We start from the raw sequence: 71,633 nt of genomic DNA, 5'->3' as shown, positions 1-71,633 counted from the left end.
CACATGGACACCCCGATTGCAGCCCGGAAGAATAGTAAGTCTGCATTACACCTCCAGACAAAAAAGTTGTTAGCTGAATAGTCAATCCTTGCATATTAATTCCAGCCACGCAATTCTCTGGGGCACCATAATCTCATTCTAAACATCCATCTCTTCACAGGGGAGTGATGCATCTTTCCCGAGAAGCTCATTGATATAATTTTCTTGATTCTTCCCCCCCACACACACACCCGCCTCATCTCTTCCTGATGTTATAAGACTCACCACAAAGCTGACCCCCACATGGAATAGATGTTATGATTGTGTAAAGAAGGGGGTGGGGGTGCAGAGACCAAAGTTCAGGACAGTAGGGTCCTGCTCTAGGATTGGGGCTCCTAGGTGTGATTGTAATATAAATAAATAACAATAATCTTCCATTTAGGCAACTGATGCCCTGGACTGCAAGCTGTGGTCAGCATCAGTCTCAGTTTACTGTTGTGCTAAAGCTCTGTAATGTTCAAATAAATCTAAAGTAACTGTTAATCACATGCTCCCCATGCCTAAAGAAGGAGACCAACACGACCTCTTACTGGCCAAAGAGCACTGATCCATCTCCCAAGCTCCAAGGGGCTTGATTCCCACTATGGCTGCTCAGCTGTTGTGCTGCAGTTAACTCTTGAAACTACAGTGACGGCATACCGTGCTTGGAGATGCCATGGCAATAAGCGCTGTATAAATGTATTGTTGTTGTTATTTACTATTGACATTGCGCTAATGCCCAGAGGCCACTGGTTAGTGATCACCTGGCTCCTTTGTGCTGGGCGCTGTACACCTGGATGATGAAAGGAGAGTCGAAGATGGTATGAAAACCGTAGCTACATGCATGAAAGGCAGCACAGCCAGGGCGGGAGAGCGGAGCAGGGAGCAGGAATGGAATCTTGCACAAGCAGCTTCAGGAAACAAACGCTGAGACATCTGTCTCCTTCATCGACACAAGCCTGAAACCTCAGGCTGGCTCTCTCTGTGTGACAAACACTCATGCGCGTGCACACATTCACAGTCACAGCGGCTCTCTCTGTTTTGCAAACATGGGACAAAATGATATTCATTTCTGTAGGAGATTCTCATTCCATTTGAAAACCAGGGATTATACCTGTAAAGATAATACCTGCCTTTAATACCTCCATTTGGGCCCAGGAATTCTGCCTTCTAATATAACTACCAAATAGAAACCTCTGGCCTATAAATGAGTTTCAATCCCAGCTTTGCGGAGCTGGCTCCTAAGAGCAGCTTTTCTTCTCTCTCTCGGTGGCTTCCGAGCTATTTGTGTTTGGGAGACACCTCAAGACCAACTGCAGCAGCAGCAGCAGCGAGCCCATTGGAGCGCCTGCTGCTCCGGGCTTAAGGCATCATTTAGTTGTTGTTATTTTTGGGCTCAGCTTGTGTGTGGTGGTTAGAATCTCATCGAACCATGCAGGGGCAATGTACAGAGGTGTTTAAAGATATGACTCGCAGGTAAAATCTTACAGCCTTTACACTTCCCTTAAATGGGCTCATGTATTTTTCGTGAGGGATCTGTTGATATGTTGTATACTCTGCGCTCTCTCGAACCCTGACCTCAGGAGCTCTGCGGTGGTGTGCTTTAAGAGCTGCAGTTATAATATGGTTAATGTTGATTGGGGATTGCAGAACAAACTGACTGGGGAAACTCTTCATCTCTGTCAACAAACTGCGCCCTGACCTTTTTCAGGGACAGATAAAGATACCCCATCTCCCATTAATTCTAATCCCTCCTTGGTATTAACACCATTCAACCACTAGTAGGTTGTTATAATGTATCTCATCATCACCTTTGTTGTTTCTTACCCATATTTTGGCTTTTTAATCTTTCTTTGCAAATAGGTCCCTCCTTTATTGTTGTTGTTTATTATTTGTATTGCATTAGCTATTGAGAACCCTAATCATGGATCAAGACTCTATTGTGCTAGGTGCTGTACAAATACATAACTAAAAGATGGTCCATGTCCCCAAAGAGCCGACAGTCTAAGTATCAGACGAGAGAGGGACAAAAGAGACAGACAAGGGTAACAGCTCAGGATAACAATGAAGTGATATAGAACAATAGGAATAAACAGTAGTCACCTTGTCTAACCATTGTCCTCCAGCCCTGACATATTTGTGCAGGCTGATTAAAGATCAGAAGGTTGGACGAATATCCCAGCCAATGGGGCACTGGGGCCTGTTACACGAACAAACTGATATACAGATGAGCAATCAGATCTGACGTATCCCCCCGGCTAGCAAGGGCAAGGCAGCTATGTACACAGCACACAGAGGGGAACTCTGTGCCCGAGCTGATCGGGAGTATTATGTTCCATATGTGAGCGTGGTATGTCTAATACACGGCAACCTTGTTTAATTGGCCATCAGAGCTTATTGTTTCCATAACAAACAACGTTAGCCACAGGCTGTCCCCACTGGGAGCATGTATGTGCCCATCTTGCACAGTCTGGATTAAACTGAGCAATCAAAGCCCTCGTGATCTTATTCTTCCCGTTGCTGAGCCGTGAGTCTGCTCCCTCCCGTCACTCGTGCAGGCAGACTTTGCTTGTGTGATAGCACAGAGAACCAGAATGCTTCCCCCCCCTTTGTTATCAGAATGTTATTCCGACTGAAGTGAACAATACGAATAGGTACTATAGAGCACTGGCTGATGATGAGAAGTTTCTGAGACCCACCGAGGTTCACTTCAAAGTGGCCTGTGAAAAGGTTCCACTATAATTATGAGGAGGAAATTGCTATGTAACTTAATTAATTATATATAAAAATCCTTTAAAACTACAAAAAACGAAATTGCTGCAGAGAGATCGAGAGTGAGAGGGAGCATCTTATTGATCCTGCAGCTCAGCCCGTTAATGATGTATGATTATCTACTGAAAAGTTGCATATGGTTAGAGTTTTGAACATGATTTTTAAAGGGGCAGTGTTCCTCATTTTACAAGGGGAAGGCTGGGGTTCTGGTTAAGGCACTGCATTAGACTCAGGATAACTGAGTTCAGTTCTTAGCACGGTCATCAATATATCCTGTATGAACTTGGCCAAGTCACTTAATCTCTCTGTGCCTCAGTTGCCTATCTGTAAAATGGGGATAATAATGTGTCCTTGCTTGTGACTTGTCTATTTAAGTAACAAGCGCCTTGCGGCAGTGGCTGACTTACTAAATGTCTGTTCAGCACCTGGCACAATGGGGACCTGATCTTGGTTGGGGTATCTACTTGCTGCCAAAAAACAGAGAAATAATAATTATCTAGACCCTAACATTAAGTTTGTGGGTTGTTGTTTTTTTACAAAACATTCTGAATTGGGTATAATTGACATTTGACTGAAAATGTTCTCCTCCTGCTAGTTTATAACTGACTTGTCGAGCTGCTGCAGTGTTATTTCTGCAGCCTTGAAGGACAGAGCTGTAACAAATAATATCTTGTCTGCCTGAAGCAGGGAGGGTACCGCCCCTGAAGAGGCACAGAAAATCTTTTAAACATCCTCTCCGTACTCCACCTTGCAACAAGATACAGCACGTTATGAGCAACTGGAAAAGGATCACAGCCTCCTCTCTGCATCAGTGGCAGAAACAGGCTCAGCACATGGGCAAGGCAACATAAGCTGCTGAAAATCAATACTAGGGGAGATATCCTGGCCCTCTTGGAGTCAATGGCAAATCTACCAACAGGTCCAGGATTTCACCCCAGATTTCTTATAACAAATGGTCAAGTCCTTTATCTCATTAATCTATTCCTATGTAGTAATAAATAGCTGAGAGATAAAATCCTGGATCACACAGTGTAAGTAAGGACTAGGAGATCTGTTTTCTACACCCAGCTCTGCCACTGACCTGCTGGGCATCCTTGGGCAAGTCACGTCCCCCTCTCTGTGCCTCAGTTTCCCCATTTGTATTATGCTACTTACCTCCTTTGTAAAGCACTTTGAGATCTATGGATGAAAATGCTGTATAAGAGTTAGATATTAGTATGTACCTAACTGGGATGCTTGGAACCTTGGGCACCCATCGATAGCTAGTTGAAGTCAATGGGAGTAAGCCCTATATTAGAGGAAAACATAGCTGAAAAATATCTTTCCATGAAAACAGGCACCACTACTGACCAGTTGTTAGAACTTTTTATCTGTTACTTTTAGGGCCCTTGCCAGGGTATAGAGAACTCCAGTTTGGGCTGCTGTTGTGTGCTATTTTAGCTTAAGTGTCCTGCATTTCCCTGTTTGCATGGTACGATAGGGCCTAGTGTGAGATTGAACAGCTGCTTTTCCCCTGGAAATCTAAATCAATACAATATTATACCAGATTTGTATTGAAAATCCCTTTTGTTGTTCCCTGTCCCTTAACTTTGTTTTTCAGTCTGTCTGTCTTTCCTTAGACTTTGAGCTCTACATGATATTGATATACCTTCTTATATGTTTGGAAAGCCCCTAACAAATGGCGGACATCGCTGCACAAAATAAATGTACTATTAGTATTAGTATTGTAGCTGATGAACATTTGTTTTCACCCCATAATGTACCAGGTGACTCAGCCACCAAGAGAGACCACGGTGCATCATGGGAAATGTAGTCTAGCTGGGGAGTGGGGCCCATAGCCAAGAATGAAGGCCTGAGGAACCTGGAATTACAACTCCCATGAGGCACCATGACTACTTAGACAGATGGAGAGATTAATAATGACCTGACTCAAAACAAAACATTTTATTTAGATTTTCTCAACAACAAAAAAATTCCACCAAAATTATTCTTTTCCCACAGAAATTTTGTCTGAGACAAAACCTCATTTTCCAATGGGAAAATACTTCATTCAGACTTTTCTGACCCTATTACATTTTCAGCAAGCTGCCTAGGCACTAACTCACTAATCTAACAACATAGTAACTTTCCTGGGAAAAAATGCAAATTAGGATGGCATGATACAAACTGAACAAATCAATTTCTTTCCTTGATCCCTTCTGAGTGCCGGAAGATTAAAAGCAAACTTGCTCCATTGTACTGATATTCTATTTTAGTGAGAATACCAGCTTAAAATTAAGAAGCTTTGTTCATAATTTTTTGGGGGGGAACTGACTTGCTATTCACCCAGACTTCTATCAAAGTATTTTAAAAGATTTAAATGCTGCTGTATCTGAGGTAAAGCCAGGTAAGTTCAGTATCTATAACTGCTCATTCCATCACGACCAGAGATTTTTGTCTCTAGCAGTCATATCATCATCTGCCGAGGTGTAGTACTTACTGTAATTTCATACAGTTCTTTAGACAGATATTGAAAAGGCATCTGGAAAAATTGATAGCATATCAAGCCAAAGATTTCATAAAAGTCATTTTCAGAATGCCCAGCTATAGGCACTGGTATCTGCTTCAGAAAAACAGGGCCATGGGTATTTCTTCTGATCTTAGAGCTCCCCCGCTAGGAATGCTTTGGGTACTACATCCAGGCTTAGAAATTTTCTCCTACTGGACTAGCCTGAAGGTTCTGGTACAAAGGAAGGGGCAAGAATACTACGTGTGTGAGAGTGTGTGTATGTGTACACAGGGCCTTGATATCTTGGCTCCTCTAGCTGCTATTATAACACAAATAAAGAAGAAGACAGCTAAACAATTATAATTATTCCCATTTATTTTATCAGTTTGTATTGTGGGAGCATGTAGGAGCGTCAGTCATGGACCAGACCCCCATTGTACGAGGTGCTGTACAAATAGACAACAAAAAGACAGGTCTAATCCCAAACTGTTGCCCTTGCAGAGGACAAACTTGGCCGAGCTGAAATACCCAAGAGCCGTATAGCATGTGCTGGTTTAACATGGGATGATTTAGGAAAGAAGAGAAATTCTGTGGTGTATAAAATAGAACAAATGAAATGGCATCTTTTATCCTTCTTCATAGGCAAAACAAAAAAAACAATAAAACCCCCCGCACCCGAGTGATTTTTCCACCTGAATTTTTTGAATTGGTTTTTAAGTTATTTTGGGTACCATTCTCCCCTGTGCATGGGGCCCGTGCAATAGCTGTGTGATACTTAATAGTGTCTAGTCTCTACTGAAACATCCTTCAGTTCTATTACTTCATCCTTTCCTTCACCCTGCCCACTCACTTCTCACACCCACCTGATCTGTCTTCCTGTTTAGACTGTAAGCTGTCTGGGGCAGGGGATGACCCTTTACCCTGTACAATGGGATCCCCAACTTAGTTAAGGCATCTAAATGCTTAGCTTTGGTCCTCCTGTACCACTGACATATCCAACAGTCCAGTTCCTCCACTGGTTACGGTCACGTGATAATTGTGGTACTTATTCCCAGGTGATGCCAGTACATTCAATACCCTCTCTCACTGTCTTTTTCCAGTTCTTCCTTGGCCTTTCTCTTTCCTCCATTGGGTACCCAATTCCGTGCTTGCTTAGCATCTTCCCTGTGGTGTACTTGTCCCAGTCACCTGAGCCTTCTTCCCTTGATGATATTTTCTAACATGTCCTGCTCCATCAGCTCCCTGACTCTCACATTTGTTATTTTTTCTATCCCTGAAATAGGTAATATCTTCCTCAGCCATCTGCGGTAGGCAGCCTCCAATCTCTTTTGGTTAACCGCTGTCATCGGCCAAGTCAGTTGCTCAGTACAGTAGCACGTTCAGTACATTAGCATGGCATAATCTGACCTTTAGTTTGGTGTCGAGCCCTCTTTTTGACCAGGTCTTTGTCCCAAAGTGGTGTGTGCTTTTCCTACTGTCATGAAAATGTCCTTATTGCAGCCACCTTCAAATGCCATCACGCTTCCCAGATTGCAAGGTGCTCCTGCAGTAGATATGCAATAGAAATAACTAAAGTCCTTGGGTCTTCAGTAGTGCTTTGGACTGGTGCTAGCCCCCTCTGCATGGGGGTGAACTTCCTCCTTATTTCTTAAATGCTGCAACATGCTCTGGTGTGCTAAACAGCCAGGAGAATACGAGATACATAATCAAGGAAAGAAAGAGAGAAAGAAAGAAGGGTATTGGGCTGGGTGGCAAAATTTCTTTCATTTTATTAAGCTCTTACATACCCTTTTCCTAACTTTAAATAAATAAATAAATAAAAGCGTTTAAAAGTGCATTTTGGCCAGTTCAGGATTTTGTGACTAGGACGCTAGCTAGGTTGCCCTCGAGCTGACCCACTGCTTGCCAAGGCCAGGGTGATCTGCTGTTGCCTGTCTCAGTTATGTAGTTTCTGGAGCACTGGCTCCTCCATGCCCCTGGCTCATCACTGGGTTAGTGAGTGTGCATCCACATGGCTGGTATAGCTGACTGCTGAGCTAGTGCCACTCTCTATTGTGACTCTGCGTGACATGCCTAAGAATGTTGTCCCTACCTCCAGCAAAGGAGTGTGCATTTACTCACCGCCTCCACCCTTTCCCTCAAGCTGCTGCATGGCCTAATCTGCAGCTGTCCTCCCGGTCACAGCTTCTTTCCACGTGTCGCTGACCCTCCCCACCTCCTCCTTCGTGGTGTCACTTGACATTTGTTTGTCATTCGGTACCATGCAGGAAGCACGGAACACCCGCGCGGCTCCTTCAGCGCGGCAGATAAAGCACTGCTTCAGCACCCAGCAATTTATACCCATCTCGTTCACATCCATCACTCAACAGCCAGCCTCCAGATGCAGAGTTGCCAAGGGTGAGTGATCCTTTAGGTTAGAAGGAAGCACCATCTCCCTCACACTTTATGAAAAGCCCTTCCCCCCACATTTAAGTTGATCCCTGATTCTTTCCACCATAGCTGTATGCTTGGGGCATTTGCTTCTCCTCTATAGCTCAATTTGTGGAAGAGGAGATCTCCCCTCACTCTCCTTTGCAGGATTCTGGCATGAGGGAGTGTGTGCGTGTCCGTGTGTCCATCTGTCCATCCAAGAGTAGGTGCACAACCCCTGGCCAAAACAGCAGCAGAACCTACGCTTCATGCAGGCATTGTTCTAACAGCTTTGCAGCTATGGTGACTCCGTCATTGACCTTGTGAAAACCGAGGGGCAGATGCAAGCATCATAATGCGCAACTACAGAGATGATGCTGATATCATGACTATCACCCCCAGGATACACTGCACAGCTGAGCAATACACAAGCTCAGGTCTCTCTCTCTAGACACCCAGGGTGTTTCCCAGTCCTTGAGGTTTTCTCAGCTGTTTCCATGGTGTTGAATTGTGACAACATGGACGACTGTGGCGTCCTTGGATGTCTCGAGTCAAAGGAGCAGACAGAGCATGCAGGAGGCCAAGGAAGCGATTGCGCACGCAGAGCGTCGCTGTGCAGTAATGATGGGACGTGCAGAGAAAGTGACTAAGGGCAGGTCTTCACTACAGGGGGGGGTCGATTTAAGATACGCAAATTCAGCTACGCGAATAGCATAGCTGAATTCGACGTATCGCAGCCGACTTACCCCGCTGTAAGGACGGTGGCAAAATCGACCTCCGCGGCTTCCCGTCGATGGCGCTTACTCCCACCTCCGCTGGTGGAGTAAGAGCGTCGATTCGGGGATCGATTGTCGCGTCCCGACGAGACGCGATAATTCGATCCCCAAGAGGTCGATTTCTACCCGCCGATTCAGGCGGGTAGTGTAGACCTAGCCTGAGGGTTTAGTGGTGCTTGTGTCATGTGAAATATGTTTTATTCTGATTAATTATCGAAAGAGTATGTGATGCATTAGAAAACACCTGGAAAGACAAACTCCCAGCCCAGAGCGGCTGAGACTCTAACTCAGACAAATGTAATATGCAGGCCCCAGGTCAGATAGGATGAGCAGCATGGTCCGAGAGAAGGTTAGTTTGCAAGAGAAGCCGGGGGTAAGGAGAAGAAAGGGGGTGCTCCGTAGTAGGCTTTTTCCAGTAGATGTTTTGAAGTCCTTCAGAGTACAGCTTTGGCTCTCCAGTGCAATGGACTAAATTCAGAGGACATGCCTGTTGCTACTCCCATGTACTTGACAAGTTGATATGGGGGCAGAGGCCTTCTACTGGTGGGTATTTGGGCTCAGGAAGACAAACAGTGGACAGAGAGGACAGGAAGATCTGATGTTCCAGGAGACACAGCAGTGAATGTATCAGTTCAAGGATCACTTCCTGCCACTGGTTCATCCACGAGGCTGACTCACCTATGACCTCTGCTCCTGTGATCAACTCACCTATGCTACCCAGTCTTGCGGCCCGCTGGCCCACAACCCTATCAATTATTTATATTGCACTGTATATATCCACAGCAAGGTGCTAATTAGTTGTTAAGAGGAGGCCCCTGTCTCTAAAGGCTGACAGGCACGAGCCATGACAAACAGTACAAGGCATGACAGGAACCTACACAGACCACAAAATGGACAACAGAGCTTGAGTGCTTCCCGGAATGCTGGTGAGTTAATGGACTCCCGGAGGAGATCGAGGGAGTTTCACATATAGCAGTGAGCTATTCCAGGTATATGGAGCAACATGGAAAAAAGGCATGAAGAAGACAAAGAAATAGGAAGCCTCCTATTTGAGTAGATGCTTCAAAGAGCAAGGCTAAGTACATGCTGCTGCAATCCAAGTGGTGGAAGGAAAAGCCACAAATAGGGAGAGCTCGATACTCCCCATATTGCAGCCATATGAAAAAAAGTCACAAACATCCCTCTGAGGAGCAAATGTGTACATACTGATAACCATTTCATTGGAACGGAGTGTGGTTACACCCTGGATTTCGTATGCTAGAGCTATATTCTTGCCTTGGAAGGACGTCTGTCTGTTGGCCATTAAGCAGAATTTGAGGGCTGAGACTTGGACTAAAATGCTGCAGAATGGGATAAACAGCCCGTGACTTATCCTCTAAGCCGGGAAACCTTTCCTATTTTACTTATTTATGTATCTCTCCCAGGTATTTGTAGGAGTTTAATCCAGTGCTTAATTTGTGCAAGGGCTTGCCAGGGCTGAGCCCTACTACCTCTGGGCTTGACAGTTCGTAGCCCCGGCACCTCTGGGCCTGGCAGTTCGTAGCCCCGGCACCTCTGGGCTTGGCAGTTCGTAGCCCCGGCACCTCTGGGCCTGGCAGTTCGTAGCCCCGGCACCTCTGGGCTTGCTGCACCAGTTATGAATGTAAAAAAATTGGTTGAGCCCCGACACCTCTTTCATTACAAATTAAGCACTGGTTTAATGATTGCAAAACCTGAGCATCAAGAACAAAGTGTACAAAGCAAGTAGTTATTTGCAATGGATTGTACTCTTGTCATCCTAGGGTTTGGCTACTTCCTTATCTCATACATTTTCCACTTCTTTCTTTTCTTCCTCTAGTCTCTACCCCTTTCACCTTCCTTCCTTGCTTTCTTCTTCAGCATCTGTTCTGCCTTCCCCCCTTTCACAGCTAACCATGGCAAGGACAAAGCATTGATGGCACTTTTAAATCTCTTCTATTTTAACTGGTGAGAAAAAGGGATACCACTCATCAGCGCTCCACGTCTTTGGAATTTAATTAGATCTAATGACCAGATAAATGGAGAATTTTGAATTGGGACCTGTGGGGAATCAGCAATGTGAAGAGGATTATGTGGTGTTATTTCCTTATTCTTGCCTCTCAATTCCATCTCTGGCGCTGCAGTTGAAGGGAAAAGCACCTGATGAGGGATGAACCATCCTCCCAGGGGTGAGAGCCAGAGAGGGAGCCCAGGTTGAAGTCACCTCAGAACTCTCCTTCCTGAGATTGAGGGAGAAGACGTCCTGGGAGGGGACAGGCGGTGCCAGTCTCTGAAGAACCTTTTGCAGGTGATCCCTTGGCAGTGCTGACAATAGCTTTTGAGGAAATGATAGCCCCATGGAGAGGGTGGGTAGCTGGCCCGTCATTAGTGGGAGCGGCGATTCTAAAACAGCACATACAGTTTTGACAAGTGTGCTTTATCAAGTGTGTGCAGGATAATTTTGCACGTCCTTGTATTGTCATTTAGGGCACTTAAGGTGTCACTGAGATTTCACTATCCTAAAAGCTTATCTGTCAGTGTCAGAGAGTTATTCCAGTAAAAGGATATCATCAACAGCAACAACAGGAAAAAAAAGATTCTGAAAGATTCATATTCCAGATTCTCTGTGGCCCATTTTAAGTCCCTAAGGCTGCGCCCCTCCACCCACCATATAGGTAGACCCCCTCCAGAGAATGGGGGGCAGGCTAGGGGCTAGTGATGGGTTGTCAGGAAAATACCAGCAACTCTCTTACAGTTTTGAAATTCTGCCGAAATTAATTGATCTAGGGATTTTCACCCAGAGGCTCTGCCATTTCTCCACCTGCTTTAACATGGAGGGTGTCATTCAAATGCCGGCAGGCTGTAGATGTGCAGTGAGGTCTTTTAAAATCATTATTGAGCTGGAGAGTCTGGACAAATAAAGGTTGCAAAGATTTTCCAGAGGGGAAATGAAAACATTGAAACTAACCAGTCTAAAGCTAAGCAAGAGTGGGAAATCTGAGGATCTACTTCTCCCATCCCCTGCTCCCCTTTTACCAAGGATGACATAGCTGGGGTTATGATTTCTCATTTACACTGGTGTGAGTGGGGTGACTAGGGCACATTGTACCCATTAGATACATGCACTTGAGGAGCCCCTCTCTCTAGCCACATCCCAAATCCGGGACACCCCTCTGTGCAGTCCGGAACCTGGAGGAAGGGGTAGAGAAAGGGTAGGGTTGGCTGCACATCACCCCCCGCTGGCCCCAAAGACAGAAAAGGATAATACAACTCCAGGCTGGATCATCTTTACCACATAGCCTCACCTCAGGCTGGGGAACCTACCAGGCCCCAGAGCAGGTATAGAGGCATAGGTTCTCCACACACCCAGTTTTGGGGGTGGGCTCTGCTGCCTTTGTCTTGTGTGGGAAGAAGGCGCAAACCCTGCCCCTCCAAGACACTTCAGTGTTGGAAACTCAGCCAGGAGAAGCTCTTCCTTATGGCCTCCTCCTTTTGGTTTTTCCTCAAGAGGGCCAGAACTACAACCAGTAAATGTTCCCTGAAACCCCTCTTGGCTAGAGGGAAGTGAACAAAATTAAGTACCTATAACACCTGGATACCACGGTGACTGGAAGATAGATAGATATGTATGTGGAATGTATGGGCTGGGAGGGAGGAATGGATAACCATACCTATCCATCTGCCCATCCTGGGAAGGCAGCCCTCTTGTACCCAATAAGAAAGATGCTTTCAAACAAAAAGTCACCCAGTCTGAGGTTACATTTAGCCGCAGGGCCTCTTTTCTAAACAGCGAGCTGGAAAACAAACCTGCTTTGTGTGGTAAACAGATTTTAATGTGCTGTTAACTATATTTATATGACTTTCTGTCCAAGGAGATGGATTTACATATGTATTAAATGGGTTTCACCCTGGTACATGACTGCCCTGCCATATTTCATTTACATTGGGGATCCGGTGGCAGCCCAGGTCATTAAAAAAACATTGTATAAACATGCATAAAATATTTGTTGCAAGCACAGAAGTGAATAAACAGGAAACGAGATGCATTGGAAGCCCAGGGGCATAATGATCCAGGGAATTCAGAGGCAGATCACTCAAGTGCCATTTGCAACTTGCAATCAATATAAATATATTTTATTTTCCTCCCCGATCACACCACGTGCTGTTTCTCACTTGGACCAAGGACTTGGACCACCTGTTTATCAATTTATGTCATCCTTGTGACCAAAATAGCTTTTGGAAGCAAAATGAGGTTCTAGTTTCCTTTTGTGGCATGAACAATAAATCTTTTGGAATAGATTCTAAGATGGTGAAAACTGACGTCGTTCCAATGAAGTCAGTGGAGCGATTTCAACTTACTCCAGCCGAAGAGCCAGCTCATCATTTTTATTGCAAACCTGGGAAAACCTTGAGGTATTTTCCCCACTGAATCAGGCCTGCACTGAGCTTTCCTCTTCTCAGCACAGGAATTTCCCTGTCTTTCACCAGATGGGAAACCTGAATAGCACAGCGATCTGGAGAGTAATCAACAAGTAAAGAAAGAACTTGTCTGAATATAGGAATGGGACATTAGCTTAGCAGTGACCCTGTACGGGACCCCTGCCTGCTGCACGGTGGCCTGACACTTACAATGATTGATGTACTGTCTGACTGTGTTCTAAGTATTTGGGAGCCATGAAGTGACCTCTTACTGTTCACACACTGTCTCTAGTTATCTGCCAGGGGCGAGTGCTAGATTTGTGCCAGTTTGAATCTTTACATCATCTAGCAAAAGCTCTATGTGAGCTGACAGTGGGTTTTCCTGGTTAAGAGCATTGGAAGTTTCTTTAGGTTTGCAGCACAGCGATGGTGTGATGTTGTTTCAAACCAAGGTGATAACAGCAGGAGTGGCACTGAAGGATACAGGGCACAAATGTCGTCTTACTTTCATTCTGTAAAATGTCATCCCCATCTATTGGTCAGAAAGTGCTTTTAGTATGAGAGCTGGCAAAAAAATAGTTTGAAGCTTTTTATTTCATGAAAAATTACTTTTTTTCCAATTTTATTTAAAAAATATCTTTTGGGGGGAAATAGTCTGATTTTTTTATTTAAAAAAACCCCCCACAAATCAAACCCTCGCCCAAATTTTGAATTTTCAAATATGCAAGTTATTTTTTTTTTCAAATTTTTTGTCTAGATCTCGTTTTCCATTTTTTCCTCTTTTTTTTTCCCAGGGGCAAAATGGAAAATGTTTAAAAAATAGAGAGAGAGAAGGGGCAATAAAGGGAGACATGGGAAGGGAAAAAACACCCCCCAAACATTCAAATTTTTTGAAAATTTTGGAAATAATGTTGAAAAAGGTTTTTTCCCCCAAAAATTTCTCATGAAACACACCATGTTTTTCAACTAGCTCCAATTATGACATTATGGGTCCTCCAGAGCATGTTGGGAGTTCATGTCATAAGTATGTAGATGTACATGTGAAAAGGGACACTTGGGGACGTTGAGAATGGCCTGGGTGTGTTTCCTGAGCACTGATGAGATATATGGCCCATTCCACTTCTTATCATAAGACAAAGGTGTGTCTGTGATGAGAAAAAACTGATTGCAGCAGAGCGAGAGAGAAATTCCATTTGGATGCTAGGATCCATTACTGCAAGTTCCTTCCATGGCTTCTCGAGCTCTTGTGTGTTTTCATTTGGGGAAGCCAGCAGAGGTCACTCCAGTACAGAGATCCCTCATGGAAGTGTTCATAGAAAACATACAAACAGATCTGAATTGCTGATGCATTAAAAACACATTTTAAAAAATGTAATGGCAGATTAGCTTATGAGGGGAGCTTTTACAAGCACTTTGCAATGAGAGTACAGAGAAAACAATTATTCCCTAGTAAAATCCTCCTTTTAATCTCCATTTTATTTGTCCCCCATATTGCATCTTAAATCCCTCTCCTTCCTTCGCATTCTCTGTTTGTTGCATGTGTGCACACATACGCACTCCTAATTCCTCCATTCACTTAAACAAACAGCCCTTCCCACACACTTAACCAAGGTATTTGGTTGGTGGTGTGTAGAACAATTGAAGAGTGAAATTACACCAATTTACACCAGCTAAGCATCTGGTCCAATTAATTCACATTCCCCTGTGGAGGCTAATGGTAAAGATGGTTAAAAATAGAGCTGGTTGAAAACCCCCAAAACTTTTCATGGCCCTTTTTTTTTTAATCAATATTTTTATGATGATATTCATGGAAAATTTCTCCCACCTCTATAGCTGGTCAAATACTATGAATTTTTTCAGTGACACTTGTAACTGTAGCCATGCCCTTAGTCTTTCCCAGTCTTCCTAGATGGCTCGGACTCCCCAGGCATTTTGGCTCAGAACCACACAGAGTCTGTCTGCAGCTTGCATAGCCCTCCTACCCCCTTGAGTCTCTCCTGTAATTTGGGCCACACTTATATTCCCCAGCAGGGTCTGAGTCACATGCTCCCATTATGTGATCCCTAGACTCATTCACCCAGACAGGCTAGACCTGGCACAGGTGAGGCTGAGCCCCCAACCCTCTTAAAGGGCCATGCCCATAGAGCCCTTTGAATTAAACTAGCCTTCGTAGAGCGCAGTAGGGAAAACGCTGCAATCTGTCCACACTGACAGTTGCAAGCGCACTGGCGTGGCCACATTAGCAGCTCTTGCAACGGCCACAGAGAGCAGTGCATTGTGGTAGCTATCCCAGCATGCAAGTGGCTGCAATGTGCTTTTCAAATGGGGGCGGTGGGGTGGAGTGTGACAGGGACTGTGTTGTGTGTATGTGGGGGGAGAGAGAGTGGGTTTTTGGGGGGCTGAGAGCATGTCAGCATGCTGTCTTGTAAGTTCAGACAGCAGCAAGCCCCCCTCCCCTCCGCCTCTCTTTCTCACACAGCATTCCACAGTAATGGTTGCTTTGTCTCGGAGCAGATAAGCAGCTGGCTATCAGAAACGGAGCTTTCAAAGGGCATATCCTCATTCCTGCAGCGATTCCAAAACAATGCCAAGAGTGACCACTTGACTTAAGTGAATTATGGGACGTTTCCGGAGGCTGATCAGAACGCAGTAATGCAACACCTCGTTCACACTGACACCCGGGCGTTTCAGCCAATGCGCACCAAGCGTTATGCTTCTCACTGAGGTGGAGTACCAGGAGCGTTCTACGTGCCTTGCCAGTGTGGACGGGTAGTGAGCTAGTGCACCCAGGGCTGCTTTAATGCGCTGTAACTCACAAGTGTAGCCAAGCCCTGCACCGATGGTTGTGAGCCAGCTAGCAATGGTGAGTGGGCGTTCTTGTAGTGTTTTAACCAAACACTCAAAATGGGGGAGTTATTGAGAAAACACCTAGAGTGTGAATTTGGATTAGCTGTGGAAGAAGGGAAAACTGCCGCACCAGTGGGGAGCAAGGCAGGCTGGGTCAGCCCTGCTATGGTTATATGCACACATAATTGTGGCAGCACATAATATACTGACAAGACAAAGCATGAGTTGCCATGTGGAATCTGGAAAGTAACAACAATGGGAAAACTTTCACTGCCTAGAAAAGAGGTAGACTAGCTACCCAGTCCCCTTCCTATAAACATATTCACAAAGATAATACAGATATAGCAAAAATGTACCTCACTGCACAATTGAACACATATGTATCCCTAAGTCTGTTGTTCCTTTGTATCCATGGCATAGAAATAGGGAACTGTTGGGAAAATAATGGTAACAGATATTCCCTGCCTAAAGAAAAAATCAAATGGAAACCAGTAAAAACATGCCATACAGTTATCGTTGGTTAAAATGGATGTGTAGTAAAAAGGGGAATGCTGGCGTAAGCAGAATGTGAATTTCACTGATGAATCAATAGCTGCTGGTGTGTTTAAGACTTTGTTTTCCTCCCTCTTTATTCATATAGCTGGCAAAGAGTTACCTGACATGAGAAGACATATGTAAGGCAAACAACATAGTTAAAGCTGGAGGATTCTTTTGTAACTTGATTAGCAGTAAGAGTTCCATAAAGCTTTGTTTGGTTAGTTGAAATATGTAATAAAACATTCTAAATAAAAAAAGACAGATTTGTTGGGGTTTGGATGAAGGATGGATTTGATTATTTTATGTTAAGGGGGAGTAGGGAGTTATGGTTAAAGGGTTACAGCAGCACTGGCTTGGGACTTCAGAGGTCTGTGTTCAAATCCAGGTTCTGTTATAAACTCTCTCTGTGACCTCAGGCAAGTCAATGACTCTCTCTGTGCTTCAGTTACCCATATGTAAAATGGGCATATACTTAGGGCTAGCAAAAAAACAACTGGAGCTTGTAAGGAAAACAAATTTCCCCATGGAAAAATTTGATGAAAATAAAAAATATATAATTTTCAGTAGTAAATTTTGACTTTTCATTGAAAAGCAGAAACATTTCTGCAGACTCTCTGATATGAAAATTTTCATGTAACTGAAAACCTCTTTTGTTGAGAAAAAGATGGTTTTGGTTCTGATACAGCCCAACATGGTGAAAATCACATGAGGACCATTCCATGTGAGAGTCGTGAACATTTTCTTGTGAGCCTTCTCGCCATTTGAGATTTCCATGACATGTATGACAAACCTAAACCTGAGCCCTCATCCTGATTAGATCTTGAACTCCCAACCAGGAATTTCAGCCTAACCCTAATCCAGATCCAAACAATGTCTCATTGGACCATCTCCAGTAATTATGCAACTTTGCAAATTAGAGTGACTTTAGGGTTTGTAGCAGAGTGTGCCAAGCCCCACTAACATGCAGGATAGTGACATCTGTGCGTAAAGAGTCCACCATGATCTGCTACAGGGACAAAAAGGAACTGGCCTGAACCTTCAACCAGACCTCAAACCAATGGCCATACCTTTCACTGAGTGAATTTCACCAATTCCTCCTTAAAACACCCTTGTCCTGCAGAGTGGAACACTACAAACAGTGTGCACAAATAAATGGATATCTCCATTGCTGGCAGCCTGGAAATCTGCACTGCTTGTGTCTAATTTAGACCATGAATGCTTTGGGGCAGGGATCGCATCTGCTTCTTTCTCTGTTCAGGTCCTCAAAGGGCCAGGCACAGGGTATCTAAAAGATTGACTAAAGCTGTGGGATGAAGACAATGGTTGGCAACATTGCTCCTCAGACACAATGGAACTTTCTACAATATGGGCAAAGCTCGTCTGTGCAGGAGACAAACCTTTCCTGGGAGTTGGTCTGAGATGGTAGAATGAACTCCCCAAGGATCTAAGGTCCATCCAAAACCTTGCCTCCTTCTGCTCCAAGTGAAATGTGCTTTTCTTTGAACTTGACTTCTCTAACGTGTGTAGATATTTCATGCAAAAAAAAAAAATCCAAAACAAAAGACTTCACTGCAAGTGCTTCTTCCCCCTGGAGAGAGGATGAGAAAACAAATGTGTGACAAATGTTAGTCACATTGCTTAATGCATCGCTGGAAGGTCTCAGATATGACAGTGATGGGCGCAGTATAGGAACATGGATAGAACAGAAGTCAGTGACTAGCACCCTGATGGCACTCAGTCAATAACGATAATTAATAAATCACCCTGGAAAATGAGGAAGTTCTCACTATCAGATAAAAAACCAGGGGAAGTTTCTGTCAGCTCTGTTACAATTGTTATCCCCTGACAGAAACAGGGTGTAGTGCATGGGATGTTCATGAGAAGTGACAGGGCTTTGGCTCTTAGCTCGACAAAGCAGAAGTAATGTACCTACGTTGGCCATTTGATGGAATTTTTTGGCAACTGCTTAGGTAATTTTGCTGCCCCAGCTGCGCCCCAAGGCAGGAGATTCACACAAGCAGCTCCCTGTAGAGGGGCGCTGGAACACTGACTGCCTTTCAACAGCTCAGAATTAATTCATCTGGAAACCAACCAGTTCAAGCCCATGGAACACTCCTGAGTGCGGGGACCGACAGCTCAGGTGCTGATAATGTGTGAGAGCCTTTCTGGGCTTGTCCTGACCAAACGCTTTTCCGATCTAGTGGCTGCTCAGGGGCCTGTGTGAAGAGACTAATTTTCTACTGGACAGGTGTCATCGGGAAAAACCACACTCGTGATTGGCACTAATTGTCCCCGGGTTTGGAGTCTCAACTGAGGGTTCGTGGATGGATTAGACCATGGAGATGGAAGACTAATTCTGATCTCTCTGGTGTAAATCCATTGACATCAGTGGAATTACTCCTGATCTACACCAGTGTAAATGAGATAAGCCCTGAATTCCCCTTCCCCACCAGAAAGGAGTCTCCCCCATAAACAGTCGAGCTTCCTAAGCAATACCATGTGATTAAACCAAAATAAAGCATCAAAGACCTGGAGGAAGAAGGGAGGAAAGAAGAGCTTTTCCTCACGTGAGCTTGTTCCACACCTGCTATTTGTACCAAGCTCATTTAATACTAAAACAGGTCCCTGGTGATGAAGCTACCCAAAGCAGTGCAAAAGAGAGACAAATTTTACCATCAGAGTATGTAAATATGTAGATGGCCATGATTTATATGGTGATTTGGTTGCATCTCATTTGTTAGTAACTTATGTGTGTCTATTTAAATCAAGATGTTAAAATCAGCATGTGTATAGAGAATTTTTCACAAAGTACCTTGAAGATTACAAATCATAAGAAGACTATGTAAGAGCTAACAGTTATTTTATTACCAGGAAACTATGTGACCCATTATTATTGCACAGGGAACTTTCAAACTCTTATACGTGTGAATAACTTTAATCCTGTGGATAATACCATTGAAATGAATGGGGTCGTTTGCATGAGTAAAATTACTCACATGCACGCGTCTGTGCAGGAATGGAGCCTTAGTCAGTTTCCTTTCCTTGCTGTGGAGCTTTCACACAGTCACAAGAGATGTATTTTTTTTTAAATAGGGAAATGTGTCTGTAAACCCCACAGAAATGATCCAAGGGGACTCCAGAGTAGGTATATTTGAACTGCTTTTTACCTCATTGTTTGAAGCTGACAAGTTTGATGTTTAACGTTTTCAAATTTACACAAATAAAAGTACTATCTGAGGAGACAATCCTACAGTGTATGCAGGCACAAAACTCTCACTGATGTTGGTAGGACTTACAGGCTACAAGACTGGGGCCTCAGTGAAAAGATAATGTACAGCTTTGGTGTTTTTATCTGCCTTTCGCCAAGATGCATGACAAATTTGTACTAAATCAGAACCTCAAAATATTCCAATACATAAAAACAGGAACTCTATTGCATAACACAGGAAAAACTAGACAAAATTCGCCATACAACAGAATTGCTTCAGAAGCAAGAACAAACATTATTTAAAAATGTATAAAAACAGATGGAATATTTTTAAATGTTCTAAGAAAAAAAGCCAATTAAGAATCAATAATACAGAAAAAGGAGAGAAACTAGGACAGTTCATAATTATTTTTTGCAGATTAGGGGGATAAAAGTAAAAATAAACTAAAAAAACAAAATGAAAACTCACCGAGACTGTATATTCCAACAGTAACTGCATGTGAGGTTTGTGCTGTTCTATGTTAGCATCTGCTGGTGCTGCAATGAATTGCAGTCCTCAAGTGTAGATAAACATTTCTTTCCATGCTCCTGATCCAAGTCCATTGAGATCAATGGTGCTCTCTCTGTGGTTCACTGGCATGGGTCAGCTTGCCAGATCCAGGCCCAAGACTGACCACTCTTTGTGGCCCCAGTCCTGCCATTGAGTCCATGTGGGTTCCGGGGGCTGTTCACTTACAGTCATTTGCAGGGTTGAAGCCTAAGGAGGGAGTTGTCTCTTTACTACAAAGGTCAGTTTTACTCCTCTTAAACACACCCACAAGTGGGTTTTTTTTGGCTTATAAAAACAATGAGGAGTCCGGTGGCACCTTAAAGGCTAACGGATTTATTTGGGCATAAGCTTTTGTGGGTAAAAACCCCACTTCTTTCGTCCGTAACAAAACCCACTTCTTCAGATAAACCCACTTCCTCTTTCGTGGGTAAAAAACCCGCTTCTTCAGATGCGTCTGAAGAAGTGGGTTTTTTACCCACGAAAGCTTATGCCCAAATAAATCCGTTAGTCTTTAAGGTGCCATCGGACTCCTCATTATTTTTGTGAATACAGACTAACACGGCTACCCCTCTGATACTTTGTTTGCTTATGTTACTCCATCAACTTTCAATTAACTTAATCTGGCTATGCAGAGGTCCCTTTTATGAAAGACAGGAATTCTGCTTGCTCGGGCTGGTTTTCCCAGAATCCCCCTTTCTGGTATCTGTATCTTAGCCATTGCTACAACCAGGTAATGCACAAACTGCAAGAGGTTTAGTTCACAAATGTTTCTGGGACTGGTGAGCAAGAAGAATTCAGAATACATTGAAATTCCATTGAGAAATAAACTTTAAAAAGTTGGGGCTGAATCTACAAAAGTGTTTTTAGTTTTGTTTTGTTTTGTTTTTTGCTAAGTTACTATTTGAAATCTTTACCTATGAAATTAACCTTTCTTTGAGAGACTCAGTGATAAGGAGATGAATTAAATCTTATACCTCAAAGGGACTGAAGAAACATGTAAATCTTCTACTGACCTTGATTTTGTTTAATCTGGAAATAACAGCATGCAGCCAAGGTTTTCAAAAGTGACTGGGGATTTCAGATGCCTCAATTTTCAGGAGCTCAACTTGAGACATTTTCAAAGAGCCTGATTTTCAGGGGACGGATGTTCAGCACCTTTTGAAAATCAGACCCTTTTAGGGTTCTCATAGATTCATGAGGCCAGAAGGGACCATTATGATCATCTAGTCTGACCTCCTGTATAATCCAGGCCAGAGAACCTCACCCAGTGATTTCTGCATCAAGCCCAGAACTGCTCTCAGATCTTTTAGAAAGCCGTCCAGTCTTGATTTAAAGACTTCAGGTCTTCTCTAATGAAGAATCCACCATATCCCCAGCTTAATTATTCCAATGGCCTGAATTTGTCCCACTTCAGATTTCAGCCAACGGGTCTCAAGTTGGGAACCCCAAACTGCTAATCACTTTTCAAGATTTTGGCAAGCATTTATCTAGCACCTTTATAATTATGTTTATGCCACACTGTGCAGCCTTAGCCACCGGCCAGCACATGCTGTTCTGCCCAACGGTGGCAGGAGGTGAAATGTTAAGCCAAAAATATCAGGGCAAGTCACTGCCCTTAAAAAAATTCACCCCAAGAACAAGGTGAACACGTTCTTTGCTCAGTTCATCTTTGGCCAATAGAGTTAGGGCGCTGGGGAAAAGGCAGGAGAGCAGCATTCTGGAACACTGTATGAACCTCAACACAAGAGAAGGGAAGAAAGGGGAAAGAAGTTGGTGACTCCCTAGGAATAATTATGGAAGGAAGGGCATGCACTCTGGAACCTAGTTCCCTATAGCTTGTTGAGTTCTAGGATGTCAAGGCAGAGGACCTCATCATATGACGAAAAATTTAGCAACAGAGTTCCCCAAGGAGTTTGGGCAAGAGAAAGCCATTACTGAGTCTCACTTTGCGCCTGCCCTGTAAAACCCTCTCCTGCAATTTGTTAGGTTGGGTCAGGAGATTCCTATTTGGAGGTGCTAACTTGGTTCAGCATGAGCTGTATAGCAGAGCTCACCCTTCCTCCTTGCAATTACCAACACCCCTAAATCACGTCCCTTCCCCTCTCGTTGTGACTCCAATCCAAACCCCCTCCCTGCTGCAGAATCCTTCTGCTCCCCCAGGTACTCCCTTCCAGCTCTGGAACATTACATGCCATCTTCCCCACTCCTACAGCAATAACCTCCTCACTCTACCCTAGGCACTCAGGTATCAAGGCACAGTTATGAAAACCTAGTTATGATAATCATACCCTATATATATATGTAGTTTTGTCATTCTGAGTGAGAGAAGGAGCCATATGTCATTAGAATGGTAAATATCCTAACAAGTTGCAATACAAACTATACATAATGATCAGTTTACCGTCTACTGAAATGCTGCCACATCTGGGATGAAAGACAACAGCTTGTTAAAAGCGAGTAGAAACAATATACAGCATGTTAGGGTAGGAGTGGAAGAATACCCTAGTCTACTGAAACACCAGGGAGTTACATTACAGAATATAATGACCAGTTTGCAAACTGGAATTTGAAACGGACACTGGGATTAACGTGTCTGGTTTTGATGAAAAATGAAAAAAGTGCTCCGAATTTACTTAGGCTTTTCTATCAGCACAATGGGTAAAATTTTCATAAGCACCTATCTTCACAACCTTAGTTTTACATGCCGTGTGAATTCCTCATAGGACAGTGCCCCTGTACCACCCTGTGTTATTGAGTCAGGACTAGCACAGAAGTAAGAACACCCTCAACACTGCCCACTGTAGCACCAGGGTGTTCCCTGGTGTTCCACCCATGCCTAAGGTGAGATATCCCACAGTCAAAGTACTATGTGTCAGAAGCTCACAAGAACCAGTCAGGGTTTAGCTTTGATTGCCCCTCATGTTACTCGGCAGGATATTTGCACACCATGAAAACGTTTTTAGCACTTCAAAATATTTACACTGGCTTAATCATTTTAATGATGTGCTGTGATCACAACAATCCCTATGCAGGTCATTTCTCCGAGAGATAAGTGAGCTTGAAGGCTTTATGTGCCTTCATCTTCAGTACATGATAAATAACTTGCATTGTGGTCAATTACCTCACAGTGGAACCTCAGTGGTGAGAACCTATGGCTTAATTAATTCCAGTGATTCCTTTTGGTGATGTTGATTTAAAACCATTACTATTTTTCAGGAAAGAATAAATAGGTGCATAGCTCATAAAAGCAATGAGGACTCCATCGCATTTATTCTTTTTTTTAGCAAGGTGAACTGATCACACAGTTTAGAAGCGCCTAAACAGGGAGAACATATCTGATATGAAGGGGGTCTTTAAGCTAGAAGACAATGGTGTAGCAAGATCCTGGAACTGGAAGATTAAATTAGAAAAAATCAAATTGGAAAAGATAAAAGTGAGAGTAATTAAACCCAGAAACAACTTATCCAGGGAAGTAGTAAAGTCACCATCATTTGGAGTCTTTAAATAGATACCGCACATCTTCCTAAGAGAGATGTTCTAGTTCAACCACAAGTTATTGGGCTCAGCAGTATTTACTGCTGGAGCAGAAGGAGAAATTCCCTCCACTGCAGGAATCACTGAATGAAGGACTCTCGCCTGGACTATCCAGGAGGTCAGACTAGATAATCAGCATGGCACCTTCTGGCCTTGAGACCTCCAAATATAATTTCTCATTCTAATTATTTTTCTTGTTGCACACCTGAGCTTACCAACTTTAGAGGTCAACATGCAACATAAGAAGAACATAAGAATGGCTCTACTGGGTCAGACCAAAGGTCCATCTAGCCCAGTATCCTGTCTTCCCACAGTGGCCAATGCCAGGTGCCCCAGAGGGAATGAACAGAACAGATAATCATCAAGTGATCCATCCCCTGTCGCCCATTCCCAGCTTCTGGCAAACAGAGGCTAGGGACACCATTCCTGCCCATCCTGGCTAATAGCCATTGATGGACCTATCCTCCATTAATTTATCTAGTTCTTTTTTGAACCCTGTTATGGTCTTGGCCTTCACAACATCCTCTGGCAAGGAGTTCCACAGGTTGACTGTGCATTGTGTGAAGAAATACTTCCTTTTATTTGTTTTAAACCTGCTGCCTATTAATTTCATTTGGTGACCCCCTAGTTCTTGTGTTATGAGAAGTAGTAATGTCACAGAGAAGCTTGGCAATAAATCTTGCTGCCATTGAAGTTAATAGAGGTTTTTGGCATCAAGTCCAATGGGAATCTGAGCTGGCCATGGAAGTATTGTGCATTGCAGTCCGCAATCTGACCGATGGAAACAAAACAGGAACTAAAGGATGTCCTCAAGAAAATGGATGGGCTAATATCTCATATCTCTTTCCCTGACATGCTAAACAGAGCATGGCTGTTGTATTAAACCACATCACCACCTACTGCGTTGGAAACCTCTTAACTATTGACTTAATCTGTATGATTGCTTAGGCAAAAGGAAGGAATATGGAGCAGATTTGTTGAGAGCAAGAATATATTTCTTTAAACTCCAGGCCGGAGTGTCTGAACACATTGACGATTATAACAATTGGTTAATTTCACTTGATTTTGGGAGGGCAGAGTTGCAGTTTCCCTCTTGCTCATCCACCCCCAGTAAAGGACAATTTCTGTCCTGCAGAGAGCATGGAAGAAAGGGTATGAAAAAAATACCTTTCGTGGTCCTGATTGCCGCTGGAACATTGGCTGTTCACACTGAATGTGGTCTTAATCTAACTACAAAGGCTGAATTATGTCAATGGCTAGACCAAAGAGATCCAGAGGCATTCTACTATATTAAACCTCACAATGTGCCTTGTAAGGCTTTTACCTACCTGAAGACAGCAAAAAGCCAGATTCATATCTCAGCGTCTTGAAAAAGGGCCTCTAACAGGTATTTATATTAGAAAATAATTCACTGCATTTTCAAAGGCTTGGAGAGGGTTTAGGAGTTGGTGAGATCAGTGCAGCTAATCCTTTGAAACCCTTTGCAAATGGAGGCCGTAGGTAATGTCTGAGTGGGGCTAGGAGATCCTGTTTTAGATTCTGTGGGAATGAGGCTTTTAACAGTGCAGGAGATACTGATGGGGGAAACCTCAAAGGGTTTTGAGAGCCAGTTCAGATATTGAAAACTTATTCAAAGTTTGAAAACATTTTGTTCTGGAAATCCTGCTGAAGAGCTCATGTGGTCAGGCTATTTGCATTCTCTTCTGGTTCCTGAGATCACACAATGTCCCTTCATCAAGGCTGAGAAACTATTTGTGAACCTTAAAGCCAGTAACTGGGCCACAGTGAGTACAATGTTCAAAAGAGCCCTCAGCTGATTTAGGAGCCTAAATCCCATTTTCAACAGTGCCTTGGGGCCAGATTTAAAGGTACTTAGGCATCTAAATCTAAATGTATCAAATTAGGATTAATACCTTTGGGGTATATTGTAGTCAAAATGTGTGTGGGGTTGGGGCATTGTATGTACCTTCTCCAGCAGGGACGGGGGATGCTAATAAACCATTATCAGCCTCTGAGGCCACTTCCTGGAGAGAGATGCATATACTAGTTCAACCTGGATTCTCCAGCAGATACTCTTGGATAAATAACCTGTGTTTAGACTGGCTCAGGGCCCTCTTCCTGATCCAGCAAATGGACAAGACTGCTGATCCGTGGAGGGCCCCAATCCTTAGGGCAGAATTGGAAGGCCTGGGCGCACTGAGGCCTCAGACTGGCTGCTTGTTCTGAGCTGAAACTGTGATGAACTTGTTACCACAAAGAAACCCCTAGGGTGGAGGGGGCTGTTGAAGGTTTTATCCTGCCAGAACCCATGTCTGAGCTGGGCTGCACTCTGGTAGGAGTATTAGCGTGCATGTAGTGTTTTCTCTATTCTGAAGGTGAAAAGCATTATAAAGTAGGCTTGCTTAGAAAGAGCTGTGTGGTAACTTATATCTGCAGCAATCCCTCGGTGCTCAGTCTCTGAAGAGAAAGCAAGCAGGCCTGTTTAGGCAGACTGTCTTTGTAGGGAAATACGTAGTGAAGGCAGGGACCTTTACAGCCTGGGAATCGTCTGCTCAGAAGGGAGAGAGACACAGGTCAGCCCCAGAAAGGCAACATCTGTGGGTGCCCTGAACTACAGAGGGGAATGTCAAGTGCAGGTGCCCCACGCAGCAACTGAATGGCTGGTTCAGAGCTCCTCTCTCTTTAATGGACACCAGACTGGCTCATCCAGACAATCCTTCGGCTGCAGTTTGATGGCTACAGAACCGTCACATCTACTGTCCCCTCAGATTCCGCCTGCTGCCCCTAGTCATAAGAACCCTTCCCCATTTTCATCCGGCCACCCCATAGTGTTAAGCAGGGTTCCTTTTGCACTCAGCTCTTCCTCACCTGAGCTGTGATAGTTTCTCTAGTACATGTATGTCTATGCCACTCCTCAGCCTACACTGCTCCCCTGCAGGTGCTGGGTTGTTTCCTCCGAGCACCCACATGGAGGAGCTGTCTTGCATCCCTACTCCCACTGCTACTCTACCTCACTGCACAGCAGCCTCTCAGATACCTGCTCTCTGCTAGCTTTTCAACCCCAATCACAGCCACTCTGAGGGGCACCTGTTCCTATGCCCAGCCCAGCAGTATCCTTGGTCCTAAGGAAGGAAGCAGTCTCACTGGATTGCTGGCTGTGCTCCCAAGAAGGTAGGTTTTCCCCCTTAGGAGCAGCTTCTTCAGGGTCTGCTCAGCTCACTGAGTTGTGGGGGAGTCATACCTTCCCCTGCACCCTCCTGAATTTTTAAGAGCTGGGGAAAGGGCTCCTGTAGCTCACCAGACTCACAATACCTGCAAAGGTATAGTATTTCAATCAGCCCTCAGACAACCTGGAATAAGTAACCCAAGCCTTCTTTCCCTGATCTAATCTGGACTGGCTAACATGGCCAGAACTATATAGCCTAGCCTAGCCCTGCCCTGCCCCCTTCTGATAGACCCACTGCTTTGGGAGGGGAATTAGTCTATAAATAGACTGCCTTCCACACACACAGTTTTTGTTGGGGGGGAGGTAAAATGAACACAGTTCTTGCAATAGAAAAATGGCACCAGTTAAAGAAAGGGAGCCAGGCATGAAAGAACAGCTGGAGTTAAGGGCTGTTAAATGTTAGGATAAAGAAGTCTGCAGCCTCTCTCTCGCTCTTTAACCAGCCTAACAAGTTAGGGTGTGTGGTAGGGGGAAAAAATGAAAGCATTCTAGCTTGCTCCTTCAGATAAGAGGCATTTCAGGTCCTGCTTCATCCTGCAAGGTGCCTCATGGGTGTAGACCAACTTTCAGGATTAGAACTTGTGCATCTTTTGCTCTTTATGTAGAATAATAGGTAGAAACTGCAGGGAAACACAGGGATTCCAAATCACCACATTTACTTAATACATGCAAGCTACTGAGGCCTACCCACATAAACACGCTGGTGCTTTGCCTGGTTTCTAAAACCTAGGACACGGGGAGTGGCACTAGAGGACTCACAAACTATTTAAAGGAATATTATCCAACTCTTCTATGGCCTAGGACTACTGTGAGGCTCTTGAGAGATTTAACACAAGATTCTCCCTCCCTCCCTCCAGCCATGATTGTTCCCCAAATATACATAGAAGAGACATGAATACAGAACTAGGAGGGGAGTTTCTCAGGAGTCCTGCTGCTTTCAATGGCCAAAAAAGGAAAATCGCCTGAGAAACACTTGAAGGAACATGGAGTAAAAAGCCAAATATTAGTTTGTTTCTAAAGGAACTATTGCAGTAGCTCTAGCTCTACCATATTCCCTGTAGTTAAACTGCCTAATGATGCCAGTGAGGTGTGGCTTGTTGGAGAGTCATTTAAAATCGCCTGCTCAATTCATACAGAAATCAAAGAAGGAAGAATAAAAAGTAAAGCCGGCTAATCTATGCACCCTTGTTTTTAACCAGCCCTCTTGCCATGGCACTCCCTGATCCATGGCTTGACCTCATTGAGACCATAAGCTCTTTGAGGCAGACATTGTCTTATATATTTGTACGGTACCCAGAAAAATGGGGGCCTGCTCCAAATTGGGGCCTCTGGATGCTACCATAAAAGGCTTGCCTGGCCCTTTACAGAGAAGTGCAAAAGATGAGCCCCTGCTCTGAGGAATTTACTATGCTAAGGGGCGAGTGAAATGCATTGACCCCAGATTTCCCTTCATGCAGGGTTAAAGGAAGCAAAAACTCATTCTGGCTGATTCTGATCTCAGTTACACTAGTGTAGCCCCGGGGGAACTCCACTGGAACCAATAAGATGACACTAGAGTAAATGTAGATTGGATGAGAGCAGCTTTTGGTCCATTAAGATGGATTCAGTTATATCCCCTCCAGGAGAGTGGGCAATGGAACCATTTACTCCGATTCTCTGGTAGGAGAAGCCGGGCTCTTTGTCAAAGCTCATTATGTGACTAGGAGGCTCATTAAAATGAAGGACTGAGTGATGGCACTGCCTAGGGCTATGTATCAAGTAAGCAGCTGATGTGAAAGCCACCTTACTTAGCCAGAGCACCTCAATCCTGACCTCAGCTTTCTAATTCCAGGCCTGGGTCCTTCCTAAGGTAGCTCTGAAAGTGTATCTCAGTCTCATCCCTTGTTCTTCCAGGCCTTAGTTCCCACAAAGTAGCTCCAATATAGGTTGCTCCTGAACCATATCCCTGTTATTCCAGTAAACCTGCGTATCAGTGGATCTTTTTACACAGAGACCAGACTTCAGTGATGCTTAGACCCCCACTAATCCTGCAAAGCTGACCAATTAGGAGAATTTGTGCTTGACTTTTTTCCACTCTTTGCAGCAGAACATCAGTCTCGTGGGAGATTTCCTTTCCAGATTTGCCTCTTCAGCGCAGGAAGCAGCTACAGAAGACTGCCTCGAACACTGCACACACCGCCTCCTCGTCATGTGTGGCAGATTTAGAGGAAGAACTGAAGGGCTAGAGACTTACCACTGTTTCCCAGCTCTTCAGATAGTTTTTGAAGCTGTATTGCCTGCAAAGGGTGGCTGATTTGGACCGTAAGGTTTGTCTGATGGATTGAAAAGACATGACTTGTGGCGGACAGATTTTGTTGGGTTAGGGAACTCAGAAGAGTCATTCCAGCTACCTTCAGAAACGAAATGCTTCATAACAGCCACTTAGCATGGTCTATATTGAACAAAACTACTTAGACCCCAAATTCTGGTCTGATGTAGATTTCCTAGTAGTAGCACCGGCTGTCCAGTCAGTGTCTGTATAAATGTTAATGGGAATTGTGCATGCAGGGGACTAATCCCAGATGTCTCATTAAAATGAAGACTATCACCCAGATAGAAATAATCTGACTTTTGCTTCCTGTACTTAGCAAATCACAGTTATATATATGCATGAGGACAGTGATATGTGAAAAGCCATTTTTAGATTAATTCATGTAAGTCAATACATGATCTCATAAAAGTCCAATATGTAAAACGTATGCTGCTTACGCAGCATTAGCATATAAGTGACAGGTTTTTGTTCTGCATGGGAAGTTAAGGTTGACCATCTTTCCCTGTTCTTGTAATTCCAGGAGTCTCAAGTCAGCACCTCGTGTTACAATAGTGCATGTTGCAACACTCTAAAGTGCTGATTTCCTCTGAAAAATGACAGGATGGGGCTCCACATATATTTTCTTTCAGTGATTTTCACATAATATTTACTCTGTTCACACGTCAAAAAAAAAATTTTTTTCTGACCAGCTCTGTGAGCTGAGCCTGGGATTTGCAAAGCTACCTTGCTCATCACCAGTGATAGATTCTTCAATTAGAACTTAGCTGACAGCTCTGATGATGTGAAAGGTAGTGCAGAGCTTGATAATGCTAGTAAAAGCTTGTTTTGGTCAGTAACATAAGAGACGCATGGCACAGTTGTGCTGAAAAAGGCACAACCATTTTTATAAGGTCACTTTTCTGACCCAATCCAACAGTGTTCTAGCACAAAGATCAGGAGTGGAGCTTAGGACTGCTCCTGCCAGAGCCCAGGTTAGAGTTGGGTGAGCTCTAGTAAACTTATAAGCAAGCATGTACTGTGTTCTTTCATTGTTTTTATGTTTTCTCTGTAGTGCTTTTACCTTAAGAATAAAATAGGCTTGCATGGGAAGTGCTGTGTGGTACCTTATAATATGGGTGATTACTCTGTTAGTCTCGGAAGGGAAGGGAAGTAGGCCTCCTTAAGCAGAGTCTGTTGCTGAGAATAATCCAGTGAAGGCAGGGAACTGTTCAGCCTGGATGCATCCTGATCAGAAGGGAGAAAAGTGGGTCTCCACGCAAGAGAAGCAACAGCAGGAAGCCTGAGAGTGGATGCTCTTGCTGTACCAAGTTGCCCTGAACTGTGACTCTAGGTTCTGTGCAAACACGCACACAGAGGCAGTTCCTCCCCCAAAAGAGCTTACAATCTAAGAAACAATGGGTGGATAGAGACTGAGTGGTGGGGAAGCCCAAGTAAACAGGTCATACATGGGAGGGCAGTGATCTCAGCACACCGGTAGCCTAGAGGTTGTTAAGTTTTTTGTAGGCATCACAGCAAAAGAGAGTTTTAAGGAGGGATTTGAAGGCATGATGAGTACATTCTTCCTAGATGTTAATTTCAAAACACATGGTAGAATTTTAGTAGCATTCCGGTCTCTTTGGCCTCTCCTTTCACCCACTGAAATTTGTGGGGGTCTTTCTAACTGGTATTGATGAGTTTTTTAAACTATTTGCCCTTACATGAAGTACTTGGAGGCTACATTATTCCATTCCGTTGCTTTGTAGCTTGCCTTAAATTAAGGATGATCAATTGGTAGTAAATTCTAGATACAGTTCATGACATTTAATGACTAGGAGAATCAATGTTCAAAGTGGAAAGGGAAGCCAGAAGGGGGATCTCTTGCAGTGCTGCAGCACAATAGAATGCTAGATGGAAAAATAGGGAAGTACTGCAGTGCAGGTCTGAAACAGTGTCAGCTGGAGATTCCAGCTGGTAGGAGCAGCTTCACAACCAGCCAAAGCTGAGACTGCTGTATTGGAGGGTGGGGGAAGAAGTGGTAAAATGGGGCACAGGTGGGGCCACACTTCTCTAGACCCATGTGCATGATAGATCACAGACACACAAACACCCTACAGGGACTGTCTGTGATTCTGTGTCTGTACAGCACAATGGGATCTTGTTCTTTGCTGGCTCTTAGGCACTGCCGTAAAACATGATTATTATTATTAATAATAATAATAATAATTAATAATAGAATTCTACTCTTTACCCATCCAAGGTTTAAGGAAATTCTGTTTGAGGTCTGCACAGAGAGGCCAACCCCTCCCGGTAGGTGAAATTCTGGCCCCTTGGAATCAATGGGAGTTTTGTATTTAAGTATCAGGGGGTAGCCGTGTTAGTCTGTATCCACAAAAACAAGAAGTTGTCTGGTGGCACCTTAAAGACTAACAGATTTATTTGGGCATAATCTTTCGTAGGTAAAAAACCTCACTTCTTCATATGCATCTGAAGAAGTGAGGTTTTTTACCTACGAAAGATTATGCCCAAATAAAGTTGTGTTTAAGTGGTGCATACAAGCCTTAAGCTGGCCCTCTGCACAAGGGGTGAATTTCACCCACTGTGAATAGTTGAATCCATTCTTTAAAATGAGGGAAATGGTGACAAAATCAGTGGTTTAAAGTTCCACCCATTTCTCCTTTGTTAGCTCTCTGAAGGTCTTTGAGCACCACAGGAATGGATGGTTCAAAACCCATGTGGCAATAGATAAGGAGAGGAACATTCAAATTCAGTGAGAGATTCATGGGCACCCCTTTGTGTGTCTTTCTCATAAAAAGATGACTACATCACACATGAAATCAACAGGCTAGTGGGACAGAAAGACAGGGCCATAACACTGGGCCTGCACTTTAGCCCCTGCCGTATTGATGCTTTCATCAGGAGGGTGATCGATGTTCACAAAGCCATCCCACGCCTTTTACTTAGATGCCTAGACACAAAAGTAATCATCAAAGCAGAAAATACCAGGGAGATGCACATAGACATGGAGCAATTCAGTGACATTCATGAATATGTCCAATATATGGCAATGACGGACATTTTTCAGGGTCTTAAAGTGGGTATCATTGATGCCTGGTCTATGACTATAGCATATGCCACAAAATTCACCCACCAGATCATGTGGTTGGGAACCAAATCAATGTGTGTTTAATGTACGTGTTAGCTGATATTTATCTAAAATGAAAAACAGGCTATAACTTGAGAACAAAGCACTTGATTAGAGCTGGTTGGGAGGACAAAGGGAAATTTCACCAATCCCCTCCAGCCCCCCAAAAATAATCTTTCCCCCCCAAAAGTTGATACTTTGAAAGTTAATCAAAAAATATGGAAAAGTTTGAAATTTGTGTAAAAAAAAAACAAAAAACCCCCACACAATTAAAAATCATCACGATTTCAAAAATCTTTGCTATCTTTCTAGCAATGACACAATAATTTACTCATTCCAAAAAGAATCAGATTAAAGATATCACTCTAGTACACTGGGTCGTCCCCCCCCCCAGCTTCTGTTAAGCAAATGTCTTCACCAGTTCTAAGATTCAGACTGGCTGGAAGAATTAGTGGTTATTATCTTCTCTTTCTTGCTTTAGTGGTAGCCTTTGAAAGAGAGGAGATTGGTGAAAATGTGTAAGCCAGCATCCTCAGAGCCTTTCTATAGTAGTGAATAAAGAGCCACAATGGATCCAACCCCGAACAAAGTAGGTTAATTCCCCTCTGTTGCTCTGAAAACCTGAAATATTGCCATTCTAAACATATGTACCGTATTTATCCTCACCACACCCAAGAGGAAAGGGAAGTGCTAGTGTCCTTGTTTACAGATGGGGAACTGAGGAACAGAGACTAAATGATTTGGCCAAGGTTGCATGGAAAATCTGTGGTGAACTCGAAGGTGGGTCTCCTGTATCCCAGACTGTAACGGCTGGGCACCCCCCGCTTCCTCTGAGTTGTCTCAAATATTAGCAGCTAGTGGTATGCCACTAACAGAATCTGTTTGGTCTTTAGTGCTGTTTATGCTGCCAAATTGACTAACAAAGCTCTGGACAAGAAGTTCAAGTAGCAGCATGCTTTCCAGCCCTTAACGCTTGTCCTTATTTCACTTCTATTGTTTAATGGATTTGGAAAGGAAGAGAAACAGTTCCCTAATGGCCCAGGGATGCTGCACTCCAAACAAACTGAGGTCATGTGGTAACATGTGCAGCTTTGCTTTCATGGAATGTTTTACAGGAACAACTCTAAACACTGTACAGCAAATGCAATAAATGGATGAGTGAGCTGTCGGCTTACGGTGTTGGTGCATATTTGGGGGTGTATATTGCAGTGCCAGAGTACAGTCAGGGGAATCAAGGTGGAACATGACCCTCCCTCAAATTAACCATGTTGTAGGACAGGCATCAGGCAAGACTCTGCCAATCAACTGCTGCACTGTTGTCATGCTAAGAGCCTAAAGACTTGTTCTGTATGAAATGGATCAACTTGCAGCCATCTCCATCTTCTGTACTGAGTAGGGTGACCAGACATCAAGCATGAAAAACCGGGACGGGGGTGGGCGGTAATAGGCACCTATATAAGACGAAGCCCCAAATATCGGCACTGTCCCAGGACATCTGGTCACCCTTATACTGAGGCATGGCTGGTAGAGGCTCCAGGTCCCTGCAGACAATGTCCCATCTCGATTCAAGCAGCCAGTCTACTTGCCACAAGGCAGTCTGCTGAACATTGAGCCAAACCTGAGAAAAGGGTGCGTGGGTCAGTTGGATGTCTCTGTGGGGCTGATTGATATGAGTACTAAGAGTTAATACAAATAATTTGATGGTGCAATTCCTTCAGAGTTTAGGTGTGACCATCCCTTTAACTCACTAAGCGGCTTGTCTTGTTAACGACAGACCTTCCAGAGACAGATCATAACATATGCTAAGGGTTACGATGCCACTAGCCCAGTCTGTATAAGGCAACTTTTAGTCATAGTCATCGATTAACATTACAACAGTTTTCTGGGAACAGTTTTTCTTCTTCTTTTCACAATTTAGTCTTTCCTTACTAAGTGCATAGCAACTTCCTAGAGCCAATGACTATACGAACCCCCAAACGATCAAATTAAAGGAGGAAGATGCATTATTTTGATTCCTGAGGGTTTGAGTAAATTAAACAAATACTCAACTTAACCAGTGCTTAAATTATCAAATAAATATTACCATATGTTGCCCATATAGGGTTTTTGTTTTGTTTTTTGTAGTTATCCGTTAGAGTAGTGAACCTACTGCTTTCTAAGGGCTTGATCCTTAAAACAAAAAAATCCTTTAGTCAATAAATAATCCCTTTGACGTCTGTTAAGCATGTGCATAAATTTTTGGAGGTTCAGGGCCTAAGCCATCCATTTGCACATGCCAGGAGTAATGGCAAAGTCACATGCAATAAATGGAATTGAAAAAGGGGGTGGGAAATCTAAGCGTGCAAGTGGAAACGTGCATGTAGATAAGGGACCACAGTAAGCCACTCTCAGCTTCCTACTCTGCACGTGACCAGCAATCTGGCTAGCCTGCATGTCCTAACAGGTCAGATAGTGCCTGGATAATCTGGAAATGAGCAAGTTACAAATTCCTACAAAGAGCGAGATCTTGTCTGTCTTTAACTGCTATTATTCTAGGAATCCTGCACACCAGTGAAACGCCCCCACCCGCTGTATTTCACACAAGCAGTAGAATAACCACTGATCAGTAACTTTACACTTCTCTAGCGCTCTTTACAAACATTAAGCCTTGTGTGATGGGTTAATGCTCATTTTGCAAATGTGGCAACAGATTGACAGAGAGAGGTTAAGGCCAAAATTTGCAAACTTTTAAGTGCCTCAAGTTAGTCACCTAAATAAGTGGTTTGATTTTTCAGGGGCTCTGATTCCAGTCCCTATGTGTGCTCAGCAGCTCTTGAAACCAAGCCACATTTTCTGCAGGAAGGTTGCCTCATTTTAGCCATTCAAAGTGTTGTCCGAAAGCGACTTATCAACAAATCAGTAACTGCAAATAGGATCTGGGAGTCCTGACTTCCACTCCCCTGCTCTGACGGTTCCATCTCATGAACCTTGGCACAAATGCTGAGTTATAGTATGATCTACGTGAATGTACATGCTGTAACCTTTACATAAATGCTTGAATCAACTGTTTTTAACTAATGTATTTTTGTTACAGTCACACATTGTATGGGTCTCCCTCCGGTGGCTAATTTAATATCTACAACTTCATGGGGTTTTCTCATTTGTAAGACTTCCGTGTAGACATGAGACGGTGCTAGGGATTGTACTGCCACTAAAATTCTTATTAATGCCTATTTTCAACCATAGACATGACCTGCTGACATTTGTCACTCATTTTGTCAGTCAGCAAGATATTATTAAATGAAAAATGCAAGATTAGAAGGCGATCTCTTTCCCCAGTGGCTTTATCAGGCAAAACAGGTGGAAGCCTGCTTTCTGCAACATATCTAACTTCACAACTATGGCTCAAATTAATACTTGTTTGAAGAGAAAAATTGATTTACCTGATGGGAGATTCAACAGTGTCAGTGGATTGAGTATTTCACAAAGACAGCAAACAGTAGGTTTTCCCTATTAGGTTAAATGATATCAAGCTCTGTTTTCTTAGAATCAAAGATATAGCAGTGGCTCTTTTCCTTGTCTAATAGCATTGCATTTGTTAGGCTTCTGCTTTCTAGTAAGCGGTAGCTTTTGTTTTACCCTGTTTACATTTCCTTTCAATAGCAAAACACTTGGCTAGGGAATATTTATTTTACTTTCCATTAATAATTTTAACTACTTATTTGAGGTGATCAATTTTACCATACTTAATGTACATTTATGTATCAGTAAAGTTATGTGACTTGTTCAGTAGACAACGCAAAAGCATGACAAACGCATCTGCTTAGGAATTTCAAGAGAAACTTGAAATCAGACCAGGCCCGCTCAAAATTTTGTTAAAAGTTGCTCACCTTGAGTAAACCGAGAATGAACAAGGCATATGTCAACTTGAGTCTGTGACCTTGTGGTTTCAAATAAGTTTCATTTATTGAGTATGTGTCTAGTATAGCAGGGCTTGATCTTGATTGGGAGCTACCATAATACAGATATGGAACTCAAAGCAAAATTTGGAGGCAAAGTAAGAATTTGCAAATTGAAACCGAAGGAAGAGTTTGCACCAGCCCATGAAACAAAACCACCAACGCTAGAAAGAACATAGTTAGTTAGGAGAGTACAGAGACTCTAATTTGGTACATTCCTCCATGGAGTGAAAGCTGCCGTTATTTATTTTCTTTAATAATTTAAAGATAGTCTTTGTTTCTTTTTCTCCATCAGCACTTAAATATTTTGGTCTCCATGGAACGGGGAAGCTTTGGTGTGGATATGGATTGAAACAGTCAAGTTCAATGGAAAAAACATTGACATCCCACACTCAGAGCCCATGAGTAAGCAGTTAAAAAAATAAATATGTTGCTCATGAAATTGACAAACTGGCAGGGGACTGTCATAGCTCTGGGCCAGTACTTCAGATCCTTTCATTAGAAGAGTGCTTAAAGTCCACAAAGCCCTAACCTCTTCTTTAGAAGCCTAAAACTAATCATCAGAGCAGAAAGTGCCAGCGAGACGCACACAGATCCAGAGCTATTTGGGGACTATGGCTATGTCCAATACCTGGCAATGAAGGATGTTTTTCAGTATCTAAACATTGGTGTCCCTGATTTCTGGGATATGACTATCGACTATGCCACAACCAGTGTTCACGCACCAGGTCATGTAGTTAGGAATCAAATGTATGTTAAACATACATCTGTTAAATAACACCCTAGCTTATTTATGGGTTAGCATGGACTTGTGGTCACGTTGACAAGTTAAATGGCAGCAGCGTCCTCTTCTAGAGCCTGATCCAAAGGGCAGTGAAGTCCATGGACTCATTTAGCTGTTTCCTAGCCACAGGAACAGCCTGTGAAAACCAGTCATGTTCTAACCATAAATTCTTTTAAAGTGAGTATTACAGGCTGACCCGCTTATCACGCCAATGCACTTCATTCCTGGCCTGCAGCCTTTACATTTTTTATATTGAAATTTCATCTGCTTGATCACAAATCAGCTTTTTGTGCAGCTCCTCCCTAGCATCCTTTGAGCACAGACCGCTGCCTGCGTGAGAGTTTTGTAAAGTGGATAAATGTCCACCATGGAACTAAAAAGAGCTTGTTACTTGAATTAGCTGTCAAGAGATAAGCTGATCATACCTTTGACACCACAAGCATAGAAGGCCACTGCTCATCAGGCTACATTAAGTGATGCACATGTTCAGTCTGTCTTCAAATGGCACTGTGTATTTTACAGAGGAATTCTTGTTAAGTACACACATATATGACCGCTGTAGGATGCAATATATTTCCCATAACATTTTGAAAATCTGAGGGAGGCTGGTTCATCTTTTAGATAAACATTATATACAAAGTCTTATAACCAAGGCTGCTGCAAAAGAAAAGAGAAGGTGTAAAAAAAAATCTTTCAGCAGGACTGGTTTTATTTTGTAACAAAAGAGTGCATCTAGAAGTAAATGAAGAGATGTATCAAAGAGCAAAAGTGATCTGGTACATAAAACAAAGGAGCTGCTGAGACTTAAATGGCAAATTCACAGCTCAAACATGTTAAAGCAGACAGAAGTCTGAATTACTGCTGCTTTCCTAATGGTTAAGAAACAAGGAAACTGAAAGAAGCCTCTTCCTTAAACACTGGTGAACAGAAAAACAACAGGAGATACATCCAGTGGGTACTATGGGATGGCATTGTGAGATGGAAGATCAGCTCACAGTTTTATCACTTTCTCCATTTTCTATTAATTTTCTTTTCTTTTCATCTGTTTTCCTCTTGAAGATGCTATTTCTGTAGAACTGAAGTTCTTTGATGCTTTCCCTGATGTCATCGAGTGCTCTGCAAGAGAATTAAGGAAGGTTTCAAAATGCACAAACACTCAGGCTAAATTTGGATTCTGATGCATTTCACAAATTCCAAACTGTAAAAAAATAGTAGAACACTGAGAAATATATCGTGCACAAATCTGTCAGTAATAAAACCACCTTATCTAGACTGAGTAATACAGGAAACAATAAAAGTTCAGCAGGACAGGCATGCAAGGAAGTAACACATTACTTATTGGTTTGTGCTATTATGCAAGGCATAAGCTCTAGCAAGCCAATAGATTCCATGACTTCAGAGGACTGGACTAGATAACCTCTAGAGGTCCCTTCCAGTCCTATGAGTCTAGTGTAGTTGAGGGCAAAGGCAGGTAAACTGAGTTGAACATGTCCATGTTGATGAATATGGAATTTAACACTACCTGGCCTGAAAACCAACAAGGTTAGTTTACCCACTTTTGTTTTTTAAAATCACTGCACGACTTCAGCTATTAAAACAAGTATCGGTATTAGTCTGAGATGCCTAACAATGGACAAGGACTCAAGAGACCCGGATTCTATTCCTGGTTTGGCCAATTAGCTGCTGTGAGACCCTGAGCAAATTGCTTTACTTCTCTGTTTCTCCTCCCACCCTTTGTCTGGTCTATGTAAACTCTTTGGGGCAGAGACGCTTTCATTATGTATTTGTACAGTGCCTAGCACAAATGGACCCTGACTTCAGGTAGGGCCTCTAATGTACCATAATACAAATAATTATTAGAAAAGGACAGTTGTCAAGAACAGTATTTAGTAAAAACCAACAAACAAAAAATCAAATCAGGACCAAGATTCCGGTCACTCTGAAATCTAAGTATAAAGCCATGGCTAAATACCAGATTCCAGAAGATAGTGCTTCCTGAAATCAGGGCACCATCAGCCAATCTTTACTTGATGATGATGTTTCATTCCAACCAATGCTTCCTAAAACTGTGCCAAAAACATGCCAGCATCCAGCAAGCATCAGCAGTAACCAAAATGTACCTATAACCTCCCTAGCCATCTTTGTATTTTAATGCACAACAGTTTTAAACACCAATCTTTAGCGGTAGGATGGAATGGCTGGGAATCACCTTCTGCAATACGCCAGGCTTTAGAAGGCAAAGGCCTGGCTATGATGCAGGCTGCTCCCTTTGAACCCTGAGCCTTCATGTGCCCATCTTACAGAGCCCATGCATCAGAGAGGTAGGGAAAGAGGTACTTGAAGATTCAGTTACTCCTTTTTCCAAAAATTCCCATGCAATTAGCAACAACTTTTCTCCATCCCTGCATGAAAGAACTGTCCCTTATCCTAAAACAGGAGAGGTTTCAAGAGGCAGTAAAATTAAACAGTAAAAATAACTTATGCTCATTTTAACTTTTGATGTAAAAGGGACCATCTGCCAATGTCGTTATGCGCCCAGAGGGAAGGCATCTCAGTACTGTTCCTGTTGGCTTCTTATTTATGCTAAGTCATAGTTGCTTCATTTCCCAATGGGAATGAGTTAAAACTGCCATCAGTCCTGTTGAGCCGATAGAGCTTTATTGCTCCACATTGTATAGCAGCAGCAATCTGCCAGACAAGTTCTGTTTTCCAGATCTTTATTTATGAAATAAACAAAGTAAATTTTTATATTACAATAGTACCCAGAGGCCTAAGTCAGAACTGAGGCCTCGCTGTGCTAGGCACAGTATTCGGAAAAACATGGGGACCAATCCTGCCCCTATCGAGTCAATGGCAAAACTCATATAGACTCCACAGGGCTTTGGATCAGATTCATGGTGCTGGCCCTGAAAAGCTTACGATCTAGGAGAAAGTGTTAATACTTTCGACTACACAGCACCTTTCATCAGAGGATCTGAAAGCAAGTTATCAATGTTAACTATGCCTTGGAACACAGTTAGGTAGTAAATCAAGGTTAACCCCACTTCACAGATAGGGAAACAGGCATCAATACATCACAAACCCAATCTCCCAATTCCCAGTCCTCTGCTTTCACTACTGGTCCTCTGGTAACAGCTTTGCTTCAATACAAAACTTATTAATGTTCTATCTTAGTTTTTTCTGAGATGCTTAGCACTGTGGTATGTAAGTGCTGTGAACATGTATTTGTCAGGACAAATATCTTGGCTTAGTAAACTGAGCAAGTCATTAATGGATAATAAATTACTTCTGTTTTCTGTATTTTTACAGAGTAACTTTTTTTGCCATAATCAGACTTTAAAGAGAGGGATATGGCAAGGAATAGAATTACACAGACTTCCAGTGCGATTGCCAATAGAACTAACATGTCAGGTTTTCAAAGAAATTGGTATGCTCCATATTCTAGTAGAAGAGAGTACTGTAGCTTAAAGATATGACAAATGTACTACATTAAAGGCAATAGTGGAAGTCTCACCTGTGAGAAGCCACCTTCTTTGGTGCAAATTCAAAGTCTTCTGGATACCAGCGCCTGTATATGGAAGAAATTGAGTTTTAAATCCATACATCTTAAATACATAGTCAGAGGTCTCTTTGGGTTTGCTACAATGGGAAATGTCTCTTCAGTGCAAAAATTTGAATTTCACTGTCATTCAGAAAAGTTACTGTTATAAGCATCAAAATAATATAATCCACGTGAGAGCTAAACACCTCCCCACTCTGCATGCAGTTCAGTAAGTAGGTCCTCGTCCTTTTTCTGTTTGATCCTAGTGGAATATCTGAAAGAACTAAATGGCTGCACACTGCTCTTTTCCTGCTGTCCTCCTCTCTTGTCTTAGAAGAAAATTAGTAAAATATAATAGAGCTCCTTAGGTCTTTTGACACTAACTTTGTATGGTATTTACCTGCAAAGTTCTTTGACCGTGCTCACATCAATTATCCTGTAATGAACGTGCCTCATGAACTGAGGCATATATTTGTCAAGAAACTTCTTATCTGCATGAACAGAGTTTCCTAGAAAAAGACAAAACAGATATTTCTTTCAAAGACTTTACAAAGCTACAGTGAATTACATCTGAACTAGAGGTAGGCTATGCAGACTGAGGAAATCACATATGACTTCTAAATGTTTTCAGTCAGGTCATAAGTCTCATGTTCCAATAAATATGACTTTAAAAGTTTCTGTCTGATTTCCATTCTGGGATCACTTCTGTGTGGTTTAAATATATAATCTCTCTGCATTGAATTCTTCAATTACTTCCGCTACAATTTCTGCGTAAGCTTTCGTGGGTGAATGCCCACTTCGTCGGTCCCATGCATCCGACGAAGTGGGCATTCACCCACGAAAGCTTATGCACCAATACATCTGTTAGTCTTAAAGGTGCCACGGGAGACTGTTGCTTTTTACAGATCCAGACTAACACAGCTACCCCTCTGATACTCTACAATTTCTGTGTCACAAACATAATTATTTCAATAAAAGTAAAAATATTACACAAACAACCAGGTTTTCCACTAAGGGTAAATAAGCTTTACTGTTTGTTTAATATATTTTTCTCAGGTCATCCTTTTGACCTCTGTGAGTCAGGATTCTGAGTCACCATTAAGTAACAGGACATTCAGAATAGCAGCACTTAGAGGTTGATTGGATTCATATCAGCAGTTAGTTCCCTATTTTTCTTTTGCATTCACAAAAGGCTAACAACACTAAGTCGCACCAATAATGAAATATTACTAGTAACAGGAATTTAAGTTTCCTGCAGATCTATGGGGATTTTCAGAAACCCATATGTAATATTTGCTTCAGGCAATTTATAGAATGGATGATACCTAATGCTGAACTTCCCCTGATTAATGAAATTTGATTGCATGCAGATCTCCAGGTAGGAGATGAAATCACTCCTGCATTGTGCATTAACAGGCTTTTCAAAGCCCCACTGGGAACGAAAGGAGGATTGATTTTATTAGTATTAAAAATATAAGTAAAACATTTTACCTGCAAGAGGGCAGAGGCCGGGTGGTGTTTGCTGTCGTACAAAGGACAGAAATTCATACTCTGCTTGCTGCAATGAAATTGTACTTTCTTTCACTGCCTTAGTAAGGCCAGACTGCAAGAAAGAGGCATCCATCACCAATCAAATATTTACCATTATTTAAAAATACTTCTAGCATATTTAAGTAGCAGTCAAATGTTACCTAGAAATCAATAACTGAAACAATAACCAACTAATGGCACATTTAATGCCCAGAAGCATTAAAAAAGATGACAACTTAACGCTTAAATTTAACCTTTTGGAAGGTCTTAACATTTTACCAAGTGCATCAGTGTTTATCCACTTCAATCCTAGCTAAGGGACAGATGATAGCATTGTGAACCAGACAAGATGCTGGTCAGTATAGCTGCTTAAATCCAGAACCCTGTGAGCATCAGTAGAACTAGCAAGAGTCATGTCAGTTTCACACTGCTGCTCAGAGCTTTCCCAAGCAGCAGCCCCTGGTGGCCCACCACTATCTTTCACATCAGCCATTGTTGGTAGGTTTATTTCTCTAGCTAGAAGGTGTCTAGTAAAATTTTCAAGGCCTGTTCAAAGTTGCTGCAAGTCAAGGTTGTTAAGGCCCTTTGGATAGTCTGTTTCAAGTTAGTCTTGTGGTTAAGGCACTGGATTGGATCTCAGAACATCTGGATTCAATTTTCAGTTCTGACATGGACTTTTTGTGAGATCTTGGGCAAATCACAACCTCTCTCTGCCTCAGTTCCCCATCTGTAAAATGGGGGATATTTCCTTTCTCCCACCTTTTGTCATCTACATTTAGAATGTAAGCTCTTCAGAACAGGAACTGTCTCTAAAGTGTTCATATAGCACCTAACACAATTTTGAGATTAAGAATTATAAAGTTGCTACTAGTTACAAGGAAACAGTGATTCTAGTACTACTGCTCTAGAACCTTTACCTTCCCATGATGCTCTTTACACCATTCTGACATGCCATCCAGCAACTCATCTGGCTGGTTTATAATCAGGTTGGGACCCTGTTAATGAGAAAAAAAATAGTAATATAATCAAATCCTAACAAAAAAATCATTCTAAAGCTTATCAGAGGAATCTGTCTACCTCCTGTTGACACCTCTAGCTTTAAGGAAATTACGAGAATGCTGTGCAGAGCAAGATGGGCAGCTATCTTAAAACCCATGTGGTGGGAAATGCCTCCCCGACCTGGTATAAACTATCAAGTGTTTCTGTATGGATAGTACATGTGGTTCCAGTTGGTCTCTCAATGGCTTCTAACATCAAGTTTTCTTAGTTTACAAATGAAAAGGCACAGTGGTGTTCTTTCTTCCACAGTCAATAACTCAATCTGGAATGTGAATATCAAGTCAGGTTCTTTCAGGCTCATGCATCATTTGATTGGATTCTGTAACTGGAACTTATTTGACAAGCGATGAACCATGGGTCAGAACTGAATCCAGTTGCCTCTCCCAGCACTGTGTGTATTTTGCAGCGCTAAGTAGTAGTGAAACCTTATTCTTGTCACTAAAGCAAGAACATATGACTCATAATGTGTAAAGAGGAAGCACAGGTCTGTTCAGTAAGATACTGCCAATTTTACGGGACATCTTCCAGGTTATAATCACATCTTAAAAACAGGCATTTTGGAGTCAGCAGCTGGCAAACCTTACAGTACTAAAAAGTGACATACTACACTGTCAACAAGGTTGTTAAGAATGCAGGATAACTGCCACTAACATTTTACACACAGCCACAATCCAAACAGCCCTCAAAAGCATGTACTATAAATTGTTGTTTGACTCGTATTCCATTCCACAGGCTGCACACATCTGGAAACTATACTTATGAAAGGGCACATACCACGCTGGCTGCTTGTTAGCCAGATGGTTCACAAAACATCAAAGATAAAAATATTCCACTCTAACCTAATGGGCAGACGAACCTTCAAGTATAACAAAGTAACAGTACCAGGAGCTAGTAATCAGACATACGCCAGTGCACATTGACTCCAAACTCTAACCTACCTCAGCCAAAATGTTTAAATCAGAATCAGTTATGAGACAAGCCATCTCAATGATCTGGTCCTTCTCTATGTCCAGTCCGGTCATCTGCAAAGGCACAAGCAACAATTGTAAGAAGAGAGAAGAGCTATGTTTTATACTTTGCAGGGAACGTATGTCTTAACAACACTTTAATCCCAGAGTTGGGCTAACACTGCTGTAATGTTTGGGTTTTTTCACAAACGCTTTGCACTGATTTCAATCACCAGTAGAAGGGAAATAATCAGTGTTTGCCAAACTAAGAAAGGAAAGGACATTTTCCAAAGCTTCTCAGTGGGCTGTGCAAATACTTGGAGAGTGAATTTAGAGCAGAACTGCTCAGCCATAACTAGAAAAGAGAGCTCGACAGCTGGCACCCCCAGGGCCTGAATCTGAACCGGATGCTTCCCTGCCATCTGAGGCAGCAAAGTGCAGGCCAACCTACAGCCTGGCAGGATCAAAGAGAGGGAAAGGCTCTGTTAGTGCAGGGAGCCGACCCAGACCAGGGCTTGGTCTCAGAGGTGTGTTTCCCTACGCTCTGTGCAGCCTAGTCTTAAACACCCCAGGCAATGCCACCCCTAGGCAGGCCCTAGGGGCAGGGATCTCCTCCTGACACCCAGCCTGGCTTTCCCCTTGCACACCTCCCTCCAAGTGCGACACCCCCCCAGGTACCTGTCTGTCCTGGGGGCCCCCTCCCCCCCCCCCCCCCGGCACCTGTCTGACATGGGGGACCCTTCCCAGGCACCTGTCTGACATGGGGGACCCCGGCACCTGTCTGACATGGGGGACCCTTTCCCCTCCCCCCGGCAAAACATCCCTCACAGCCGACCTGCGTCCCCCCCCCCACCAGCGGGGGGTGCTCCTGCCCCTCACCTCCAGATCCACCCAGACCATCCTCTGCCCCATGCTGCCCCCAGCCATGGCCGCTGCGTCCCGGCCCCCGGCTCCCAGTGCCGCCAGCAGCCGGCCCCCGGCGGAGCCCAGCAACCACGCACGCATCGCGACAGGCCGCAAAGTGTCAACCTGGGGACTACCATTCCCAGACGCCCATGCGCCATCTCCCCACTCAGTCCTGTGACTGGGTCTGGCCCGGGGCCTGCTGGGAAATGTAGTCCCCCCCCCCCGGGCATCACAGGAAGGAATATTTCCACCCTTCCGAACAGCAGTGCATGCTGGGGCTTGTAGTCTCCACACGTCCCATAGCTCCACTGCTGCTAACTCTCCAGGGCAGATGCTTAGTTTTTATTCTGCTCCAGGCGCGCCTCTACAGGGGGTATTTTACACTGAGGTCTGTTTAGTTTGCAGGTTCTAGTCCATGACTGGGGCTCCTAGGCACTAAGATAATACAAATAATTTAAAAGAAGTAAATTCCATTTACTTCCTCAAGGCCGGGACCTCTAATATTGCTCATTGACGCAGCTGCATCATCAATAGCCTCGGCTCCCCTAAAACACAAATAAACAACAAAATAATTCATAGACTGAGCCGCTGTGACATAAATGGGACAATCAGAAACCTGATTATCGTTAAGGCTAAGATTTTGTCACAGATAGTTGTAGTAAAAGTCACGGACAGGTCATGGGCAATAATGAAAAATTCACGGACGCCCAAGTCCTGTCTCTGACTTTTACTACAAATATCCATGACAAAACGAGGCGCCTGGGCAGCTGTAGACAGGTTGGGCGCTCCAGGGTCCCCTTCTGCTGGTGGCTCTGAGCAGTGGTGGTCCCACTTGCCGCCCGCGGCGGCCAGGAGCTCCTGGGATTCCCCCTGCTGCCCACGGCATCCAGGAGCAGCGGGGGGGTCCCACCACCTGGGGCAGTAGGGGTACCCCGCAGCTCCCTGCCTCCGCAGGCAGCAAAGGACCCTGCTGCTCCCAGCTGGTGCTGGCTGAAATCACGGAGGGCTTTGGAAGTCACGGAATCTGTGACCTCCATGACTAAATTGCAGCCTTAATTATAGTACCTGGACACCACTGCACCGGGCACTGTGCAAACATAGAAGATCCCTGCCCCAAAGATCTCACAGTCAAAACAGGGAAGACAGACAAAAGGTGGGCGGAAACAAAGTGAGCACAGTTGCCCCTTAATCCCCAGGCCCATATTTCCTTTCCATTTGCTCTGGAAAATAATCATTCCCGCTCAAATTTGTATTTTGTGCTGGTGAAAAGTGCCAAATTGGCTGAAGCTGGAAATTGGATAATGAACTCCTCTGCGTCCAGGACAGGTACAGTATAGGCACTGCCCCCAGCAAATGTGCATCAGCCTTCATGTAGGAACAACCTCCAGGAGCGAGGGGGGACTTCAGACTCTCCTGAGGCTGCCAACAAGAATGCCAAATGAGGATGGTTTTTTATAATGCGAAGACTTGTCCACTAGAAAGTGGACCAAAACCCACCAAGTCATTTCATGTAGGGGTTACGGAACAGCCATTAGATAGTGACATCTGGTGGGAAAGCCATTCCCAACCTGACCTGCAATCAAATGAAGAATCAAGAGGAGAAAGGGTCTGTGCCCCATTGTCAAATCATTGAACCCTCCCCAACCATTTTTAATTTCATGTGTAAGTCCAACTTTGTTTGCTCACATGAAGCACACAGAAATATTCTTGAGGCCCTAAAGTAGCCAGTTAGGAAGCATTGTGGTTGTAGCATAGGCGGCAGAGTGAAGTATGAGCCACACGTTAGGGTGTTCAATTTAAAAAAAAACATAGTGCTGCTTGGATTTCCCATCAGGTAACATATCACCATGGAAAAAGCAAGCTTTATTTTAAATAAATAAAGCTTTCCCCCCCTGTGGTTAGGGCTGTCTCATTGCATCAAAGCAATATCACAGCATGGCACTGGAGTGATGGGCACAGCATTTTTTTTTTTTTTTGACAGCAGTAATATGACCCTTAATTTACAAAATGAATTCACCGATATGCCAACAATGGCTGGTAATTTGGTGCTTAATTGCAAATATATCTTGTTTTCAAGCACAGCACCAAGAAGTTATATTCAAGCTGGTTTGAATAACGGGAGCTTAGGTACACAAATGTGTACCTTTCTCATAAATGTGTTTAAATGCTGTTTGGTAAATCCAAATAACAGCTTCTTGTGGCAGTTTCTCCAACTTCACTACAACTGTAGGTGGATTGTGGCCCCTAATGAACTTGTGCTTTTACTGATTTCTTGAAACTAAAAACTTAGATGTTTGCTGAAAGCTGCTCTCAAGGTTCTCAGTGCTTTCCAGAGAGGAAAGTGCTGAATTTGTCTGTCTCGTTTGTCAATAGACATCTTAACCCAAAGTTAAAGTAAACTACTAACAAATTTGTCCCAAAACACACTTTTTTGTAAAAATAAACTTTTTAAAGCCTACATCCACTAGAAATGTTTGCATTTTTTTTTAATTCCAGGGGGAGCAGTAATTCTTTAAAGAAAACATTTGATTTATTTCAAAACAATTTTTCAGAAGGAAATGCATTTTTAAATAAACATTAAAAGTTTAAAAAGTCAATTACAAAATTTTTTGCCAGAAGCTGAGGATGGATCACTTGATGATTACCTGTTCTGTTCATTCCCTCTGGGGCACCTGGCATTGGCCACTGTCGGACGACAGGATACTGGGCTAGATGGACCTTTGGTCTGACCCAGTATGGCTGTTTTTATGTTTGATCATTTCAAAATGTTTGGTTTTGTTAAGTTTCAAAACAAACTCAAAACTGCAGAATTTCCCACAAAACAGAAAACCCAGGTCCTATTTAATGGCCGTGGCATTCTAAAATCAGAACACCTATTCAGCACACTTGGTGCATAAATCCAGGTGATTTACAAGCAGTTCATGGATATATGCATAAAATACCGACAGTACTTTTAATTTTTACGTTTCTAATTTCAACTAGCATCCTACAGAATCAATATCTAAATGTCCAAGATGTCTTACGGATATGTTTTTAATATGGTAGTTTTCTGCTGTTGCAGTCACAGATCTTACAAGTCATGAAGTATCTCATTGTGAAATAGAAGGTGGTGTGTGAAAAAAATTATAGAAAAGGTAAAGAATTCTAATATATTTTTCATAGTAAAATCTGGCCTTGAGTGTTTATTATGAAATTGTCACATTACCACATCTATTAAAATCTAATTTATGAGGACTATTTTAGCACTAGATCTTATTGCCTGGTACTACTGCTAGCATTTTTAAGTAAAAAGAACATTAAGACAAAATACATGATTTATTAAACTAACTTGTATTTTTTACATTGAAACTGTTATCCAAGCAAGAAAAGTCAATTTAGCTATGTCTACACCAGTTTAAAAGAATACTTTTCCAGAATGTATACTGCACAAGGATCACAAATGCTAGTTTTCAGTGCTACAAGAAATAAGGGAGTCTGCACTTTTTCAGCAGTTAGCTTCCCAGATGCTATCCCAACACTTCCATTATGATGTGTGCTTCAAAGAAATTGGTGAACTAGCAGAGAGAAAAAAAATCACCTGCATCCTGCCAAACTTCCCCTTCTTATTTTTCATACCAAAACTTTTTAAACAAGTGTTCTGAAACTGTGACAGGATGAACACACTTATATTTACTCAGCTAAAACCAATCGCTTCTTTCTTCTTTACAAAATAATTGATATTTTCTGGCAAATTGTATGGTTAGGCTCATATCCAAAGTTTGTAAGCAAGATGTGGTTTTCTATCTTCCCTGCAGCTCATTCAGCTTCTAATTAAATTCACTGCACCTGTGCTGAAAATCATGCCCAATAACTTATTCAGAGAGCAGAACAGGTCATGCTAACTCAGAATGTGAACAGCTTAACTTTCTAGAACTAGCACTACACAGAAGGAAAGAGTGAGTTAAATTATGATTGATATTTCATTCTTTGCATGTTTTTATTAAATTCAATGGATCAGTAAGTTTTTTTTAAACTTGAGTGTTGTACTGTATATCTGCTAGGGAAAAGGAGACAGCAAATAGTTACTATTTGCAGAGGATTGGTTTTCTGATTGATGTACTAACACTTGGTAGTAAAATGTCAACTTTGCTGAGTATCTACTGTATAGCCTCCAATTTAAAAAAAAACAAAAAAACTCCCAAAGGCCAAGCCAAAATGGTTGAGGTCTGTAAAATTAAGGATGGAGTCTTTGAAAGACATCCATTTGTTATTCCAAAAGTCTTCTGCCAGAAGTATTTTTTTATTTATTTTTTTAAATCTTCCAATTATCATAAAATGAAATGTTAGCTACCATATCATGTATCAAGTCCTGCATCTTTGCTTCATAGGAGCCACAGGAGGCGACCAGCCCAACTGACCACGGAGAATCCGAAGTCTCATGGGAGACCCCAACACAGATACTGGTAGGACCCCTCTCCCCCCCCCCCCCCCCCGGCTGAGTTAGTGGCAAGTTGCTACTGTTACAGAGGCAGCCACACCCCTTGGTGGGCGCCCCACCCCCACTGAACTCTGGCTGCTAGGCCATACTGCCCTGCACCCAAGGGCTGGTCCATTGACTGGCCGCTAGGCCGCGCTGCCCTGCACCCAAGGGGCATAGACCGTCACACATGGTGGAGAATGTGGGCAACGCCCGGGACCAGCTGAAAGGTCCAGGGGAAGGAATCTAGACGACGGGAGCCCCACTGCCATCCAAGATGGATACCGAGAAGCTTCTAAAGTGGATGCTGGAGAGTCAGCAAGAGCAGGCGGCCCAACAGCGACAGCAACAGGCTCACATGATGCAGCAGATGGCGAGCCAGCATCAGGAACAGCAGCAGCAACTCCTTCGTGACTTGGCTGCCCAGCAACAAGTACAACAAGAATGCCTGGTCCAGCAAGTGGCAACTCTATTACGCCCACTGGGAGCCCCAGCCGCCACGCCCACAGGGGCGGGATCTGGAGAGACTTTGGCGGGGCTGCCGATATGCCTCACTAAGATGGGGCCAGGGGACAACCCCGAGGCGTTCCTGGTCACTTTCGAGCGGGTCGCTACAGCCGCCCAGTGGTCCCTGGAGCTGCCTCCTGAATATATGGACACTCCGGGCGTCAGTTTACCACTCACAGACTGTCTAGTGGAGCGCTTTAACAGTACCCTGAAGTCCATGTTGCGGAAAATCGTGGAGGAGGACCCCAGCCATTGGGATGCACTATTGCCAGCCCTGCTATTCGCTATAAGGGAGGTGCCCCAAGCATCGACTGGGTTCTCACCCTTTGAACTCTTGTATGGCAGACATCCCAGAGGAATCCTGGACCTCCTGAGGGAAGACTGGAAGGCGCAGGAGACACAAGTCCTCGGGACCACCCAGTATGTGTTACACCTCCAAGAGCGGCTCTGAGCCTTGAGTGCTTTCGCCCGAGAGAACCTGATGCGGGCCCAAAAGACACAAGAACGGATCTATAACAGAGGAAGTAAGGTGTGGAGTTTTGACCCGGGGGATCGGGTGTTGCTCTTATTGCCCTCTGCAGAGTCAAAGCTCCTAGCCAAATGGCAGGGGCCTTCCGAGGTGACCCGGCGGGTCGGGCCAGTAGATTACAAGGTCCGGCTGCCAGGATGACGGCAGGATACCTGTACGTATCACATGAATCTTTTGAAGGCCTGGAAAGCAAGAGAGGCCTTGTTCATCACCCCGTCACTGCCGGCCCCAGAACTTGGACCCCTAGCGGGGGAACCCCTGGATCCAAGGCAGGCTACGCTCGGGGCAGGACTCACCCCGGCACAGCAGGAGCAAATACAGCGGCTCATATGGGACTTCCCCGATGTTCTATCAACCTGCCCGGGATGAACCAACCTTATGAGCCATCACATTATGACAACACCCAGACAGAGAGTGAGAGACGACCACAATCTGCTGCCCCGGAAGATGTGGGCTGCAGTAAGACAGGAACTGGATACAATGCTTGAGATGGGGGTGGTCTAGGAGTCAAGAGTGAATGGCGAAGCCCAAATTGTTCTGGTCCCAAAATCCGATGGGACCACTTGATTCCCGGAAGGTCAATGCTATCTCCCAGTTTGATGCGTACCCAATGCTCTGTGCAAAAGAACTCATAGAACGACTTGGGGGAGCGAGGTATTTGTCAACCCTAGATTTAACTAGAAGGGTACTGGCAAATCCCCCTAACACCAGGGAAAAAAACCATCTTTCCAACGCCATTCGGCCTCTTCCACTTTGTAACCATGCTGTTCAGGCTACACGGAGCCGCAGCGACTTTTCAGCGGCTGATGAATAAGATCTTGCTGCCTCACGATTAGTATGCAGCAGCTTATATAAACAACACTGTAGTCTACAGTAGTAACTGGGAGGACCACCTTCGACACCTCACTGGGGTGTTCCAGGCCCTTAGAACAGCTGGCCTCACGGCCAACCTGGCAAAGTGCCATCAAGCAGGAAGAGGTAACATACCTCGGGTATGTTGTAGGGGGAGGGAAATTGCAACCCCTAATCAATAAGGTACAAGCCCTTATGGATACACCCATACCCAAGACAAAGAAACAGGTATGCCAGTTTTTGGGACTGGCTGGGTACTATTGCCGTTTCGTACCAGACTTTGCAACCATAGCCCGCCCCGTTCGGACCTGACGAACTCTCAGCCGTAACAGGTGCAGTGGTCTGACCAGTGCAACGAGGCCTTCAAGACTCTGAAAGAGCAACTCTCACAGGAACCAGTCCTGCGACACCCCGACTTTACAAAGGAGTTCATAATCCAGACACCTCAGAGGTGGGCTTAGAGGCCATACTTCCCCCTCTAGCTCTTGGGAAAGAACACCCAGTACTGTACCTGAGTCGCAAATTATTTCCTCGGGAACATTACTCAACAATAGAGAAAGAGGCCCCAGCCGTGAAATGGGCTATTGACGCCCTGCGCTATTACCTGCTGGGGAACACCTTCAAACTGATCACAGACCATGCCCCCCTCAGGTGGATACACAGCATGAAGGACACAAACCCCCGCATTATGCGCTGACCTCTCACTCCATCCTTACGACTTCCGCATATTTAATTGTTCGGGTAAGACCCACGTTAACGGAGACTTTTTTCTAGACAGGGAGGGGAGGAAGAGGAGACGGACCGCCCTTGGGGGTCCTTCTTAAGGGGGAGGGTGTGTAACGGGGTCTGCTTACCCCACACTAGCCCAGACAGGGTGAAGTCCCGCCTCCCCAGCAGGACAGGGCATGCTCCAAATACTCTAGCAGTATAAAGGGAGGAAGCCCAGCTCATTCTGGGCTGAAGGCCGCAGAGGAAGGACCTTTCTGGGAAGCGCCTGTGGAGGGCCAGCCACAGCCCCTGACTACGCCAGGATTCAGAGCCTCCCCAGGCCCGCTTGAACCCCGGCAGCTGGAGGAGCCACAGGAGGCAACCGGCCCAACTGACCATGGGGCATCCGAAGTCTTATGGGAGACCCCTACGCAGATACTGGTAGGAAATGACCCAGAGAGGGTAACGGAGTGGTACCTTCCACCCGGGAAACCTCAGTGCTTTGGTAGGATGTCCCTTCTGAGTCAGTGGCAAGTTGCTATGCCATTCTTAGGGCCCAGTGGAGTCGGGTGGGCCTGGGTCCCCCTACAGGGGCAGCCACACCCCTTGGTGGGTGCCCCACCCTCATTGAATTCTGGCCGCTAGGCCAGGCTTCTCTGCACGCCAAGGGTGGCTCCATTGAACTCTGGCTGCTAGGCTGCACTGCCCCTAGGGGCACAGACCATCACACATACATAACAGAAAATGTTCTAAGAGCATCACGGCATTAAAGTTACTTCTCTTCATATCATTTGCACCTTGCATAACTGATTACAATATTTTATTCTCGTAGTTGGGTGAATTTTTGTGCTAGTCAAAAATAGAGTCTGATATTAAATTGAAATCCTCTTTAGTCACACAATAGTACAAGTTCTCAAACACACAGATCAGTTTGATCTGAAAAGAAACTTTTTGGAACATGTTATATTTAAAAAAAAACTAAATGAATTATGGAGCCTGACAATTACAATACATGAGAACATGCAAAGACTAGGAGACAAGCAACTAACAGATTTTATATTGGCCAAGTAGATCTGAACTATTAAAATCTAGAGTTTAGTCTCCATGTCTCAGTACTGCAACTTATCATCCAATGCCAGGCTTTAAATAAAGATAGCACTAAAGACCCTATCTCAGTTCTTTAAATCTTTCAGGAAAACACTGAGCATATTCATTCCTCTTGACAATACTGAGAATACTGGCTATTCTATTTTCCTTACTCTGACTAGTTTGGTTTTGAGCAAGTCGATGTGACTTAGAATGTTTCTTATGTAAAAGACATTAAATCAAAAGTCTGAAAGAATTAGACTCTTCAGTAAGTCCTCTAGTTGGCTCTGTATTTCTAATTACCACTCAATTCTCACTCAACCATAAGTTTGACAATCACTAGCTATGTAGGAGAGACACTAAGATGCAAGCTGAAGAGAAACAGCTTACTGTAGAGGTTACTTTTCAACAATCCTCTGAAACTTTTCACTGAATATGCTTTTATAAAAAAGTTTATTGCTATACTGAAACATAGGAATGCATATATTAAAAGGTGATCTGGGCACGTGAATAGAGTTCAGTTATTTAAACAAGATTTCAATACATGTGGAATTGTGTCACACTAACAGCCTCTTGGTTACTAATCTGAAAGAAAAAAAATCAACCCTTATTACTTTTGTATACTGTACCTCAGTCAGACCACAATTTTTCAGCAACTGATTTAAAAGTTAAATAAGTAATATTGCATAAAAATTAGGGGCATACATCGAAAATACTTATAAAATAGGCACCCCTGTTTCTCCTATGCATTAAACAAAAATTCTTTACATCAAGAGGTACAGGCTAAATTTAGATTCTTTTCTAAAATATAGACAACCTACTTCAAGGCATGCAATCAGTTCCTGAGTGGTTTTAGTTACATAAACATAATTTCTTCAAACATTTTAGGCTACTGCACATAATTTTAAAACAAATATTAAAATCAAAAGGCCCAAGGTTGGAACAAAGGAGAGCATATTAAGTCCTTTAAATGCAAGAATTTGGAACACTGAAATTGTTTTATCCACAGATTTTACAGGGCAATTACATTAAATACTATTTTTAATACATTTTCAAAAGCAACATTTATTTCAGTATGAAAACACTGTCTTCAATATTTAAACTGCCACATGTATCATACTACAAGGAATTTGTTTAATGGGATTACCACCAGACCTGTTGCAGAGACTTTTTTTAATTACACTAAAAAAATACAAATTTTCTTTATAATACAACCAAGCTGTACAACTTCACCTCCCCCAAACTACAATGATTTTCTTTTTTTTTTAAAGTTGTGGCACATTTCTCTACATAAAACCCTGAGGTGAAAGGTTAATACAATAAAAATGAAGCTGCTTTTTCTTTTTAAAAAAAGGTAATGCACGTGACTTTACAAACTTTTTTAAAAGGTAACTTACGATGTTACTCTATACACTGTTAAAATCAATTTGAGACCTGGAGGAGAGAGCCCATAAAAGTTCTTTAGAGCCCACTTTTAATACTGGCTAATGCCGGGATGGGCGCCATTTGCCATCTCTGTAGTTCTCTCTTCTGTTATAGTCATGGCTCCAGCCATCTTGGCTCCTGTCTTCATAGCAGTACTCATCCCTGTTCCCTCTGGAGTAGTGATCAGATCCAGGGTCATGAGGACTCCTGTCTTCATAGCTGTACTCATCTCTGTTCCCCCTGTAATGATGATCAGATCCGTAGTCTCCAAAACGCTGCTCACGGTTAAAATGTCTGCTGTCCATATGATAAGGATGGGAGTTCAGCCTGTTCTTGCGCTGTGCTGATGATCCATCTGGACGACGCTGCATTTGTGAGCCTGAAGACTGATTAAATGAATGACTCTGCTGCTGCCCCGGTGAGGTATAAGTGGACTGATCAGAATGCGGAGAACCATACTTTCCACTGTATTGTGACTGCTGCCATGTACCACTATTCATCTGGGGGGAAAAAAGGCTAATCAAGAAAGAAGTCTAACTGAGTTGATGGATACTGAATCAGCATTTGGTTCTGCTGAGACTGGATGACTGATGGAACAGCTTAGCAGTCCATGGTGCAAGACTTAGGACAGTTTTTTAAATGCTTATAAAGGGGCTAGGAGTTCTGCATTACATAAATAGTAAATACAGGGGAAATACCATGCACTGTGTGCATCAGAATTCATGGCAGCCACACTCTCTCTACTGGAGACTAACGTCACAGCATTTTCATCCCTCTAATGAATCGGGCCTGCTTAACTCCTCTCTTCTAAATGATATACTAAATAAAATTCAGGATAAAAAGCAAGAGCGTTTAATTTCTTTGAGATGGTTTTGGTTGAAGTGATTACACTGAGCTAAGAAACAATGATCCAAAGGAGACAAAAAGAAAATATGTAACATACTGACCTATTTTTGGCTAGTGAGCATTTGTTTTCAGAAGTTTACACTCAAGCAGCATGAAAGAAATCAGAGCTGATGGTTTTATTCATATGGATGCTAAGTTGTCCTTTTGTGGAACCATATTTGCTCCTCAACTGAAAAGCTTTGATGTGAATACTTACTAACAACAGAAGGACTGGATGCAGGTTCACAGAATAAGTTTAGAAGTGTACACTGATTGCTTTATCTAGTTACTCTTTGGTTCAAAGAGTTTCCAGGCACTAAACACTTTAGTGGCAGGAACTGCAATCGTACTTTCAACACTCCATAAACACATTCCTGTGAATCAGTATCTGTTAAATAAGTATCCCTCAGTAAAAAGTACTTAAAATTAAAAGGAGAGAGTTCTTTCATGTGTTATCCACCTACTGCTTGTGACCACTAGCTCTAGATTTTCTGTTTCTATTAACTTAACAGCATACCACTTGTCTCTGAAGGTTATCAGGAGATGAGAAAGACCTCTGCAGCATCTGCGCGGATGTGAATCCTGTTGCTAACGTGTTATCTGTGCTCCTATCATATCTGCTGAAGAAAGATTAGGAATTTTAGTCTTTAGTGTTTCATACCATCATTGTGCAAGTTAAAGGGGCATCAGCAGCCTAATCAGTTTTTTTTTTACAGCACTACTTGGTTTAACTTTGTTTAAAGGCTTGCTTATTGTGTGCATTTGACAGCCCTTTGCCCACTTATTTCCCCTTTTCTGTGTGGGTCTTTCACACAGCAATGGAAAAACATTCTTAAACAGGGAAGTGACTCGAACCACAAGAATTGGCAGGTGGACTTCGAGGCAGGAGTGATAATACCTGCAAGTGCTTTTAGCTTTTCTCAAAAGGGACTAGCCATCAAGGTAACAGCATACCTTTAACATTCTCCCATTGGCATAATTACTCCACCTTGGCGAGAAGCGGAAGCTATCAGTGGGAGAGTATCTTCTGCCAATATAACACCGGTGTGGACAGCACGAAACTTGCATCGCTGAGGGAGTGTGGGGGCCTTTTTCCACACCCCTGAGTGACGTAAGTTAGATCAACTTAAGCAGTAGTGTAGTCCTGCCCTAAATAACTACAAATTTTCACTAGATTTTCCCTAAAAGAACACAGCTCACTAGAGCATATAAAGTGGAAAGCTTTAGAAAAGTAGTGTTTCACATTGGGCATACATTTTTCAAACTTGTTTTCAAAAAAAAAAAAAAAAAAAAACCCAAAAACTTTTCCTCACAGAAGGTTCCTAATTTTTATTTTGTTGCCCAAGAGATACAACTGTGCTCTACCTACAAACAGTATAAATGAATAGGAAGAGGGCCTCACACTGGAAAGAAGGAACAACTGCTACTCTGCCCAGAAGCAGGACAGCAGCTACAGCAAAGTCACCATATATTAAATGACTAAAGCATATATTTGATAAGCTCTTGCTGGGAGGTGGGATAGAAGTCTTTACCTGTTGGAATTTGGTGTTGAATGTGGTGTGCTGGAAGGACTTGTATTAGCAGTTCCATGCTGGGAATAAGATGAATTGCCATCTTGAGATGCATGACTACTCCCTGAATTAAAACAAACATTTTTAAAAGACAACCTAAAGAACGAATGGAAGTTCGGATAAGAAGTGAACACCTGTTAGAAGATGGAAACACTTTTGCATTGCTTAATTAGCTTTGGAGTTTCATCAGTGAACTGCCAAGGCACACAATCAGGTTTACAAAACAGGGTGTTGCAACTGTTTTAATACCCAATGGTAAAGATGCAATCAACTTGCAACATTCTTGCTAGTAAACCTAGTTTAACTGCAATCAGATGCAACTGTTACTAACATGCCAGTAACAGTAATTTTGTTTAAAAAAAAAAATCAAACCAATACCCCTCTACCCCCCACAAAACTAAAGCTATGAGGAGTTTAGAGCAGTGATCCTCAACCAGAGGTACATGTACCCCTGGGGGTACTCAGACGTCTTCCAGGGGGTACATCAACTCATCTTGATATTTGCCTAGTTTTACAACAGGCTACATAAAAAGCACTAGTGAAGCCAGTACAAACTAAAATTTAATAGACCATGATTTGTTTATACTGCTGTGTGTATTATACACTGAAATGTAAGTACAATATTTATATTTCAATTGATTTATTTTATAATTGTATAGTAAAAATGAGAAAGTAAGCAATAATAGTAATAGTAATAGCGTGCTGTGACACTTTTGTATTTTTATGTCGGATTTTGTAAGTTTAAGTCAGGTGAAACTTGGGGGTTACACAAGACAAATCAGACTCTTGAAAGGGGTACAGTAGTCTGGAAAGGTTCAGAGCCACTGGTTTAGAGGATCTCTTGGAGCTATAAAATAGATATTCTAAACATATAGCAGAAAACCTTTAGAGTGAGCTCTCCTTACCTTGTAGGAAAGCTTATGTTTCTTAAGGCAACTCATTTCACTAATGGTTTGAGCCTCACCTCTTGAAAGCAATGGACTCATCAAGGCAGGGACCATCTCTTGTACTATACAGCACTAAGCACAATAGGGCAGTAATCTTAGTTGCAGCCACTAGATACTATCATAATGTATTAATAATCTGAGCTTTGCCTCTGACTCCAGTGTATACTGTATTACACTCCAAATGACTAAACTGTGCATTCACTGAACTCCATTTTTTCACCTATTTAATAGATTGTTTACGGACCCCACTTATCTGGTACTACATATATAAACCTTTTGCATGAAACCCAAGAAAATAAAATTAATGAATTATATGGCCCACGGGCTGTACATGGACCAGCAGAGCATTTCATAACGCTCGCAGCCTGCTTCAACACAATACGCTAACAGCCAATTTATTAGCATTTTGTCGTGCAAACTAAAATGATGCAAGCATAAGTGTGTTAAAAGGTTTTCTATGTACAGTATTATCTAAATATGTACAAAACATGTTGAACTTAAAATATAAATCAATATAGGTGACTTTAAATCTTACTAAAATATGTAGAATCTGTTTGACCCACACAAAGTTGGGTTTATGTGGCCCTCCTGTGTAATAAGGGTGGGCACCATTGATCTAAAGGATTACCACCACTTTTTGAGCACTCTTAACCAAGAATTCCAATATTTATTTCCTTCCTCTTTTCAGGCATCAGTCAGTCCCACTGGCAAACCCAGAAATTCACTCAGACTCTATATTGTTGCCTCCAGAACATTATACAACCTCATGACTGCGCCTCTTCAAAACCGCATTAGCATCACAGGGGGAAAAAAAAAGAACTAAAAACAAAGAGATTCCCCTCTTTCTGAACATGCAAATTCCAACTCTCTTGAATTTGTTCAACAGCAGCAATTATCCCTACTTGAGAGATCTTCATTTGCCAGCCTATCCATTTCCAAAATATCTTCAATAATTTGCACCCTCTGTATCTTCCTCTCTGGCAAACCTTGTTACTCCCTGTACACTAATACAAGACCTCACTTCTTGGTCAATAATCAAAACTGAGGTGAGAGACTAGGACTTTTGTGAAAAACAAATCCCATCATTTGAGTCTGCGCCATTTCTGCTGTTTCAATGCTATTAAGACAACTTTGGGTATATACTCAACTAAATCGGAAGGCTCCCCCCCCGTACTATGAATCTGAACAGCCTTGAGAAAATGTAGAAGTTCTCTAGATACATAGATGTAATTGACTGATTAGGATTACTATAGTCACCATTCACACAATATTTGCAGTGTAAAAAACAAAACCTGAAATCAAAGTTAACACACACAAAAAAAGCAACTTATGTTCAGGCAGAACTGACAGACAAGTCTCTTGCTTCAGGAAAAGTATAATAAGGAAAGGCTAGTGTACCATCTGTTCTGACACCTTCATTTCACAAATATACCAACCATTAGAAATGTGAATGACAATTTGATATCCTACAATGAATATCCTTTTTATCTAAAAATATTAAATATAAATAGTCAAGTTTTTTGTGAAGGGGGAAAAGATAACTCCACTTTGCCTAAAACAACTAGATTGTTTAAATGTTTATTTCATGGATACCTGATCGGAACTGAATTTTGATGGGCCTTCCAAAAAGTTTGATCCCATTAAGCAGACTCATTCCATAAGGGACAGATTCTTCATGTTTGAAATTCACAAATGCAAATTGCTTTGGTTTACCATCTCTATCCTTAGGTATTTTAACTTTAATTACTGGACCTGCCTGCAAATCAAGAAACAAAAAATGTTAAATAAAAATGGAGCAAGTTCAGAAGAGTTTTACTCTTACAAAGAAATGGAAAAAGCGAAATCAAGAAACTCATAAGCAAGCACACAAAGACCACCACACCCATGCTAGTTCTGCAGAGACAGGTTACATGCATCTGTATTTAAGTGAAGCTGTTTGGGGCAAGGAGTATCTTTTTATTATGCATGCATACAATGTTGAGATAGTGTCCTCTAGGCACTACCACAATACAAAGAGTAATAGTAATAAGAAGCAGTTATAGTTATGCAAGCCACCTATGCCACTCTAAGAACAAAACATGTACTGCAATAGAAGGGTAAGACTACATCAAATTAGAAAGGGAAGAAAGAGACCAAGGAATAGGCTTGATCAATACTGCCAGCCACAAGCAATCAAAAATAGTGACATTGGTTTAAAAAACATGACATCTAACAATAAGTTTTGGTTTCTGTGTTTCCTGGTTTGAGCCTTTGGGTCACCACCAGGTCACATTTCAAGCTTTCCTTCACAATTATGATGGATTTTTTTTTTTTTTTGAAGTGTTAGTTGATGGTTCAGTGGTGAGGCACTGGCCTATCCCAATACGTGGGATATTGGAGTTCAAGACTGGTCACTTCCTGTATGACCTTGGTTAATTCATGTAGCCTCTCTGTGCCTCAGTACGTCACCTATAAAAATGAGACTATTCCTCCACCTCAGAGTATTGAGACAATACATTAAAGTGTGGCAAAGTGCTCTGAGATCTGCTAATATAAAGTGCTGTAAGAACTGTGGTATTATTATTCTTCAATCTACTTCAGCAGTTGTGCTTCACAAAAACACACATAATATCATGAGCTTGGCAATAAAATTGTAAAAGTTTAATGGTGCTGATGCAGGATTTGATGTGCAAAATGCTCTGATCTGCCTTTTGCAGGAGGTCAGACTAGATCAGAGGCTCTCAAACTGTGGGTCAGGACCCCAAAGTGGGTCACGACCCTGTTTTAATGGGGTCACCAGGGCTGGTGTTAGACTTGCTGGGGCCCAGGACTGAAGCCAAGGGCTTCAGCCCTGGGCAGTGGGGCTCAGGTTACAAGTCCCCTGCGTGGGGCTGAAGCCCTGGGCTTCAGCTTTGCTCCCCACCCGCTGCATGGGGTGGTGAGGCTTAAGCTTTGGCCCCTCCACCCGGGGTGGTGGTGTTCAGGCAGGCTGAGGCTTTGATCCCACCTCCTGGGGTTGTGTAGTAATTTGTGTGCAACGAAGTTTGAGAATCACTGGACTAGATCATCAAAATGGTTGTTTCTGGCTTTAAAATCTGAGTATGTCTACACGGCACAGCTAAGCCCAAGATCTGACTCAGGTTTGAGCCTAAGACCCCCCCCGCGTGGTCCAAATCAATCTGACTGAAGCCAGCAAGCATTCAGGACCCTGCGCGAGGGGCGGGTTGGAATCTAAGTCCCGCGGTACCATTTTGCAGGGTGGCTGCAGCTCGCCCCTCAGGCCGGGCGTGGTCTGCGCAGTGCCGTGTGGACGTGTTAGCAGGGCTGCGAGGCCCGGCTCCAGTGAGCGTAAGCCCCGCTTTCCAGTGCGGGGTGGATGCTCGCACACAGGCTCCGAGCGGGGGTTAGCGCCCAGGGGAGACCCATCCTGCCCTCAGCCGGGCTGCCCACGGGAGCGTCCCCAGCAGCTGCAGAAGGGGAGCCCGGCCTGCCCAGCGCACTGCCAGGGGTGAGGCTGCCCCGGGGCGGAGGGTGCGTGTGGGGCACCCTCCCCGCGCCCGGGCCGTGGAGGGCTACGAGGGTGACCAGATATCCCGACTGTATAGGGACAGTCCCGATTTTTGGGTCTTTTTCTAACATAGGTTCCTATTACCCCCCCATGTTTCACACTTGCTGTCTGGTCACCCCAGGCTGGGCCATACGTGCGGCCGGGCCCGCGGGCGGAGCCTGGGATGGGGGCGGGGCTGACACCCACTCGCAGCGCGCGCGCGGTGTGGGGGGGGGGAGAGAGGGGAGGCTGCTGCCGGAAACCGCCCGGTCTCTTCCCGCCCTCTCAGATCCCGCCCCCAGGGGAGCGCGGCAGCCGATACCTGGTGGAAGAGCTCGAAGATCAGCTCCTCGGTCACCCGGGGGTCCAGGTTCCCCACGAACAGGGTCCGGTTGGCCTCGGCCGCCGCCGCGCCCATCTCCACACACGGGCCCCGACTTACTGCGCAGGCGCCGGCCGTGTATTGCGCAGGCGCAGCCGTTTGAGGGCGAGGCGTCGCTTGTCGCGCGCTCGCCAGGGCGAGACCTTTACGCCTTCACGCGAGAGCTTTACGGTGGCAAGAGCATAGGGGGGAGCGTCTCCGCTCTGCGCATGCGCATCCCTAGGAGGCATGGTATAAAAGCCATGTGTTCCACCTGTGGAAGGAGAATGGCGGGCACTGTTTGGGGAGTGGTTGCTGCTAAGGCGGGAGAAGGAAGGAGGGGGGCGGGAGATGGGCTGCAGCTGTAGCTGGACTGTCTGTTAACCATAGTCCTGCAAACATCATGAGGTTGATTTAAAAATAATGAAATTCCAAATCTATGGTGAATTGGGGGTGGCTTTCTTTGCCTTGCAGATGTTGTGCCTCTAGGACACAGTTCAAGCGTTTCCCCTCAAGGGTCAGGGCTTGGAAACCTGTTTTTCATTAAGTCTCATATAATCATATGACTCCAGAAGCTAGGGCTTCCAGAGAAACACCTCATATTGTGAGAGTTGGCAACACTGTAAAATGATACAGGAATCAGTGGGTGACTTGCTTAGCAGGAGCTCAGCCTAAATGATCATTTTGGACCTTTAAAATCTATATGTCTGGGATGTGCTGTATAAGCATATGGGGGGAAAGGAAAAGCTGTAGAAAGCACAAGTTCCAGTATGTGCCATGTTGTTGAGAGAGAGAGAGAGAATGTTTCCCAGCAGCGGCAAGGGACATTTGTTTTGCAAGAAACTAACCATACCGATAACTGAGGGGCGTGACATAAAGTATTATGCCCAATAACACCAAATATGAGAAAGTGTAAGAAAGATACTACCAGGAATCCCAAGATTTATCATAAAACAAACAAACCTGTGCCTTACCTTGAAAGATGGCATTCTGCTGTGTAACAACCTGCCAGCTGATGCAGAATGGACAGTAAAGACAAATGGGCAGAGAAACTCATACCCCAAACTCAGTATGTAATCCTATTCTGGGTGGGTAGTACCCACCTCTGACAGATACCTGAGGGGGGTCTGACTTTCTCTTGCACAGTGGCAAGAGGTAAAGCTGAAGTCTCATTGAATTTAATTCAATTGCTCAGTTCTGGGAAGTGGAGGGAGAAATGCCTAGCTCTGGGAAGAAGGAAGGGACAGAATAAAAGTGAGGACCACCCATAACCATATGATACAAAAGAAGGCAACAGGCTGATTTCCCTGCAGACTCAGGAACACAGCCGGGCATTGAGGCCTGCAGAAGGATGTTAATCCGTCAAAGTGAAGCACAGTACACAGGGTAGAAATGAAAACATGGCTGCTGCCCCCAGGGACATACAATCTAGAAGCAAAGATCAGACAAGTTGCTCCGGGAGATTCTGGCAACGGGGGTAATTTTGCATATTTTCTTATTTATAGGAAAGTTCAGATTCTGCAGGAACTGATGGGAGTATCATGGCAAAACCAGTTCTGGTAGAAACTGATCACGCACATACACAAAAAATCTTTCCAGTGCCTAGATACTATGGTGCTGGGTTGTACAAAATCTTAATGCCCTGGCTGTGATGTTTGAGGTTTTTCCCCCCCATACACACTTTTTCCCCCCCCAGTGGTGGTACACTCATGCACCTTCAGGGATGCAACCCTCAGTATAGATATGCTACAATGGTGTAACACAGGATGTGTGTAGTTACAGCAGTTTAAATTTCTCCACTTTAGACAAGCTCTAAGGTAGTTTTGTAAATGCTTGTTTCTTTCTAGTGTTAAAAGTTTTCACAACACTAGGGGGCTTTATAATCATGTTTTCCCCAAAACAGTTAAGAATGATAGATTCACCACCAAAACTTCTGCTGAGAGTATTATAAATTGCTGTACACAGAAACTGCTGTGAAATTCAGTCTGTGATCCATGCCTGAAGTTTACTGGAAACTAGTCTATGATTATTTAAATATTTTTAAAAAATAGCCTTGCATGTGTTGTTTTTCAGCCCATCATTCTGAAAGGACAGATGTAAAGTTGCCCCATACAGGAAAATAAGCGAGTGCTGCCATTTCAAATATAACTTTCTGAGGTTTCCTGCTCCCCTTCTCTTTTTTAAGTCTTTATTTTGTATTCAGTGTGGTTTGTATTTTTTTATAACCCGAAAAATATGTGCGAGTGTTGTTGTGACCTGGCATATGAGCTCGCAGCACCAGTCACTCAAATTTGCCCCAGCCGGTCCCAGTCGTCATGACAGAGGAGCAGCTGGGCCAAACCTGAGCAGTGCTGCAATCCCATGAAACAAGTTGCACTTCTTAGAATGTAGAGCCAACTCCAGCCAGTCCTGGGGGACTAGAGCCACACTGTTTTAGAGTAGGGCGTGGGAAACATCAGTTGTACCGCTAAGGATTTTTTTAAAATGTATTTCTGATATAGATTTATAGAATTGGGTTTCGGGCTGTGATTTTATTTTATTTAAGGTAGAGGATGAGAGCATTTATATTGTGAATATACAAGAAAACTAAAAGGTAAATGACAAAAGCAATCACGGAAGTAACAAGTTCTTGACCTGATCCAAAGCCCTTTGAAATCAATGAGGCTTCTTTTGCCCCTCTGTTAACTCAGCCTTGCAGAAAACTGTTTTCAGCTAAATGACAGCTGGGCAAAGGTTGAGGACTTACTCCATCCACTTCATCTTTCTGAGGTGAGAATTCTATCATCCCAGGAGCTCATTGATCTCACTGAAGGGTTATTTTCAGAGCCTAGTTAAACTATTGTATTTCAGTTGACTGAAGGGAAAAAGGCCAAAATGTTGCATTTCAAGAACACAAATACCTGATAAATATAAAAATAACTTGCCTAGTAAAATATTATTCAAAAGCCATTAAAAATTTCTACAAGAGGAAAACAATGTTGCTACACAATTATAAACCTAAACTGATCTTTTTTTTAAATGAGACATATTTCCTAGTCCAACTTCCCTCTCAGAAGCCTTTCAGGCCTTTGGCAATACCATTATTGCTTTATTACTACGGTTGGTACTAATTTCCTGTAGGTGAACTTTTAATTACTGTTTTTAAATGGTCTTAAATTTTAAATTGAGTGAATGGCTGCAGCATATTTACAACAATCCTAACGTACCGAGTCAATATAAATATGCAATTACCGACCATTATAGACATAGTCTCATCTATAAATATGTCCTGCTAACTACCCTAACACACCTGTAACATGTCATGGGGAAGAGCCTTGGTGTAAATTGTCATAATAATAATTGTCATAATTGACCTTAATGGAGCTAGGACAGTTTACTCCATCTGAGGATTTTCCTCCATGTGCCCACATACAAAAATACTGCCAAGTGATCACTGTTCACCTTGTCAATCCCCACAGGTACTATAGCAATGTGGATGGGAATCATTGGTGTGAAAGACCCAGTGATGGAAACAATCATCCCACAGTCTACTCCACAGGGGTCAAGTTTGCCAGATGCCACTTAGTTGTACAAATAGTGCAGCATGCACTGTGGAGCTCATTTGCATGCTATTTTGCCAGTGATTGACCTTTCTTGCCAAGCCGGGGCAAGAGCTTTGTTTGTATCCTGGTATCTTGGAAATGGCCCCTGTTCCTGAGAGTTGTGAGTTTACCAGAGGATTATGGAAGCTTGGCTGCTTCTCCCCTGGGCTTTCAGAAAGCCTTTTAAAAATCTCCCGAAAGGAGTTGTTTCAAAGAACTCTTCTGGGAATAGATAACTCAAGAGTAGTGTAATGGCAATGGTGTAGTGTAATACAAAGCCCCAATCCTGCAAACATGTATGTGCTTAATTTAGATTGGGATCCAAGTGTGGACATGGGGCAAAACTACACCCAAAATTGCTAGGGTGCACACACTTCTAACAGCAGTGCTGTCTCACCAGTTCAATTATCATTAATTCATTTCTCTGGGCATGGTATACATCTAAACTTTGGTCAACCTAGCGACATCTCTCAGGGCCGTGAAAAATTTCATGCCCTGTGTGATGTAGTTAGGTTGACCTAACACCCACTGTAGATGGAGCTAGGCAGATGGAGGATCTCTTCAATTTACATAAAAGGAATGGATTTACTACAGTGACGGAAAACCCCCTTCCATTGCTGTAGACAGTGTCTACACTACAGTACTACAGCTGTGCAGCTATAGAGCTTGTAGTGTAGACATACTCCTAATCTAAATGTAGCCAGAGAGTCTTGTATAATAAATAAGGAGATGCATATATGCAAACAGCAAGAGAATGGAGCATTTCATTTCTTCATTCGACTTCGTTGGTATATATTCCTTTTGATGGCCTCCACCATTCACAATATTGCCTCATGCAATGACACTAATGAGGAACATGCGACTTTGTGTTTCTACTTTAAACAGCTGGGTTGCTCTTTAATGTGAATATGCTATTTGTGTTTTTATATTCGGGCAGAGTTCTGAACAGTCAGATCTCTGACTTAATTGAGGTTTCTTTTGTGCTTTGCAAAAACAGTTTCCCTTCCTACATTTGTTTCATTAAATGGTAAGTACAGTTCTTGACAGGAAATTTAGCCCTCTGGATATTTCAGAACATGTAAGAAGTTGAACAAACACATTTTTCCATGTGGAAGAAAATTTGAAAGGGGAAGTTCAACCTGCATTTTTCATTGGATTTCAATGCACTATGGAATATCCTATTTTCTTGTTAATTGTTCCCTTTTCGTTTCCTTCAGGTCATTACTTATTATTACCAGACCTAGAATTTATATTGATTTCTTTTAATCATGTGTGCCTGGTTAAATTCTAAACAATTACTCATTCAAAGCGGAAATTATTAACCAGCTCTGCCACGACTTTCAGTTTGGCTTAATTTCCCTGGAGACTCATTTAGTTTTCTCGTTGGATCCCCTCAGGTTTGCCTAGCAGAGTGTGCGTGTGATATTTATATCAATAATGATTTTCTCCATGTGTGATAGCGACAGTCTTAGAAGCGAGCTGCCAGAGGACTCTGTTGTCACTTAGTCTGATGTCTCGGCTCATCACCAAAAGTAACGTTCTTGGTCTCTTGGAGTCTGACCCAGTCCCAAAGCTTGGCATCTACAAGCTAACGTCCCGATGCTGTAAGTACTCCATATGGTGCTGCTCCCATTCGGAGCCCCACTGAAGTCAATGGCAGTCTGCCCAAGCAGAGGTAGTTGCATAATCAGTTGGTCAAAAAATAACAACAAAAATTCATGAACATTTTTGAAATTTTTAAAAAGGATTGATTTTTTTTATTATTGTTTTGGCAAACATTTACCAACATTTTTTTGGTTTTCATTATTTTTAGTTTTTTTCTCCTTTTCTCCCACTTTTTTCATTTTGCTACTGAAAAAACAGAAAAAGGAAAGAAAGGAAAATAAAAAACCATGTGTTTCCCATGGGGGGAGGAGAAAATTTTGATAAACAATTTTTTTAACAAACTTAATTTTCAAAAAAGGACATTTTTAAATTAAAAAAAATTATAAACATTTCAACCAGTTCTACTTGTGGGAGCCTTTCCACTGACTTCAGTGGGCTTTGGATCAAACCATTAATGATTTTTTACAGTATTGCTAATCACCCTTTCCCCCCATTAATTATCATTTATGATGTTGTGTGAAAAGATTTGGGAAGACAACCCCAGTAAGGCAGTACCTTCCTGATTCGTGCTGGCTCTAGTCTTTATAGTTCTAAATACCACTCGCATACTTCTGAGCACTTGTGGTCATTAATTACGTAGAATTTGGGCACAGATTTGAAGAACTACATATATTTCTGAAGAGCTGTTGGAGCTGAAATCAGCAAGTAATTCATTTGAGGGAAATGCTCTTCTTAGAATTTGAATTTAGACTATTTTTTGTTTTAAGTAGTTCAGAAGTTTGTTTTGTTTTGCTTCTAAAACCTTTCCAAGTTCAGCCGTGAAGAGCTAACAGTAGAACAGAGAGGCTGGCCCAGTGGTCAGGACACAGACCTGGGACTCCGGAGACCAGGTTCAATGTCTTGTTCTGGCAGACTTCAGTGTGATGTTGAGCAAGATACCGAAGGTGTGTCTACACTGCAGTCTTGGGGTGTGATTGCAACTCCTGTACACGTTCCTCAGCCCGCTTTAATCTGGCTAATTTGGTACTAGAGCAGTGAAGCTGCAGATAGCCACCTGAGTAATTACTCAGGATGCTAGGCGGGATTGTACAGGTCACGCTACTGCAGCTTCACTGCTCTGGTACTCGAGCAAGCTAGATTAAAGCTAGCTCAGGTATATCTACACAAGCTGCAGTCACAACCCATGACTGCAATGTAGCCATACTTTTAGTCTGACATTAATCCCCATATGGAAAAATGAGGACAGTAGTACTTTCTTACCTTGTAGGGGTGTTATGAAGATAAATGCATTCAAGATTGTGAGCACTCAGATGCTATTGTAATCATAGAAATGCAGGGCTGGAAGGGACCTCGAGAGGTCATCTAGTCCAACCACCTGTGCTGAGGCAGGACCAAATAAACCTAGACCATACCTGACAGGTGTTTGTCTAACGGGTTCTTAAAAACCTCCAGTGACAGGGATTCTACAACCTCCCTTGGAAGCCTACTCCAGTGCTTAAATATCCTTATAGTTAGAAAGTTTTTCCTAACATCTAACCTAAATCTGTCTTGCTGCAGATTAAGCCCATTACTTCTTGTCCCCTCTTCAGTGGACAACCGTGAATTGACTACACACACACACACATATTGCCTAGCTCTGTTAAGACCCAACCATACTCCCAGAGCTATTGTGGATAGCAACAATGCCATCAACTATGCTACAAACTAAACAAGAAGGTTAAATAAACTGTGATGGAGACAAAAATTCTGCCCAAATTAGAGTGGAAACAATTCTAAGTGAGTAGAAAAATGTAGCTATAATGAAAAAGAGTAAAAAGTATTTAAAATATTTGACACTGCCCTTGATGGTTTATGTTTATTGTGGCCTTTGCATCTGATGGACTGTAATTGTGATTCATTCTGGTGAACAAGAACATATGGTCATGAGATTCCGTTGCACAACTTTCCACTTGTCATCTGTTTATCATGCTGTGGCCATATGGATTTCTTGGACATAAACAGGGTTAGAACTTGGAACACTGCTCCAAAAGTTGTCCTATTATTGACCTCTCTATTCATTAGGGAGCTGGTTTTAAGGACGTGCAGATGGATAAGAGCTGGAACAAGCTAAGGTTTTGTTCTTTTTTGGGTGCGTCTGTGTTCAAAAAGCTGCTTTGGCTGAACATGCCTACATATGGGTTTTGTGTTTAGTAACTTTAATTTTGGGGGAGGGCATGGATCATATGTAAACACTCATCTGTAAACAAATGCTTATTTGCTTCAGGAATCTGCATAATTTGATTAAATTTATGCTCAAAAGCCAGAGTCTTGACCCAGCTATCATGGAATTCAGTGGAAAGACTCCCATTGACTTCAATATGGGACTTGTCTAGATCTCCCATCCTTGTTTAAAAAAAAGAGTGAGAGGTCATTTTAAAGGCCTACTGCCAGTAACAGTATAGTACAAAGAGTTACTTTCACTAATCACAGACTTGAAAACAAGAATGAAAATCTCTGTGCCTTTTTCTTGGAAATCTGAAACATAGTTTATAGTGATACTTTGGCAAAGCTCTACCACATCCTCCAATGACTTGGCTCTAACAAGTGCAGCCTTCTTACTTCTGGTAAAATAGATCAATATTAGACTGGTTATAAAGGTGGTAAAACAGAGAGACACCAACAAGTTATGCACCTTCCCCAAGGACCAGAATCTATGGATATGTCTATGCTGCACACTAAGCCCGGGCTCTGACTTAATTTTGAGCCTAAGCCACCCTTATGTCCACATACAAATTATTCTGACTTGGGTCACCAAGCCCCCAGGACCTGAGTCCTAGGACCATACTATGGGGGTGAGTCAGAGTATGACTCAGGTCCAAGACCTGTCATTTTGCAGTGTGGACACAGGTCAATGACAGACCCATGTCAGAAGTTCTGTGCAGTGCAGTATGAACACATGAGCATGGCTGTGAGACCTGGGTCCTTGCATTGTAAACCCAGGTTTACAATGCAATGTGGGCGTTGAAGCACTGGCTTGGAAATGCTGAGTTCACAAGCCCGGGTCCCACAACCCCTTCTTAGTCCCGTGCACTGACCAATAAATTTCAGTCCCAATCCATATTTATATATTATGTATAGAGAACGCAAAGTCAGGTTGCTTAAGTGCACTATTTTTAATTGTCTGTTGATCTTACACAGGAATTGTTATGCAGGATCAGACCAGTAGTTGACTTAGTCTGATGATCTGTCTCTGACACTGACATTATCAGATGTTTCAAAGGATAGTGCGTGAAACTTTATAGTGGACAATTATGTAACACTCTGCCCAATAGGAGACTTTTCCCTAGGCCCTGTGATTCAGAACATGGGTGTGTTCTGAATCACTGTGCCTTCAGACAGTTTTATTGTCTCTAATGTATCTGTGAATATTGTTTATGTTAAACAGCCAGTCCTTTTTTTTTTTTTTATTATACTAAAACTTTTGGTCTCAATAATACCTTGTGGCAACAAGTCCCACAGGCTAATTATATGTTAGGTAAAATGCGTATTTCCTTTTATCAAAGGTCGAAATTTTTCAGGCAAAAACACTGATTAAGTAAATGCATCAGAGAGCTTCCAGGCTTGTACATTTTATTGGGCTGTTTTACAGGTCAATATTCTAAAGTTATTGATTCCCTAGGGTACTGTCTTCTACATGCAGGTGCTAGACCTCAGACTGTATAGTATTCTAAACTTGGCAAGCATTCAACAGCAAGGCCTGTCATTTATATTACTGATATGCAGCCTCTGTCTTCAGAGTTGATTGCAGATGTCAGCTGTATCTTCCTGTCATCTGATTGCATTCACATTCCACAGGTTATTCAGCTGCTTCAATGACTTTCCCATCCAGATGACAATCTTTTCAGCACTATGGTAATGGGGGCTACACAATCAAAAGTGGATACTTGAAAATTCTCTGTGCCCCGCTATCCTACCAGAAAACGGTTACCCATAATTACACTAAATGATAGAGAGATCAGTCGGGCAAAGCCACTGCAAATGACAGTTATTTCACCAGAGTGCCTAGAAGAACGGGTGACACTTGCTAATACAATAACAGTCCACCTTACCCCTGTTCGCAATTTTCATAACTGCTATTGAACATCTGTGGGCTGATTGACATCTGTACAAAGAGAGAGAGAGAGGCCAAGAAAGATGACGGTTGCGGTCTCTGCTGAATAAACTGCACGCAAATGGTCTTTCTGCCTCAATTCCTCAGCTGCATATTTATATGTGCAGGGGGGGAGCGACTAGGAATAAGTCATTGAACTGAAAATGGAAGAGACAGAACATAACACAGAGGGCAAGGAAGAGAAAAGGAGGCAAGAATGATGAATATGAAAGCAATAGAAGAGAGAGAGATGGGGGAGTTCTTGCCCTTGTATTTCTTTCCCACAGTTAATGCTCTATTATAGTGAATATTGTTTGAAAGTCTAATAACTTAGCCTTGCTTGTTCCTTTCTGTGGACTTTTACTACTCTGTGCCATTCCAGCACTCTGGTGCCCTCAGTCTTTTAGAAATAACTAACAAATAAACCAGCCCATCAGTTACTCCACTATCAAATCAAATAACATCTCCCCCACCAGCAATATAAATACAACAAGCTAATTAAGATCCCTCATAAAGTCCCCATGCCACCGCTACTCGGCTCTGCCTA

General features: G+C 43.0%; 3 protein-coding genes and 1 pseudogene across 4 annotated transcripts; 2 read left to right on the top strand and 2 right to left on the bottom strand.

Annotated features, from left to right (window-relative positions):
- Positions 1-24,422: 24,422 nt before the first annotated feature.
- Positions 24,423-32,290, top strand: LOC112118197 (NXPE family member 2). Its single transcript, XM_024216405.2, is given in 7 exon segments — positions 24,423-24,477; positions 24,480-24,599; positions 24,602-24,732; positions 24,734-24,918; positions 31,755-31,867; positions 31,870-32,208; positions 32,211-32,290. Coding segments are annotated over 7 exon segments (1,023 nt in total).
- Positions 32,291-35,617: 3,327 nt separating this feature from the next.
- Positions 35,618-36,929, top strand: LOC112118198 (annotated as a pseudogene).
- Positions 36,930-37,614: 685 nt separating this feature from the next.
- Positions 37,615-45,017, bottom strand: REXO2 (RNA exonuclease 2). The gene is made up of 7 exons (XM_024216387.2): positions 44,892-45,017; positions 44,004-44,087; positions 42,924-43,001; positions 41,968-42,079; positions 40,877-40,985; positions 40,450-40,503; positions 37,615-38,051 (listed from the first exon to the last, which is right to left on the bottom strand). Exons 1-7 carry the CDS (start codon positions 45,015-45,017, stop codon positions 37,922-37,924), a joined length of 693 nt encoding a protein of 230 aa, XP_024072155.2. The 3' UTR covers positions 37,615-37,921.
- Positions 45,018-53,177: 8,160 nt separating this feature from the next.
- RBM7 (RNA binding motif protein 7) lies at positions 53,178-61,850 on the bottom strand. Of its 2 annotated transcripts, none has more exons than XM_026657943.2 (5): positions 61,733-61,850; positions 59,478-59,640; positions 56,899-57,001; positions 55,884-55,983; positions 53,178-54,981 (listed from the first exon to the last, which is right to left on the bottom strand). In XM_026657943.2, the coding sequence occupies exons 1-5, from the start codon at positions 61,826-61,828 to the stop codon at positions 54,541-54,543; spliced, it is 903 nt and encodes a 300-aa protein (XP_026513728.1). In that variant the 5' UTR covers positions 61,829-61,850; the 3' UTR covers positions 53,178-54,540. The 2 variants fall into 2 exon arrangements, with proteins under 2 accessions (XP_026513728.1, XP_026513727.1); XM_026657942.2 differs by having other exon boundaries at positions 53,179-54,981; positions 55,884-55,986.
- Between the last annotated feature and the right edge of the window lie 9,783 nt (positions 61,851-71,633).

The sequence above is a fragment of the Terrapene carolina genome, unplaced genomic scaffold, assembly GCF_002925995.2.
Source record: "Terrapene carolina triunguis isolate 2854851 unplaced genomic scaffold, T_m_triunguis-2.0 Scaffold374, whole genome shotgun sequence".
In the NCBI taxonomy this organism is placed as follows: Eukaryota; Metazoa; Chordata; order Testudines; family Emydidae; genus Terrapene; species Terrapene triunguis.
This window is presented reverse-complemented; position numbering and strand designations above follow the sequence as displayed.

What these genes read in the sequence shown, in the direction of transcription:
- REXO2 (XM_024216387.2), bottom strand. Translation starts at nt 45,017, where the DNA reads ATGCGTGCGTGGTTGCTGGGCTCCGCCGGGGGCCGGCTGCTGGCGGCA. An exon ending in ATTTAAACATTTTGGCTGAG is followed by an intron (nt 43,002 to 44,003) that starts GTAGGTTAGAGT and finishes TCTCATTAACAG; the next exon opens with GGTCCCAACCTGATTATAAA. An exon ending in GTAAAGAGCATCATGGGAAG is followed by an intron (nt 42,080 to 42,923) that starts GTAAAGGTTCTA and finishes TCTTTCTTGCAG; the next exon opens with TCTGGCCTTACTAAGGCAGT.
- RBM7 (XM_026657942.2), bottom strand. Translation starts at nt 61,828, where the DNA reads ATGGGCGCGGCGGCGGCCGAGGCCAACCGGACCCTGTTCGTGGGGAAC. An exon ending in CAAAATTCAGTTCCGATCAG is followed by an intron (nt 57,002 to 59,477) that starts GTATCCATGAAA and finishes GTTTTAATTCAG; the next exon opens with GGAGTAGTCATGCATCTCAA. An exon ending in TCAACACCAAATTCCAACAG is followed by an intron (nt 55,987 to 56,898) that starts GTAAAGACTTCT and finishes ATCTTTCTTCAG; the next exon opens with CAGATATGATAGGAGCACAG.